The following is a 71,347-nucleotide window of genomic DNA, read 5'->3' as shown; positions in this document are numbered from 1 at the left end:
GGGTTCAATCCCCAACACTGCCAGGGATGACCCCTGAGTTTCTGAGACCCACTGGGTATGGCCCCAAAGAAGCAGGCTGTGGGTGCCACTCAGTCCTAATGGCTATTAAGGAGATCCCTTTCCCAAGTCGGCTGTCCTGAAGCTATAGACACTGGTGTGTGTGTGTGTGTGTGTGTGTGTGTGTGTGTGTGTGTGTGTCTGTGGTTTCCATACACAGACAATCTAAGCCAAGTCCAGGGAGAAGGCAGGTTCTGGGGTGTCTGGTGGGTTTTTCTGGTGTCCACCGGTCACCAGTGCCTATAAGGTGATTTTAACCCTTGGCTAGAAATCGAGACACTTGGAATTTGTCTTTCTCATGATCTGCTGTGTTGTCTCCTGAGGAAACCCCATTTTATCTGCGGGGAAAAAAGTTCTTTCCCGGCTTTGAGGTCAGAGGCCAGAGAAGGCTGAGATCCTGCACAACCTCTCTAGACTTGGGTCCTCCCTCCCTTCCTCCCTCCCTTCCTTCCTTCCTTCCTTCCTTCCTTCCTTCCTTCCTTCCTTCCTTCCTTCCTTCCTTCCTTCCTTCCTTCCTTCCTTCCTTCCTTCCTTCCTTCCTTCTCTTCTTTTATCCCTTTTTTTTTCTGTGTTTGGGCCATATCTGGCAATGCTCAGGAGTTGCTCCTGGCTCTGCCCTAAGGAATTACTCCCATTGGTGCTTGGGGGAGCCACATGGGACCAGGGACCGAATCTTGGTGGGTTGCATGCACAGCAAGCACCCTGCCTACTATGTTATGGCTCTGGCCCCACCCTCCCCCACTCCTTTCTATTCCACTGTCTTCCTCCAGGGCCTTCAGAAGCCAGGTGGAAAAGTCTGAATTTGTACCTATGGAGTCAGGCCACAACTGGGCTCAGAAATGGAGCACTTATATCCATGTCCTCCTGTTCCCCAATTTTATATTTGGCTTTCTAAGAGGTGCTCATGAGTCCCAGGGCTAATCCTGGAGACGGCAATTCTCAGACAATTGGGCCGAGAGTGCAATGCAAGGGCCAGGGATGAGGTGCTGCTGGGGCTCTGTGAAGGGCACCTCTGGGGCCACCCTGAAGGTGTTCTGGGCCCCCAAGTTGCACGTGGTGGAACTCAAGGTCTCCAGCGGTTACAGCCCAGGATGCTGGGGTAGGGGTTACAGTGCCAACAATGGAATATATCTGCATCATGCAAGGACATCTTCCCAAACTCCGAATCCCAACTTTATGTCCTGCAAAGGGGAACAGGACACCCTGATCTCTGGGGATGTGCCCAGGATCGTTTCCAAAGCACCCCAGCACGGGCCCAGCGCTCTGTTCTCCTGGGGCCCTGCCTGGCTCAGATTTAGATTTTTTTCTCTCTTTTATTCCTTTCTCTCTCTCTCTCTCTCTCTCTCTCTCTCTCTCTCTCTCTCTCTCTCTCTCTCTCTCTCTTTGGGTTTTGGATCACATCCAGCAGAGTTCAGGATTTATTCCTGGCTCTGCACTCAGGGATTACTCCTGACGGGGCTCAGGGGATCATATGGTATGCCGGGGATTGAACCCAGGTGTGCAAGGCAAGCGCCCTGACAGCTGTACTATTGCTCCGGCCCTAAGGCATAGATTTCTTTCTGCCCGTGGGCACAGGTTCTCCAAACCCTACCCAGCCGGCGCCTCCAAATGCCTTCCCGCTGGTTACCGGGGTCTAGACCTGGGTCCCCAGCCCTGCCCCACGCCCGCCTCGGTTTCCCCGGACTCTGGGGCAGCGTGTGGTGCTGTGACCGGCCAAGAAAGACAAATCAAGAAGGAGAGAGGAGCGCCCGGCCTTACCTCGCAGTTGCTGGTGCCACGAATCCTCCGGGGCTCCATGCCTGCCCGCCCGTCTTATAGCCGCCCAGCACAGCTTGCGCAACGGGCCGGCAGGCCCCAGCGCACCCGTGCCAGCGCCCGCCCCGCCCCGGGGGGCAGCTTTGGCCACACTGCGGCCGCCCGGGAGAGGCCGGGAGTCCGGGCGCCCGGAGCCAGCGCGCATCGTCGAGCCCCGAGGTTTGGGGACGCTGGCAGGAGCGAGAAATCCTCGAGGTCGGGCCGTGGGTCGTCGGGGCGAGCGCAGAGGGGGACAGGGCTCCTTGGCGCCCGCTGGGGATTCGGACAGGCGGCCTCGACGAGCCGCGGCGGGCTGACAGCGAGCCCGGGACACGGGACAACCAGCTTGCAGGGCGCAGGGAGCCGACGGAATTGGGCGCCCCGGGAAACTAGGATCAGTAGGAAGCCGATCCTCACACAGGGAAGGGGGGAGACGGCGCTCTCTCCACTCCCTCCCCGGCGCGCCCAGAACCCCGTGCCAAGACCCGGTCTGCCGGTGGGCACCCGTCCCCGAGCAGGGAAGAGAGCGCCTGAGCCAGTCGGGGACTGTAGGTCACCGCTATGTCTCAGTTCATATCCCAGCTCTCAGAGCGAAGGATTTGACTCTTCTTCCTTGTTTCAGGACCACACCCAGCTATGTTCCAGGGCTTCTTACTACTCTTGCTGGTGGTCGCTTCGGTGGTGTTGTGAGATCATGGGAAGCCGGTGGGTTGAACTTGGGCCAACAGCCCTTGGAGCTCTCTCTCCAGCTCCAAAGTATTTCACCTTGGTGGTGGTTTGGGCGTGGGGGGTGAGGGGGGGTACGCGGGCAAGTGGGGTGGAGGAGGACTCCACACCTCGCAGTGTTTGTTGCCTACTGACTTCTGGATCTGTGCCTAGGGCTCACGTCTGGAGCTACTGGGGTTGGCCATGTGCAAGGTAAGCACTTTAACAACGCCCTCAAGTCTGTGTGCTATTTCTAAGGGTCGAGTATTTAACTTTCTTTGGGGCCACACCCCGATGTGCTCAGGGCTTACTCCTGGAGGGGCTTGCAGAGTGGATTGAACCCACCCAGCTGTGTCAAGGCAAGCACCTTAGCCCTGTACTATCTCAGGCCCCAAGGATTTCACTTTCAAGACATTTTAAATGAAAATGTCAAACATACTGCAAAGTTCACCCTAGAGTGAACAGTGATTACTTTTCCATATTTGCTTTTCATGTCATCCTTGAATAGTTCAGTGTGGATCTCTGAAAAAAAATATGAGAAAGCATTTTGTATATAAGTGTGAGGCCATTTTCACACAATAACCATTCCTTACCGTCACCAATGAACGAATCTACATTCCCATTTCCTCAGAGTTCCCATATGTCTTTTAGAGCTAGTTTGTTTGAATCAGGCTGTCTTGCTCGAAACGGGGATGTGTTTACTGAAGGGCAGAAGAAAGAAGATTGTGCCGTGTATTTGTGGAAGTCAGACATTGTTAGCATTGACTAAGACTTATAATTATTTATCATTGTGCTATTGTCAAAAAGCTGGGGAATCAACTAAGATTTTAACTAAGGAAACTGGTGAGTTTGGGGGAAAGTCACATTAAAGCCATGTTATAACATGATTTCTGCTTGTTTTTATTGGGGGGGCTCCCCACCCAATGATGCTCAGGGATCACTCCTGGTGGGACTTGGGGAACATATGGGATGCTGGGGATTGAACCTAGGTCAGCCACACCAAAGGTAAGCGCCCTACCTGCTATACCATCTCTCCAGCCCATAGCATGATATTTAATGAAACACAAAACAATTCTGTGTTGTGAACTGAATTGACTCAGATGACCAAATGGTATGTTTCCTGTATATACACACACACACACACACACACTCACATTTTGTTAAAATATATGTTGTTTGCTCAAGGGAGTGGGATGGGGAATGATTTATTATTTATTATTTTCTTCTTTGTGCTTTTCTACTTCAAGAATGTGTCTTCAGGGGCTGGAGAGATAGTTCACCTGGCTGGGGCCCTGGTTTGATTCCCAGAACTGTATTTTTCCCCTGAGCCCAATGGTGGCCCCGCCAAAAGTGTCACAGGTGACAGAAATCTTTTCTTTCCCACAGAAGTAGGGCTCTTGTGGTTTTCCTATATGGTTGTAGAGCAACTTTGCTACAATCCCGCTTTCCTGGTGTGCGTGGCTCCAAGTAGTGGCTGAGCTGGTTGGAAAGGTCTTGGCTGGGAGACTAGTCTCAGCATCAACTTCTACCACACCTGGTAGAATGCGGTGGATGGGGCCAGGGGGGTATCAGCAGCCCTCATACCACATGATGAGGGTCCTGACCCCTGCCTGCCTATCTTTCACCACCTACTTGCATTTGGTTGGTTAACCTTATTTTATCATTATTATCTTAAAATATCACTATTTTTCCATTAACGCAATAAGAAAACTCAATCTTCCCCAGTTCTTCTTCCCTTCCTAGAAGGAACTGTCAAACTGGTTCTGATGTGTCTTTTCACAAATATTCTCTTATTCTTCCAATATATTTTCAATGAAAAAAAAATCCCCACAGATGATGTCATACCATTCACCTCATTCCTTCTGCCCTTTGCCGTGTGTGTGTGTGTGTGTTTAATTTTTCAAATTTTTGTGGTCTATCTGTAAGAGAACAGGACAAAACAAGTCTCCAGTATTAGGGGTATAACCCCCCAAACAAACCCCAAACTCTACTCACCCCTCATTCAACTTGGACCATACTTACTTCATTTCTCACACTTAATATACCTGAACACAAATTCTTTTTAACTTTTTCTTTTTAGGTCACACATGGCAATGCACAGGGGTTAATCTTGACTCTTCATTCAGGAATTACTCCTGGCAGTGCTCGGGGGACCATATGGGATGCTGGGGATCAAACCTGGGTCGGCCTCATGCAAGGCAACGCCCTACCCGCTGTGCTATTGCTCCAGTCCCCAAACACAAATTCTTATCCATAGACACAGTGCCAATTCTTTTAAAGTCAGCATCTATTTTTCTTGACGGTTTCACTGTGTTGGATCTAATCCTATTGTCACAGACATAATGCTGCAATAAACATATTTTAAAACACTTATTTGAGCACTGTGTGAGCATGTCTGGTGGGAGAAATTCCGATAAGTAGAAATGTTGAGTCAAAGGATATGTGGATTCATGTTAGAAAAAAGTTGCATTCCTTGGAGACTGCAGCAATTTCTATATGTGATAGGCATAAAGTCACAGTGACTTGAGCATTTTCAGCCTGGAGTTATCTTGTATCATTAGAAGCCTGGAGGTGGGCATCATGCAGGCTCCTCCCTCTGATCGTCCGATCTGCTGTGTGCCCTGTGCTTACTGGTTCACAGTTGAGACATGTGGACACGGCCTGTCAGACCTCATGTTCTCCTGCAGGGCAGAGGCAAAAGGTCTCTTCCCTTGAAATTTTATTGCAAGTAGGGGAAGGGAAGTCCTACTTCTCCCTATTTCTCATTGACCAGCTCATGGACATAGTCTATTCTTAGATCAATCAGAAGGTCCCCTGGAAATGGAACAGATCAAGGAGATGAAGGCAAGGACCAGCAGACAGCTCAGGAGACTGGAGTGTGTGCCTAGCAAGGTCCTGGATACTCCCTGCCACGCCCCCCCACCCCCGAGCCACATGACTTCTCAAGCACCACTGGTTATAAAGTCGGTGGGTTCCTAGCTCAACTGGGGAGACTAAACCCACTCTCACTGTGCTCCCCCAAAAAGTTACATGAAGGGGAACTCTACCTCAAAACTGGTTTTTCAATTCATAGTGCTTGCTATTTTACACTATAGTGTATTATCAAGCTCACTTGACCTTATTATTACCTACTCACTGTCACTGTCATCCCATTGCTCATCGATTTGCTTGAGCAGGCACCAGTAACATCTCCATTGTGAGACTTGTTGTTACTGTTTTTGGCATATTGAATATGCCAGGGGTAGCTTGCCAGGCTCTGTCATGCGGGCAAGTTACTGTCGATAGCTTGCCAGGCTCTCTGAGAGGGGCAGAAGAATGGAACCTGGGTCGGCCGCGTGCAAGGCAAACGCCCTACATAGTAAAACTTAAAACTTAAAAATCTTACTTTTGAATCTTGCAACAACCTTCACAGTGGAAGGAAAGGTCATTCCAGCACTTGAGATTTGAATACTACTTTTTCTATTCTCAAAGAACTTTTGTGATGTATTTTGATTTTTCTTGTTTGTTTTGGTGGGGAAGGTTTGAACCCCACCAGGAAGGGCTCAGGAACCATCCTGGTGGGGCTCAGGGGACCAGAGGTGGTGCTGGGGATTGAACCAGGACCCTCTGCATGCAAGGCAAACACTCTATTTGCTGTCTGCTCTTCTCATTTGATTTTGAGGATGACTCACAGACAGATGTAACCTGCGTGTCACAGTGGGAACCTGATACTCAGCCATGCTGCTGGTTCAGTGCTTCCCTCTCTGCATTGCTCTCCTGCAGCTGATCCTTCAGCACTGGCACTGGGGAAGGGGTGTGACCTTGACCCTCAGCTGCAGACTACGAGGGCCCCGGGGAGCAGGCATGGGCCTTGCTGAGCCCTGTTGGCGGAGCAGCCATTGGTGTCCTGTCCAGGGAGAAGAAAGCAAAAATTACATCTCTGCTCCTAGCTCAGGTCCCTCCAGGGAGCTATGCTGTGGAAAATTCAGGACCCACGGAGGAGGGCGTACAGAGGCTGAGATACGGATGGAAAAACAACTGAGTAATTTAGTCAAATCATGGACTCATGGTTGCCCCAATTAAATATGTGTGTGTGTGTGTGTGTGTCTGTGGGGGATAGGGGGGCCTGGACTGTGGCGTTTCCTTTAGTGGATCTTTTTTCTTTGCTCCTCAAGAGCAAAAATCCTGCTTCAACAGTCCTGGATCTCACCTGGCACCTGATGAAGCCTAGTAGAAGGCACTGTTCATGCCCATCAGATGCCTGATGGTCTGCAAATGACTGATGTCTTCCTGCCACACTTTGCTGGGGGCAGGGGTCGGGGGTTAGCATTTGTCCCTATCACAAGAATACACAAGAGTCTCAACTACATCTCTCCAGGCCCAGAGGTTGAGCCATAGTCAAAGCTCTAGAGATGCTCAGTGAGGCTTTGGGAAGCATCTGTTGGCGTTCCGCTGCACCCGGAATCCAGTGGGCTCTTGAGAACTGGAGAGCATCACGCTGAGTGAAATTAGTTGGAAGGAGAGGGACAGACACAAAATGGTCTCACAAATACATGGGATATAAAAAAAAAACATAGAAAGGGAACAACAAGGGGCTGGAGCGATAGCACAGCTGGTAGGGCGTTTGCCTTGCATGCGGCCAACCCGGGTTTGATTCCCAGCATCCCATATAGTCCCCTGAGCACCGCCAGGTGTAATTCCTGAGTGCAGAGCCAGGAGTAACCCCTGTTCATTGCCAGGTGTGACCCAAAAAGAAAAAAATGGGAACAAATATCCAAAGACAACAGAAACTCTGAATTGGTCTTTGGTAGGAGGCATGTGACTGTAGGGGGATGATGGGGGGTAGGAACGTCGGGACATGGTGGAGGAAAGCTGACACCCTGAAACAGGTAATGTTGGAATGTTTTATGCACGAATCCCTGCTATAATAATTATTATAAATCACAGTGCTTAGAATTAAAAAGAAAATAAAGAACTATCCACAAGACAAAGGCCTTACCTCAGGGCGGTGATTTCACCCTGCAGACTTCTGACCCTTGAGGGGAGATCTGTAGTGTGTCCAGTGGAGCATGGTGACCCTGCCCAACACCTACCTGCTGGCTATATGTTCTCATCCCTGTGACCCTTCCCCGTGCTTGGGTCTCTCCTGCTTCTTGATTTCCTCTGAAGCTGCCTGCTAACTTTGTTCATGAATAAGTGAGTCACCATACCCATTCAACTCCTGACACAACTGACTTCATTTTGCTTCACATTGGCGATTTTGACTGAGCTTCCAGCAGGGCCTCTGAGTGGAGAGGTGGGTAGAAAATGTGGGTGGAGAATACACGGAGGTAGCATTGATTAAATATAGACTCAGTCCTACCTGCTTCTGACAGGAGCTGCCTTTTCTAGCCAAGACGGGGGCACCCCAGTGTTCTAAAGGCCCAGCTTACGAAAGCCCAGCTTCCGGGCATCTTAGATTTGCTGCCAGCTCCTGATCTGTGTTTGCTCCATTAGTGGGCAGAAACTCAGGCTTGCAAAGTCTATCAGGGTTTGGGTCTGATCCCTGGGTTTCATCCACATTTCCGCTGAGAATGAGCTAAGGCAAGAGCTCGTAGACATTAGTAAAGTAAGAAAGCCAGAGGCCTTATGCTTCCTGTGCAGACAGACACGGCCCTAGCTGAGTTTCAGTCAGGCCCTCAGTGGGCCTGTGTATGCTCGCGTTGGAGGAAGTGGGTGAGGGCACCGGGTAGGCCTCAGACAGATGGCTTTGGGCTCCCCCCTGCCAGGCCACGCTGCTGCCTCAGGCTGGCCACTTTCCTGCCTGGGCTCTGGGGAAGGGCTCGTGCTGCTTATGTAACAGCCTTTCCATTCTCCTTTCACCTCTTGTCTTTTCATCATCTTCCTTTCTACTCCTCTACTGATGGTCTTCTCAAATAAACCAATAAAATAGAAACCCAGTTAGGTGCTTTTGTACTCTTACCTGTGGTGGTACCTGGTGAATGTCTTCCTAGCTGATACACACAGGGTCTTACGGATCTAAAGAGCAATAATGAACTGCCCCCAAAATGGAGTGGCTTAAAGCAATAATGATGTTTTGTTTTTGGTTTCTAATGCTCCCAATTTTCTGTGGGCCAGCATCTCGGACTGGGCTCAGCAAAGAGATTCTCTTGCTAGTCTTGGCTGGGCTCAATGAGTAATTGTATTTAGCTGGAGGGCTATGGAAAGGCAGGTCCAAGGCCTTGCTCATGTCTGGTGGTTGGCTGTCTGGCAGCTGAGATGATGAAGGTTACCTGGACGAGCCTGGGATTGTTTATAGAGCGACAGTTGTTGGGCTCCTAAAAGCTTCACAAGAGGACAAATGTGCAAGTCTCTGTCTTCCTGTTTTCCATTAATGAAAGCAAGTTACAAGGTCAGATCCCGAGTGAGTCACTGTGGGCAGAGGCTAAGATCAAGGAAGGCACAGATAGATGGGGGCCATCACCGCCATTGGTCTTTTACTGGAGAGCACCACGCTGAACTCATGAGCTATTTAGTTAATAGTGGGCTTCAGTGAGGGTTGCTGCATTGTGAAGCCATGAAAAGCCAAGGGCAACTACATGAGGTCTACAGGAGGGGCCATCTGAGATGCGAGCCATGCTGGGAACACCAGGGACCAGGACAGCTGTGGGAGGGCCAAGGGGAGGAGAGAACAAGTTATCAACAAAAGTGAATGAGGGCTGAATTTTGAGTCATCTTCATAGAAAGAAGATGCCGTCAAAAGCATCATGAGGGATTCACACGGTCAAGGCCCCACTTTAGAAGATTTAATTGACAGAAAACCCTATGCAGAATTGCAAAGAAGAGCTAAAACCAAGGAAACCACTTAAAAGGCTTTTGGCCTTTGTTCACTTAATTCATCCAGAAAGCATCTGTCAAATACTGTGGGTTGGGTATGAGGCTGAATCCCAGAGATGCAAATATGAGTAAGGTTTGGTCTTAGGCCCAGAAGCATCAGTGAGGAGGAAGGTGGGAACAGAGGAAGGAGAGACCCAAGAGATAATTTGTTTTTATTTTTTATTTTCATTTTTTTTGGGGGGCACATCTGGCAGTGCTTAGGGCTAAGTCCTATCTCTGTGATCAAGGATCACTCTTGGTGGTACTGGAGTGATGCCGAGGATCAAACCCAGGGCAATCACGGATAAAGCATGCATCTTCCCCTCTTTACTATTGCTCTGGCATCCCAAGAGATATTTGGAAGCAAAGAACATCATCCCTGTTCGTAGAATTACATCCAGGGAGGGAAAAGCAGGCAAGTTCCTTCTCTCTACTCTGCTAGACGCTACCTGGCAGTGGTGCTGCGGGCAGAGGCAGATGCTGGGGAGGAGACTGAGTGGACAGGTGACTGTTGGCCACATGTGGTCACAGAGTTCAGCAGTTGCCGTTTGGAGCGGGGTGGGTGGGTGGGCGAGGAAGGCCTCACTTCCAGGCTTCATCTTCAAAGACTTTACCTGAAGTTGGGGTTCCAGGCGGCAGCAGGCTGTAGCCTGTGTGGATGCTTCTGCCAGTTTTGAGGGAATTGGTGCAGTGGCGGGTGCGAAAGAGGAGGGTAGGGATGGGAGTTGGGGGGGTGGCAATGCCAGAGGAGCTGTGTGGAGACTGTGAGAAACAGAGGCACTTGCCAAATGAACAATCTACAGAAGATGGGGGCGGAGGAACACAGAGCAGCACCTCCCCTCCCCCCGCCCTCCCCGTGGAATGATTTCATTGCCTCAGTAATCACAGGCATTGAGGAAGATCAGAAAGTGGCAAAGAAGCAAAACCCCGAGGAAAGACAGCCCTCATCCCACCATGCTGAGAATGCGTGCATGTGTTTGCTCTGGTTTGCCCAGACTTGGTAACAGTCTTCTACCTCCTGGGTTGGAACCCAGCCTGGGAACTCAGCAGAAAACACAGCCAAGAGGTTAACTCTGACAGGTTCACCCTCTGGGCCGCAAGCTCCGTCTCTGCCTGAATCTCTCTTTCCCATTGTTGGCGGGGAAGGTAGGACACAGGCCATGATCCAGAGAGGAACCGGGCCTTCTCCCAGGCCCGTGGGGGCAGAACAGACATTTGAGAAGAAGCTTGGGAGAGGCAGCAAGAATCCTCCAGCGTTACAGAAGGCTGAGGTGGAAGGTGTCCTGAGATTTTCCTGACCTCCCCGGGTCCAATGTTTGGTCCTTACTTTACTGGACATCTTGTATCCTCCCCTGCACATGTTCCTCGAGCAGCTCCATTGAGATGGCTAAGGACTCCCCTAGTGCTCTTGCAGCGAGAGCCGGAAGAGACTGGGAGCCCAGAGCCCACGGCACCTAGAAGGGATTATACATTCAGTACATTCAGCTCAGGACCATGAAGTGACAGGTGCTGTTTACGCCCATGAGGAACTCACTGCCTTTCGGGGAAAATCTGGGAGACAAAGTCCCCGAGGAAATGTAACTGTGACTCAACTGTCTGCCAAAGAGACCCCAAGGTCTAGAGTCTCTGACCATTGGTGCCAGGGACACATTGCTAGGTGGGATTCTGCCCCTGACGATGAGTGTGTGACAGTAGGGAGTGTTATCTACTCTCTTGGCCTCTGTGTCCCCACTGGAAAAGAGAATGCGACAATAACCTTCAGAGGGTGGTGGTGGAGGATATTTGGGGGTTACATGACAAGTGTGTGGTAGCCATGAGGTGAATAAAAACCAATCTGCAGCCAGGCATTCAGGGCACATGGCGGGCTTTGTCTAGATGGTTATCTGAAGAAGGTGCCAGCCAGGGAGCTCAAGGACCCCTGTTGGGCTGAGTAGAAGGTTTGCAGGTTTGCAGAAGCGAGCAAGCACTGTACAAACCTCCAGTGCTTTGGACAGTAGCAGATCTGCTGATCTGCACAACTTTATCCAGTCATAGGGCCTGAGTTCTGCTTTTTCCCAGGGAACTGAGACTGGGAGAGGGGGTCCAAGACTTCCTGGGGCACACACACCTGCAGGCGTGGCATAATGAGGTGTGTGTTTGCTGCAGGGAGCCCTGAGTGGTCTTGTAGGGTGTCCCAGTACTTTAGGACTCTGGACGTTGCTCCTGGACCCGGCCTACTCCCAGCCAGGCCCAAGGTGCAGTGCCTACCTGGGACAGATGTTCGGTGGGCGCTTGGTGCTTATATCTGGGGAAATTCCACTTTGAAAACCAGAATATCTTTTATTCCAATTATGTGCATAATGGACATTTCTTGTAGGAAACATCCAGAGAAGGTCATTTATACGTCATCTAACTCCACTACCCTGGAATTACCAATGCTTCCTATTTTTCTATGCACCACTTTTCTCTCTTTTTATATCTCTCTGTATGGGTATAAATATACATTTTTTCTACCTAACAGCACCCTATAGTCCAGAATCATTTGCTATGTGATATTTTCAACTGTCTCCAAGTTTCTTTTCATGCCATTAAATACTTGTCCGTGAGATAATTTATAAGACCAGCATTGAGTGAACGGGTCATAAATTATTTAACCAGTCTTCTTTGGTGAGATCTTTCAATGATTTTTTTTCTTTTTCTCATAAACAATGCTCTCCTGCATAATGCTGCAGATAAATCTGAAAATATTCATGCTTCTTTGGGACCATTTCTAAAAGCTGGGTTAACGGGGATGCATATTTTTAAGTCCTGCTGTGAGGCTGCCATGAGATTCCCTGGCCACCCCGCACTGCCCTCCTGCCCAGGGTCCGAGAAGCCCAAGTGTTCTCCAGTGAGGGAGGGATCTCCAAGAGAAAGCACCAGAAACAAACAGCCGCTCAGCGCTCAGAAATCTGCTTCTAGCTGTTATTACCCCGTGGCTGGAACCGGGATGCCTTTCCCCAGAGCCAGCTCCCTGAAGACAGGGATGTGTCTGTTCCTCACACCCCCAGCCCCAGCCATTGGTTAATATATTCACTTTTGCAGAAGCCTCCAGGTGGTCTGGGGATCGGAGGCAACACCTGCTGATACTCAGCCATCCTGGCTGGTGCCTTAGAGCGAAGACCTGAGGATGTAGTGCTGCTCGGGCCCTGCAGTGCCGGGACCACTGAGGCCACCCCCTATGGTGCCTGGAAGGCTTCCCGGGCTATGCCTGGCAGTGCTTGAAAGGCTGGGGGTACGGGGACTGAGCCTGGTTTGGCGAGAGACCTTGGTGCTTTGTGTGACTTGCACCCTCACAGCTGTGCTATGTCCTGGCCTCTGGTTAATTTGTTGAATGGATGTGGCAAAGTCCACCCAACACAGGCTCGGTACTCTCAAGCACGGCTGCTGGCTTTCGGGGGGCCACCTGAGCAGCGGGCAAACTGTATTAAGGTGTCTTTCTGCATGACCTTTCCTCCAGAAAGCAAGCGTGGGGGTCACCCAAGCACCCCAGCTTTCCCCTGCCTGGTTCCTCTCCGTTAAGCCTCTATCTGCCCCTTCACTCAGATGTGATCCTCGTCCGTGCGGGAATCCTTGTTGCCCTGGGCAGGAGGAGGCATTTCTGGTCCCATTTCCTAGACTCTGCTCTCCTCCAGCAAGTCTCCCCGGCCCCCATCTTCTCCACCATGATGGGGAGCCTCTGCCCAGGATTCACTGGAATCAAACTAACAATCTAAGTATGAGCAGAAGCCACAGTTTTTTCATCTTCATCCGTCCTTACCAACCCTGCCGGATGGGGTTCTCCACAGCAGTTTGAACCTGAGAGGGAGAAGGAACTTTGGGAAAAGCAGGTTCTTCTAGGCCACACGCGTCCCCACCAGCTATGAATCTGCTTCCTTCTTCTCATGAAGGCATCAAGCTGAGCTCTGAGTCATGCACCCTTGGTCGCCGCCACTGTACTTTTATCCCCATTTTCCAGAACCTCAGCCTCAAAGTCAGTTAAGGCAGCTGAGGCTGGGAGGGATGAGGTACGTTGACCCCAGACCCCCTGGGCATAAGAAGCCTTGTGCTCTAATGAGGCCAAGTCATACCAAGCTGTACCATGGTCATCTTGTGATACACGTGTGGCTATTTCTTTTTCCTTTTCTCTTTTGGTTCTGGGGCCACAGTTGTTGATGGTCAGGGCTTAGAGCTGACTCTGTGCTCAGAGATCATTCCTGGCAGTGCACAAGGGACCATATGTAGTGTCACGGATCAAATCTGGGTCTGTTGCATGCAAGGCAGGAGCCATTACCCACTGTATTGTCCCCCTGGTCCAACAGTGCAGCTATTTGTAGCAGAAGAGAATTCCTTCTTTTGCTGTGGGAGCTACTACACAGAGATCTGCAGAGACAACTCAGGGCTGGAGTTTACATACCTGGCCCTGGCACTGTGTGACCTTCTGGTTTTATCTGGGGGGGAGGGCACACCCCATGGTGCTCAGGGGTTATTCTGGCTTCTGCACGTATGGAATAATGAGTTTGTGGGATCCTGTGCAGTGCCAGAATTCAAACCAGGGTCACTGGAATACAAGGTGAGTGCCTTTACCCCTGTACTATCTCTTGGTAGCAGCATGGCTTTCTTTCTTTTTCTTTTTTTTTTTTTTTTGCTTTTTGGGTCACACCTGGAGATGCTCAGGGGTTACTCCTGGCTCTGCACTCAGGAATGACTCCTGGCGGTGTTGGGGGGACCATATGGGATGCTGGGAATAGAACCTGGGTCGGCCGCGTGCAAGGCAAACACCCTACCTGCTGTGCTATCGCTCCAGCCCCCCCAGCGTGGCTTTCTTAACACTCTGAGTATCTGCCCCAGTGGCCCCAACACTTCTAGGGGGCTTAGTCCCCCAAGTCTAGTATATAAGACTCTAAATATATGCAAAGAGCTGCTCCCTTTTTTAAGTTTCAGGGAGTGTTTAATTAGCTGAACTTCCTTTCAAAAGTACCAGTGGGGCGGGTGGGGAGCGCGAGCACCGAGGGCTAAGTGCAGGCCTGGCAGGCGTAAGAGCTGGTTTCACCCTGCCCCCCACCCATGACCCTCTGAGCACTGCCAAGTGTGGTGTGGTGGCCCCTGGCACTAGGCACCTGTCAGGCTGGGCATTTCTAGGTCAAGAATTGCTGGGAGTGACCTCCAGATTGCAAGCACTGCCAGGAAGTCCCCGCCCCACTAAACAGAAGCACAGAACCATGGGATGGGAGCTCAGCAGCTGCTCATCCTACCGTTTCCTAGAGACTGGGGCTCGCTCTTCCTTGTCCCCCAAAGCAGCACTTACTTTCTTGCTAGGAACTGAATATTCTGTTGGTACCCAAGTTCTTTCTTTCTTTCTTTCTTTCTTTCTTTCTTTCTTTCTTTCTTTCTTTCTTTCTTTCTTTCTTTCTTTCTTTCTTTCTTTCTTTCTTTCTTTCTTTCTTTCTTTCTTTCTTTCTTTCTTTCTTTCTTTCTTTCTTTCTTTCTTTCTTTCTTTCACACCCAGTGATGCTCAGGGGTTACTCCTGGCTCTCTACTCAGGAATTACTCCTGGCAGTGCATGGGGGACCATATGGGATGCTGGAGATCTAAGCTGGGTTGGCTGCATGCAATGCAAACACCCTACCCACTGTACTATCTCTCCAGCCTCACCCTTCCCTTCCCTTCCCTTCCCTTCCCTTCCCTTCCCTTCCCTTCCCTTCCCTTCCCTTCCCTTCCCTTCCCTTCCCTTCCCTTCCCTTCCCTTCCCTTCCCTTCCCTTCCCTTCCCTTCCCTTCCCTTCCCTTCCCTTCCCTTCCCTTCCCTTCCCTTCCCTTCCCTTCCCTTCCCTTCCCTTCCCTTCCCCTCTCTTTTCCTCCCCTTTCCTCTCCCCTTCTCTACTCCTCCCCTCTCCTCTCTCTTTTCTCCCTTTCCCTATGAGTTTCTTTTGGGGTTAGGGCTTCCAAGTAATGCTCAGGAAGTCAGGGGGCCCCACTGGCAATTCTCAGCCAACCAGGCTGGTCTCTCGGTGCAAGGGCCCGAGAATGTGGTGCTGTGGGTCTTGCAGTGCTCGTGGCCTCCAGGGCTAGACCTGCAGTTGCTCTGGGACCCCCATGGTGCCAGAAATTAAACCCAGGATGTGCAAATGGTAGGCACGTGCCCTTACAGCTGTACTATAGCCCCACAGATGGCTGCCCAGACACCAGCTCTGGCCCCGTCCTGGGGTGGGCTATGAACAGCTACAAGCGCTCCAGGTGATACAGCCTTGCCAGTGCTGAGAATTCAATTCCAGAGGCTTAATCTAAATTGCCCCTCCAGACTCTGGCCTTAGGCAGCCAACCTGCCTCAGCCTAACCTGGGCCCAGTCCAGCACCACCAGGGCCTCTGCCCTTTGTCTGATTCCCAGGAAACAGGGAGGGAAAAGGAAGAGGCATTCAAGCCGTCCACACATGCACAGGTTGCCTCAAATTCCTGGACAAATTCACCTGGCACTATCTCAGGTCATAGAAAAAGTAAAGTCAGTTTTAACCCTGCCTACAAAAGTCACTTCCAAAAGGCTTCCAGGAATGGGGTCCCGCAGAGCGTGATGCCTCTGGGAATTAGACCTGGCAGACAGAGAATTTCTTTTTATTATATATATGTTTGGGAGGGAGGGGGCTGGAGCGATAGCACAGCAGGTAGGGTGTTTGCCTTGCACGCAGCCAACCTGGGTTCGATTCCTCCGTCCCTCTCAGAGAGCCCGGCAAGTTACCGAGAGTATCCCGCCCACACGGCAGAGCCTGGCAAACTACCCGACTACTCGGGTACTCAATATGCCAAAAACAGTAACAACTCTCACAATGGAGACATTATTGGTGCCCGCTCAAGCAAATCGATGAACAACGGGATGACAGTGATATACTGATATATTTTTTAAATAATTTTTTTATTGGACAGAGGGAATTTCTATCCTTCCCTTCCATCCAGCTCTAGCGGGTTACTATGGAAAACAGCAGGAGCTGAGGAAGCAAACACGGATGAGAGAACCGGGAACCTCGGGAGAAGAGAACTATAAGGAGAGCCAGGGGACTCTGGACAACACAGGGCACTGGGGGACTGAGGTGGGGCTAAGCCGGTTCCTTCCAGGGAGCACTCTTGACAGGAACTCAATATTTCCCCTTTCCCACCTCCTCCGTCCTGAAGGGCCCAGGCTCTGAACTAGCTTCAGGGGAGCTTGGGGCAAGCTAGGCAAACGGAATTGAAAATGACTCTCCCCTGCCCAGCCAACCTCTCCCCAGAGGTGGAGGAAAAAGAGAATAGTTTTCCTGCAGGATAAACAGAAGACCAAAAGAGGCATATCCGCTAGGTGATTGCAAAGAAAGAAATCTTTTTTTTTTTTGGCTTTTTGGGTCATACCTGGCGATGCACAGGGATTACTCCTGGCTCTGCACTCAGGAATTACCCCTGGCGGTGCTCAGGGGACCATATGGGATGCTGGGATTTGAACCCGGGTCGGCCGCGTGCAAGGCAAACGCCCTACCCGCTGTGCTATCTCTCCAGCCCCTCTCTTTTTTTTTTTTTTAAATAAACAAACAGCCAAGAGGTGAAGCCGCCCATCCATAGGTATAGATCCTTCTAGATTCACTTGGGTTTTGGGAGGTGGGTGGGGTGGAGGGGCCAGCTGGGTTTGCTATTGCCCTATTTCAAGGAAAAGAAAACTATGATAAGAGCTGGTTTTGCAACTCGGACCCCAAGTTTGGGTCATACCTTCCCACAGAAACTAGGGTGCGGGGGTGGGGGGTTATAATCCCAAGAGATGCTTCCCTTAAGTCTTCCATCCTCCACTAAGGCTCCTCTGGTAGGGCTGGCTACAGGCTGACCTGCCCTTTGGAAAAGATTTATGTCCATTTCCACTTCCAAAGAACGTGCTTCCAGGGAGAACTTTTCTCAAGCTAACTCTGCTGAAAGCACCACTATGGAATGGGTTGGGTGGTTTCTGCACTGTCCGCCTGCAGGAGAATGAGCCTCCTCTCTCTTTTCCCTTTCTATCGGCCCCCACAGAACCCTGCCCAGGCCCTCCTGGAGAGCCTCCTGCGGGGGGGAGGGGTGAATATTTGACCCGGGTGAGAACATTCAAAGGGGAGAGCAGTGCTGCATTTGATCTTGAAATTTTGGGAGCCTTTGGTGCTTGGGGAGCTGGGGGATTTGGCCGGGCTCTTAGCACTGATGGGAGTTCCTGAGCCCCAGATCGCCTGAGACCTCTGTTTCCCGGAGCCCCTGCACCCCTCCAGTACCGCCACTCTGGTGGTCTCTCAGCCCCCTGCCCAGGAGGAAGGCACGTTAGGGACCCTGGCCTGGCGTGGCCCCGGGTTCGTGGCTCAGTCCCTCCCTCCCCCTCCCCAGCAAGCTCCTGGCTTCTGTTCCACTCCAATCTGACTCTAACCCACAAGAAGCTGCAGCCAATTCTGCGGAAAGTTCATTTCTTGAGGGACTTCATAAGCGAGCCTTTACTGCGAAGACTGCTCGGGCGAGAAAAGAAAAAGAATCGAGGGACTCTGTGGGGAGGGGGATGGCTTGCAAAGGGCGGCCCCCGCGCTGCTCACTCCGAGGGTTCCTGTGGCAAATCAAGCAGCACAGCCCCCCACCCCCCCCTGGAGAGTGGGAGGTGGGGTGGGCGGGTGGAGGTGAGAGGTGGGCATGGTGGGGTCAAAGCGGGCTACATCGGGGCTAGAGGCAAGTAGAGCGGGGAATCTTTGGGACATACGTCTACAGCAGCATGGACTTTGTGGGCTGAATTCTGAGCAGGACTATTTGACAACTGTGTGTCCGAGCGTCTGTGCGTCTGCGCACGTTCACATTGTGCACGCGCATTGTCCGGAACTGAGTTCCGAGGGGCAGAGTGCCCACCCGCATCCTCCTGACTGGTTGTGGCCAGGGGGACCCATGCAGAAACTTCCTGGCTCAGAGAAGGATGAAGGGCAATGGTGGGGTGATGTGTTCGGAGGGTCTGGTACTGAGGCAATCAGGGACCAGGTCCCACCTGCCTCCCCCCACCCTCTGGGCTATCCCTTTGCCCACTAATTCTGCTTTGTCTGGCCCCCACTGGGCTGCTGTTAAGAATGGGTAAACGTCCTCATTCTTCCACACCTTGCATCTGCGGAGTCTCTGCCTCTGCTTCTGAGCCCTGAGCAGCCCCCTTCTTGGGGGCAGGACCACCCAGTGATAGTGGCTGACTCAGACACAAAGGCTTGGGGATGTTGCCTGAGTCCCAAACAACCTGGTTGATAGAATGTGTGTGTGTGTGTGTGTGTGTGTGTGTGTGTGTGTGTGTGTGTGTGTGTAGAATGTATATCGAAGGGGCAGGACTGAGGCCTGCATTTTTTTTCTTTAAAAAAATTTTTTTTATTAAATCACTGTGAGATAAAGTTATAAAATTGTCCACAATTGGATTTCAGTCATACAATGTTTCAATACCTATCCCTTTACCAGTGTACATTTGCCACCACCAATGTCCCAAATTTTCTTCCTTCCACTCCCCCCCCACTCTCCCTCTACTGAAGACACCTTTCCCTCACTCTGTCTGTCTGTCTGTCTGTCTGTCTCTCTCTCTCTCTCTCTCTCTCTCTGACTCTCCTTTTGGTCATCATGGTTTGCAGTACAGGACTGAAAGGTTATGATGTATATCCCTTTACCTACTCTCGGCCCTCAGTTCTTGTCCAGAATGACCATTTCCAGCTGTCACAGTGGTCCCTTCTCTAGCCTAACTGCTCTCTCCCTCTTCCCCCCACTTGTGACAAGCGTTCAAGTGTGAGCCAGTCCTCCTGGCTCTCATTTCTATTGTCCATGGGTAATAATCTCATACTCACTCATTTGTGGGATATGAAAATCACAGTAGATGGCCTGTATTTCTGATTTCTATATGATTCTTCTGTCCTGGGTCCCACCCACTCACTAACGCAGGGACCCTTTCTCCTGGGCAAACATCTGAGATGGGGGTTCTCTAGAGATCTCATAAGCAAAGCATAGGATGTGTGTCGTCTCAGTGTGTGTGTGTGTGTGTGTGTGTGTGTGTGTGTGTGTGTGTGTGTGCTTGAGAAAGTTCTCTCACTTAGAAGATCTTTTTCCCGTTCCTGTCTTCAGTGGCTTGAAAGAGGCCCACCCCCTCATGGTGGGCAATCTGTTTTACTCAGAATCCACTGATTGGAATGTTAATCTCATCCAGAAACAGCCTCACAGAAACACCCAGAATAAAGCTTATACGTGGCTCAGCCCAGTTGGCACATACCACCAAATGGCAGCAACTGTTAAATCACAGCGCTGCCAGTTGGGTTTCTCAGGGCCTCCAGGAAGTGGGAAAAGGGACGCAGTGGTCTGAGTCCCAGACCCAAGGCCAGCTTCCCTTCATGAGGCAGAAGTGACCTGAGAGGCTGACCGCTGTGTGGAGAGATAGAGAAGGCCAGCAGAGAGGCCAGCAGCCGGGTAGCACAGGGAGAGAGTGACCAGCACCAGTAACTAGTGACCTGTGAGAATGGGAGAATGGTAGAACAGGATGGCTCACACAGCCACTCCTGCCTTTCCTCATGAGGAAAATGGTGGCAGAGCAGAGCGCCTCTCTTTCCTCAGGTCCCACTCTCAGGAGAGGCTTAGGGCCTCCTCCTCGAAAGTTGAAGGTGAGCAGAGAGAAGCTCAGGTGGGGTCAGGAGAAGGCTGAACAGGCCAGGACGAGGCTGACTGGTGAAGAATGCCACCCTGGAGCTTCAAGTTTGGATCGTGTACTCTGTGTTCTCTCAGTGAGGGACCTGGGTCGGTGCAGGTCATCACATCCTGCCCTGACACTTCTAGGTGGCGTCGAGGCAGGAGAGAGTGTTCCTGAGGGTGGGACATCTCCTACACACTGCAGCCCAGAGGAAGCCATGGGTGTCTCTTCCGCCTCAGCCCCAAGGCCCTGACTGCTAAGAGTGGGATGAACACACGAATACTTGTGTTATCCATGTGGGTAGGAGGAAGTTCTGACAGGGCACTTCCTCCTCTCCCTGTTGGGATTCCCAAAATTCTTTTCCTAAGTTTCAGGGCTCAAGTTATTGCCCTGAGAATTCTCAGAAGATCTCCCTTAAGCTTTTGGAATCTCCAAAGTGTCTGACTCCATCTTGGCCAGGATGCTTCTCTTCTTCCGCTGACATGACGTATGAGGAGCCTTTAAGGTGTGAGCATGTGGGAGTACCTTCCTTTCATGCCTTCCACTCAAAAGACAGAACCAGAGAAGCAGGGTTGTCAGAGTCACAACCCTGGGTCACAGATTGAACCACGTCCTCCTCTTACTGTCTAGAACATGGGAGGCTGCATCTCCCCAGGAAAATGGCGAGACGGACCTCCTCACTGTTACCCGCTCCTGGTAAGGGCACACACTTTCTTTATTTGCTGGCTTTTAAATTTTGTCCCTCCAGGGTGGAGTTTATTAATAAGTATCGATCAAGCATTATAACCGTTGGGAGAACTTTATAGATTCACATCGCTAGTAGATTGTTTCTTTTCTTGCTGGTGCTTAAGTAAATAGCCACCAGCTAGTTAGCTGGTTTGAATTGCTGAGCTCCCCAGTGGAATTCAGAATGGTAAGTGCTTTTTTAGTGGTATTGCTGTTCTTTAAATAAAATATAGAGCTTTTGATTGATGTAATTAAGAATAAGGAATCTAAAATATTAACATAGGAGATGTCGCTGTTAAGAGGATCAAAGAAATGCACACCCTTAGGTAGACTCCGCCATATTCATTGCAAGAGCTGCTGTGCTCGGTTTGATCTAATCCTGGTCCTTCTTGGCCAAGGGGCAGAATCGTTGACTCTGGGTTTTTCAACTTTCTTAGGTTGAGTGCTGGACATGGTTGGATTGGTCAACATCTCCATGAGCAAAATCTTTCAGCCTTGACATCTGATGTTTAATTAAGGGCCATCTCCTGGCCCCTCACAATTCTCTGAAGAAATGGTCTCTCCCTTCTGGGTTTCTTCATCTCCAGCTGCCTCCCTGTTATCTGCAGACAGAACAAGAGGGATGTTAGATGAAGGTGTAATGTTTCTAGAATGTTTCAACCATATAACTACCTTTTCCTGCCTTAGCAGGAGGCCATTCACTCCTCTTTTGCCTTCCTTTCTCAGCCTCAGCCATTGGTTACCATTAATCTCCATGGCAGGTTTCGTGGCAATGGGGTTGCCGATCAGGTGCCCTGGGAAGGGGACTAATCATTGTGGCCCCTGTGCTCTGCCAGGCCTGCTCTTGTGCTCCAGGGCTTGACTTGGAGCCAGAAGATGACCCAGACACCAGGTGTGGTGGCCCCACACATTCCTGTGTGCTCAGCAGGATCGGGCAGAGGCAGAATAGAAAAGTGTCCAAAGAGCTGGTGGTCACTGTGGAAGGTGTCCCTGGGAAGCCAGGTATAGACGTCAGCAGTGTGGTCTTGGGTCACGACATGCATTTAACCTGCCTCAGTGGTCTCGGGAGCTCCCGTTCCTGCCCTTCCAGTCCCTCCTCTATGCCTGCACCCTTCTGTCAGGTCTAAGGCCCATGAGGGCATCTGTACCTTCACCAGATGCAGATCAGTAGAGGCGGTGAGCAGGGCAGGCTCTGGGGAGACGCTGTCTATTAGGCTTTCCTGCCTACTGTGCCGGGGAATCGGTCCTGGCTACAGCATTTCACTGTGTGATTGACCTTCTCTGATCTTAAGTAACACCAGCACAATTTTTGTTTGTTTGTTTGGGGGTCACATATGACAGTGCTCATGTTTACTCCTGGCTCTGTGTTCAGGGATCACTCCTGGAGGACTCAGGGGACCCTATGGGGTGCCAGGGATCTAACCCAGATCAGCCGTGTGCAAGGCAAGTACCGTTCTGGTCCCATACAAGCACGATTTTTTAGAAAGTCTCACATAGTGATCACGCCCCACTAAACATAGTTATTCACTTATTTACATATTCATTTTGTTGTTCTGGTTTTGGGGTCGCACCCGGTCATCCTCAGGGCTTACTTCTGGCTCTGGCTCTGTGCTTAGGGATCACTTCTGGTGGGGTTCAGGGGGTCGGTGCTGGGAATTGAGCCTGGGTTAGTGGTGAGCAGGACAGGCACCTTCCCTGATACATATTATCTCTTCGGTCCATTGTGCCCCATTTTTTTTTTTGAAAAAAAAAGAGAAAAATCGGCAAAAAATCAGCCTTCACCTTGCCCCGTAGGAATGTGACTCGTCGGGGGTGGTGGTTTGGGAAGGAACGGGGGCAGGCTTGGCATAGCAGAGCTTTTCCCCTGGTACCCGGGGTTTGTTATGTTACCCCCATCCCCACTCCTTTCATCAAGACACTTCCCTGGCATCGAGCGGTGGCAAGCAAATGGCTGGTGTGCTGTGTGGTGCTGTAATCGTTACTGCTTGTGGAGCTCTTGGGAGCATCTCGTCTGGAAAAATATTGGCTTCTGTATCTGCTTTACTAAGATGCACAGAAATCCAGAGGAAGGAGGCTGGGCCTGTCTGCAGCAGCCAGGAGGGAGGGGAACGGAGCAGGGGGCCGAGCTGGGCACCAAGAAGAGCTTTCCCCAGAAACTTGCTCCAGTTCCTTGGAAAAGAAAGGCCCAGACCCATCAGCGCCCTGACCTGCCTGGTTTCCCACTGCCCTCCTGCTGCCAGGAAGAGCTGACCTGTCCCCACGGCAGGTGTGTTGACCCTGTCACAGAATCTTCTTTCTTCTCCCCCCGCCCCCGTCAACACTTAATTTAAACACCGTGGTTTACAAAGTTGTTCATGCTTTATTTTTTTCAAAGATTTTATTTTGAATAACAGTGAGATCACTGTATCACTGTCATCCCGTTGTTCATCAATTTGCTGGAGTGGGCGAATCTTCATTCGTCCCTGTCTCGTGTTAGTGTAGCCCGATGGCGTACTGGGGGCTTTTTCAGGATCAGGGGAATGAGGACCATCGTTGTTACTGTTTTTGGCATATCGAGTACACCATGGGTAGCTTGCCAGGCGGGATACTCTGCCATGCAGGCGGGATACTCTCGAAAGCTTGCTGGGCTCTCTGAGAGGGATAGAGACTTTTGGGGTGGCCTCTAATCACCTTTACAGGTGTTCCCAGTCCACTGAATGTAAGCTTTTGGTCGACTGGTATGTTGTAATGATCTGCACACTGACAAACACGCACCTGCCTGCATCTCTGGGCAGCACCTGGGACATCTGCGGCCTCAGGTTGATCTCCTTGAGGTTGATGGAGTGCGCCCGGAGGTTGTTGAGCAGCTGGCAGAGCAGGACCCTATCGTGGAGGGTCTGTGCCAGCTTGAACACCTGCCCTGAGTCCCAGGTCACCCGGTGGTTGGCTGACAGCACCCCACAGTGGATGAGCCACTGGGCGCACTGCCACCACAGCTCTATGTCTGACAGCGCTGCAACTTGGCTCGGCCCAGGCAGGTGGCGATGCTGTGGCTGCCGCCATGGTTTTTCCGTGCCCTGCCAATGCCATTTTGTTTGAATTTTGCAAAACAGCTGGCGATGTCCATCAGGAATCATGCGCAGAGTTCCAGCAGGGATCACGTGTAGAGTTCCATGCCTGGTGTGTTGAGCTGCGCATTGTCTAAGGTGAGATGGTGAGCTGGGTTCGGGAGAGCCCTTACAAAGCTGCTCATGATTCGGTTGCAGACATAGTGTTCCAAGACCCATCCCTCCACCAGTGTACGTTTCCCAGCACGAGTGTCTCTTCTATGGCAGACACTTCATGATACTTTGTTACAAGTCTTTAATATTCCAAAACCACTCCCACCACCACTATGACCTTCCCTCCACCATTGTCTACATTTTCCCAGCCACCCCTCAAGCCTGCCTGCACCTCCCCCCTCCCCCCGTGGAAGGCCCACATTAATTTATTTTATATTACTTGTTACCAACAAATGGCTATTGGAATCACTGTCATCACTGTCACCCTGATGTTTGTCAATTTACTCAAGTAAACACCAGTAACGTCTCTATTCCTCTCAGCCCTGAGATTTTAGCAGCCTCTCCTTACTCGTCTTTCCCAACGATTGGAGGCTCTTTCGGGGTCAGGGGAATGAGACCTATCGTTACTGTTTTTGGCATATTGAATATGCCTTGTGTAGCTTGCCAGGCTCTGCTCTGCCCATGCGGGTGGGATACTCTTGGTAGCTTGCTGGGCTCTCCTCCTCTGCCTCCTCTATGATTTGTTGCCTACTGTCTGAACTCCATCAAATATGGTGTGGTAGTTATGGAAAATGAGTAGGAAGTGTCTGATAATTGTCCAGAAAGTGGCCTGGAGCGTGGCGGCAGTTGGGTAGTGGAGGTCTGCTGCCAGGGCTGGGTCCCTTGGTGCGGGGAGGGTTCTCACCCGCCCCCCTCTGGGACACCCTGAGTGAAAACAGCGTGGCCTGGCTATTGGAATAATCAGAATATATTTCCTAGAAGAAAATTAGTGAAGATTATTGTATCTCACATGTGGATATTAAGTCCTTGTCTGAGGGATTACTAAGATGCTGTTATAAGTTAAGCTTCTGTGCTTTTGTTAGTCCAGATTGGTTGGCCTCTGCATTGCATTCACACCTGGTGTGTGATTACATTCACACTGGATCGTCAGCGTTGTAGAGTTTGGAGATGTCCTGCGGCTACAAATGTGGTCGCACAAGCCTCTGCTTCTGTCCTTGCCTCAGTCCTCTGAGCGAAGAGTTGGGCCCTGTTTTGCTCTGAGGAGGACACCGAGGCCCAGGAGAGATAAAGATTATCGACCCACCAGCTCGTGGTTCCTCTAAGTCTCCCTCCTGGTAGCCTGCCAAGGTTCTGACTCAGCCTCCTGTACCACTAGCCTGCAACTTGACATGGGGGAGACTGGGAGCCTTGAGAATCTTACATAGGGTCAGAAGAACTGTGGACATGTAGTCCACAGAAGTGACCAAGAAACAGATCGAGCCAGGGACGAGCAGTCTGACAAGTCCTTGGTACTAGTCGACTCAGGTTGCCATAATGGGACAGCATGGACCAGGTACCTTAGCCGAAGGGGCCAATGGGAGATGGCCAGCCTGCAAGGTGGCCGACCTTACACTCCATCCTCATTTGACCTTTCCTCTGTGAGCAAGCATCCTTGCCAGCTCTACCTCTTCTGACAAGGACATCAGTGCTCTTGAATCCAGGTCCCACTCTTACAAGCTTATTTCACCTTAACTCCCTCCGTAAAGGCCCTGTCTTCAGAAATGTCACACTGGGAAGGAGGGATCCACGCATGAATGGAAGGAAGAGGCACAATTCAGACAAGAACAAAAATTACCTAGATCCTCTTCTAGCACTGAACATCATTAACTGGCCCCCAGGGGCTGGCCTATCTCTGCCAGCCTTGGGGACCAGAGTGCTCCATGGAGAACCCCAGGGTGCTGCTTGATAGATCCACTTTGCAGATTCCTGCAGCGATCTGAACCCTAAGAGGCTGTTTTCACTCGAGTGAAGGCTTTTCCTTCCTTGTTGTTTTGGGGGGTTGGGGACATACATACCTGGTGGTGCTCAGGGCTTACTGCTGACTCTGACTTCAGGAATTACTCTTGGCAGTGCTTGGGGACCAGATGGTGTATCAGGGGTGGAACCCAGGTTGGCTGTGTACAAGGCAAGTGCACTACCGGCTGTAGTTATCTCTCCCACCTTCTCTTATCTTAATAAGGGCCTGAAGTTACGTCCCCTAACCTGGTCAAAGTTTCTATCATTATTGCATTTGCAAAGAGTCTTCATAGCCCTCCAATGTTTCAGAGGGCTGTGCCATCCCCACCATGAGTCCTCTGCTCCTATCCTGGTGAAGCTTTTCCAGTGATAGGAAGGACTTTGTGGAAAGATACTCATCCTCTGGTAAAGAACTCTGGATACGAGATCCAGAGCAGCCGCACACGAAATGGCTTCTCTGCTCCTTAAAGACTATGATCCTGGAGGTCTACTAACTACTTTTGGCACCCAGTGGCTTCTTATAGAAATGCATCTAGACTGTGAACTGAGCTACAACCCCATGCACCGCCCCCCCTCCGGAGGGGAAAGGTTTTTCCTCTCTCGACCTTTTCTTTTGGCAGGAGAGGCGGCAGCGGTGGTGGCGGCACCCACGTGGCGACTGCCATCTTCCTTCCTTCGTTCCTCCCTCCCTTCCTCCCTCCCTCCCTTCCTCCCTCCCTCCCTCCCTCCCTCCCTCCCTTCCTTCCTTCCTTCCTTCCTTCCTCCTTCCCTTCCTTCCTCCCTCCCTTCCTTCCTCCCTCCCTTTTTCCCTTCCTCCCTCCCTCCCTTCCTTCCTTTCTTCCTTCCTCCCTCCCTCCCTTCCTTCCTTCCTTCCTTCCTTCCTTCCTTCCTTCCTTCCTTCCTTCCTTCCTTCCTTCCTTCCTATCTTCCTTCCTTCCTTCCTTCCTTCCTTCCTTCCTTCCTTCCTTCCTTCCTCCTTCCCTTCCTTCCTCCCTCCCTTCCTTCCTCCCTCCCTTTTTCCCTTCCTCCCTTCCTCCCTTCCTCCCTTCCTCCCTTCCTCCCTCCCTCCCTTCCTTCCTTCCTTCCTTCCTTCCTTCCTTCCTTCCTTCCTTCCTTCCTTCCTTCCTCCTTCCCTTCCTTCCTCCCTCCCTTCCTTCCTCCCTCCCTTTTTCCCTTCCTCCCTTCCTCCCTTCCTCCCTCCCTCCCTCCCTCCCTTCCTTCCTTCCTTCCTTCCTTCCTTCCTTCCTTCCTTCCTTCCTTCCTTCCTTCCTTCCTTCCTTCCTTCCTTCCTTCCTATCTTCCTTCCTTCCTTCCTTCCTTCCTCCTTCCCTTCCTTCCTCCCTCCCTTCCTTCCTCCCTCCCTTTTTCCCTTCCTCCCTTCCTCCCTTCCTCCCTTCCTCCCTCCCTCCCTCCCTCCCTCCCTCCCTCCCTCCCTCCCTCCCTTCCTTCCTTCCTTCCTTCCTTCCTTCCTTCCTTCCTTCCTATCTTCCTTCCTTCCTTCCTCCTTCCCTCCCTCCCTCCCTCCCTCCCTCCCTCCCTCCCTTCCTCCCTTCCTCCCTTCCTCCCTCCCTCCCTCCCTCCCTCCCTTCCTTCCTTCCTTCCTTCCTTCCTTCCTTCCTCCTTCCTTCCTTCCTTCCTTCCTTCCTTCCTTCCTTCCTTCCTTCCTTCTTCCTGTACTCTCTTTTTTTTCTGTATATGGGCTACAGTCAGCAATGCTCTGGGCTTACTCCTGGCTCTGCACTCAGGGATCACTCCTGGTGGGACTCCAGGGACCATATGCATGCAAGACAAGCACCCTGTCCACTGTTCTGTCTTTCCGGCCCTCAGGATTTACTTTCTTCTCAGCTTTCAACTGAATTGTACAGCAGTGATAACTATTATATCCCTAGAACTTGCTTATTATATAAGACCTTAAAGCTTATACACGTGCTTCCTTCATTTTCTCCTGTTTCCCCACTCCAGCTCACCATGATGCCTCTGTCTGGGTGAGACTCATAAACCTGATTGCTTTGTCTAAGTGTTTTCCTCTACCCCTTACATTCCACATAGAAGTGAGATCAGACTCTGCTTGGATTTCTCTATCTTTCCCTTGTTATCATGCTTTTGTTTGTTCGTGTTTGCACTACATCTGGCAATACCCAGGGTTACTCCTGGATCTGTGCTCAGGAACTACTCCTGGCGGTGTTTGGGGGAACATATAAAATGCCCTGAACCAAACCTGGTAGACTGCATGCCTTACCTGCTGTACTAACTCTCCAGTCCTGCATAATGCCGTTAAGATGTAGCCAGAGCTGGAAATGACAGGATATCTCATTTTTTATGGCTGAAAAAATGTCATTGTGTTTCATATATACCACAACTCCCTGCACCATCCATTTGTAGATGGTCACTTGGATAGTTCCCAGTGTCTTGGCCATGGGGAATAACTAGAAGTGAACAGGAGGGCACAGCTGCTATCTTTTACACTTAGTGTTTCCCTTTTCTCTGGGTTAACACCAGAAGCAAAATAGTTAGATCCTTTAGTCATTCTATGATTCATTTTTGAAAAATCTCCTTCCACCTGGTTTCCACAATGACTGCCCCAGTTCCTGAATATTTCACCCCTGGTTCTCTTGCACTCGTGAGAGTCTGCACAGCTCTGCTGGTCCCTCTCAGGGCCACAGAAGCTGTTTCACAGACTTTCATCTAGGTCAGGGGTACAAAGTGAGATCTCAGTCCAAATGAGGAGCTGGGTAGCGGGACTCAACTCCCATGGTCTATTTCTGATTTTTATCCTGCTCTACATGTCTAGGCACAAGCAAAAAAAATCCACATCCATCTTCGACAGGCTTCTACCAGACCTTCCTCACACGGAAGAATCACTATTTGCTGGAGACCAGGAGAAGTTATGTTTCAACAATTCAGTTGGAAATTGTTAAGAACATAAATCCTGGGACTGGAGAGATAGCTCGGCCCGTGGGGATTTCTCATGGACTGTGGGGCAAAGCCAAGAGTAGGTCAAGAGTGAGTCAGGTTTAAATCAATGGCAGGAGTAAAAGATGCTAAAGTGTGGTCTGGAACAGAACACCTCTTCATTTTCAACTTGCTAGAAGTTCTGGGGGGGGGGCGTCGACTAGGCTTTCTGTTTGACTTCCAGCAGAGGAAAGGGTACTGGTCAAGTTCTCTTTGAGCCACAGCTGTCTGTATTCTACAAGGGAGAGTGTGTCCCAGGGACTCCCACCCCACAAGCAGAATGGAGGAACTTGGTGGGACCACTGAGTGGGCCCCTAGACTTGAGGGGACCCTGACCTAGATGGAGGAACTCCATAGGACCCCTGAATGTTCCCATTTCCCAGTTTATGAACATTTCAGAGGGAAATGGGTCTGGGATCAGTCCTCAGAGAAAACAGGCAACACCTGCAGTTGGAGGGAATATCTACCACCAGACAAAAACAAGTGGGAACAGCAGGGAGCTGGGGCCCTGAGATGAGACAGGGCCTTGGTATGGTGGGGGAGGAGATGGTCCAGCCACATCCTCCGCCGACTGAGACTTCGCTGTGTTATCAGGCTGAACTGGGTGGGGAAGATGACGCTAAGGGTGGGGAAGGATGCGGTAAAGGGCCTCTCAAACTCCCATGCACATTCTCCTCCTCCCCCTCTCTCTGTCGACTGCTTTCCAGATTATTCCAGGGTCCCAGGTGAGCCAGCTGAGGAAGGCATGATAATGCTAATAAGATGATTTAAGAGGAGAGTTGAGCTCATTGGGCCTTTGGGAAAGACTGTGCTGAAGCTAACAGGGATCCTAACCCCCTCCTTGGCGGTGTCTTATTTCTTATGCTGAAGGTATTGATAATCCCTCCATAGCAGTGCCTGGCTTCCTCTGGCAATGGGAGATAAACTGTAAACGGCATCCTTGGGGCCTCATCTCCAAACCTGGAGTGTCTGACTCAGGGGAGCATGGACACAGGTGACTTCCCACCTTCCCTTAGGGTCCCCAGCTGTGTTCTTTGTAACATATGAACGAGGGCACTGGAAATATCAACAATGATTTTTTCTTTCTCTCATACTCACACGTTCTCTATGGACTCATAAGCTCATTTAGAGGAATAAATGAAACGAACATAGTGGTGGTGAAATATCTACAAAATGCTAAATCCTGTGCTAGGTATTTTATAAATGCTATTTCCAAACCTAACGGCATCACAAGCCAAAAAACAGTTTATAGCGGATTTCTAGTCACTTTATAAATGAAGAAGCTGCAACCTGAGAAGTTATGGATTTTTTTCAAGGTCAGTAAGTGTTAAGATTTCAGGCTAGGGCGGGGATGGATGAAGCTCAGTGGTAATGCATGCCTTGCACGTTGGAGGTCTTGAGCTCAATCCTTGGTCACACATACACACACACACTCACTCACACACACAAAGAGTTGTATGACTGATTCATTTTTATTCTAAATGTCCTTTCTCTTAATGCTACTTGTTAGATACAACGTAGCATGTCAGCATACAATTCAGTTTTACTGTGGCCACGAGCAAACAAAATCTTAGTTGGCATATAAGCACCAAATTCTACTTTATCCTCATGTGTGATGCAAGATTTGAGACCTTCACCGTCGACTGCGATTGTGCTTCACTGTCCCTTGGTCTCAGGGTGATGATGGAAGCAGCATTACTGCTCCCCTTTGCTGGCCTATATGCTAAAGGGACAGGGCACGCTTAAAGTCTAACACCACCAATCAGTGGCCCTGATGCTCAGTCAATCCATGTCCTTTATCACAACTCACTGTCTGGAAAATATTATACAAATATTCCAAACCACCCGGGAAGGAAAGACCATGTCACTGGATGAAAACAGAAAGGAATGAGTCGCATACAAATCTGCCATAGGAGCATGGGCACAGGACTTGGCACCTGGGTGCTGAATATGTACTCCTTTATACCCCCTCAAATTCAGTGTTAGGTTGCAGTGAAAATAATGCTCTTGGCATCAAGAAAGAGTAATGCTTCTGTAGGCATTTCAGCGACTTCATTTTGTGCTCTGGTCAACATGCTCTCCCCTGACTTGCAGCTGGATCAGAGGAAGCCAGCTGCTATCCACATTTGCATCAGATTGTTCCAGAACTCAGGGCTCCGGTGACCTGTTGACTGGTTATGTCTCAGGGGTCTCTATCAGTCACCCTCAATGCCATGTTGCAGGTGTTGAGTGACATTCACATGCATGACATGTGGCTCCTTTCCTGGGCCCTTTGGATGAACTCAGGAGTGTAGCTGATGGCTATTAATTTACTGCTTCTTCCATACAAGGAGGCATAGCAGAATGCCAGCCAGTGACAGGAGCATTATCCTACCATACGAAGACATCGATCCTGTTCTCATTGATAAAAAATTCATGAGTCATTTGAAAATCTCAGCTATTTATTATTAACAGCGAATTGCCTATGACACACCTTCCAAGAGCCCCAGACTCGCAGCATGTCAGGACAGCAGGGAGGAGGAGCTGCTGGTCAAGACGAAGCCAGGACAACCAGTTGTGAAATGAAAAACGGTGCCAATCAACGGGTTGTTTAATCGACCCTGTGCCAAAGAATTGATTGGAGAGAACATTTTGTCCACACTCACTGAATTGGCTAGTGGTCTTGGCGGTGTGTAGACCCAGCAGGGGCGTTAAGAATGGGAGCACAATTGCGAATCACAGCATGGAAGATTGCAAGGACTCTCCGGAGAGATTTTTCCTGTGTTCCCTTCAGTCTCGGATGAGGAAACTAAGGGAGAGCGGGTGAGAAGACTGACCTAGAGACACCCAGTACAATTGGGAACTATTGTTTCAGCTTCGAGGTAAGAGTGGGCACTTCTCCCACCACATTTTTAACATTTTCTGTAGCTATTTCAGAATCGAGATACCCAACTGAATGGCATTGCATACTTTCTAAAATTAGACAAGAATTTGAGAAACACCCCATGGTGCAATTGTTCGTTGCTTAAACTTGCTGCTGACTCATTTGCCTTCCACCACTTCTTTACCATCATCAGTTGGGGCATTCATCACTTATTTGGCTCCGTTCCCCCCTCTTTGCTTTGCCCCATCCTCCCAGGCTGCGCTTGCTGGGAAACAGGACGATGTCATGATGTCACCTCCATGCAATCTCATTGGTTGCTGGGTAGGGCTTCTTTGGGTGTTTCTGGTGGGGGACTTACTTGGCACTTGGTGACCTCGTGTCCTCCCACCTGGAGGACAACCTGTTGTGTTGCTTAGGCCCAAGAAAAGTTGATGAGAGGAAGAAGCCTAGGGTTCTAGGCTTCCTCTCTGAGAAAGAATAGAAGGGTCCCTATCTGCCCAATCAACACCACAAGAGAGTTCAGCCAGCCACACTCAAGTGAAGGGTGGAGGGGCTGAAGAGATAATCCAGTGGATAGGGCACTTGCCTTGCACGTGGCCGGCCTGAGTTTGGTCCTTCACATGACAGATGGCTCCGTGTGCACTGTCAGAATGCAGGAGTAACCCCTGAACATCACCAGATGTGGCCCCAAAACCTAACTAAATAAATGAAAGTCCCAGGAACCAGGATCTCCTCTCTCCCAGCTTATCTCTGTTCTCTTTCATGCTCTTTGGATTCCTGCCTCTGAAAACGCCTCTAGATGAAGACAGATGATTTTGTGGTGGTCCCTTGAGTGACCCTTGAGTCTATCACTCACCCCAGTTTTCTATTTCCACTCCAGAAGCTCCCAGTTTGGGGATTCAGGGGCCAAGAAGCCTGGGCCAGCAGTGCTGGGCCCAGGAGCTGAGCTTGTCAACGGGGCTGAGACCTGGGCTGTGGGTGGCCAGCACCCAGTTTAGGATGTGGGCGACACTGCACCCTTCACAGGTCCACATGTGGGAGGCAGCTCTGGGCACAAGCTTTCAGGCTCTGGGCCCCCAAATCAGCCCTTTTTCCCCAGATGGAGCACGCGGGCACCCTGCCCCCATGCAACACACTTCTGTCCCTGTCCCCCAACCTGGGGATTGGAGACGCCTCTGGATTCTGGTAGAGGTGGGGGGAGCCGGGCCAGCAGGGTGAGCTCCTGGAGCAACTCTCCTCGCCACCACCTAAGAAGAACCAGCTGCCAGCCTGAGCGTGGACGGGGCGGGGAGTGGGGCACACAGGGCAAGCCCCTCTCTTGGCCCCGATGCACTGTTGCAAGGACGTTGGGGATAATCGTGCCCTTCTCAGGCCTGCTCCTTTTTTAGTGTTGGTACAAAGTTACAGAGTCGCAAGCACCCTTCAGATTCCTGGACCGCTCAGCGCCCGTTGTAGTGGCATGGCTGAGCCCAAAAACCCCGTGGGAGAAGAGGTCCTGCCTGGTACGCCTGTGGGGGGAGATAGCGCCAAGGAAAGAGGGGCTGGGATGGAGTTGGAGAAGCCCCTTCTAGCTGGCTTGTCCAGGAAGGAGCCCGGTCCCAGCGCACACTTCCTAGAAAACTATTTATTTGGAGAGGGGACACTCTCCCTTCTAGTGTGCTTGGGGCCAACCCCAGGGTGACCCTGCAGAGGTGCTGGGGCAATGTCGCAGGGTGGCAGCAATCACACTCAGGGCCTCGTGTGCCAGGTGTGCGCCCGATCACGTCATCCTCCTTCTCGATGCCCCCAGAGCTCTTCAGGACGTACTAGGAAGGGGGAAGGGTGCCAGCCCAGAGGGTCAACAATTCGGCAGCATGGTTTTCCCTGAGAGCGGCCTCTTCTGGGGGGCACGACACACCCCTCCCAAGAGAGACTCAGGAGAAACAAGTTCAAGGGCACTCCTGCAGAAGAACAAGTCCCGTTGGCAAAGGCAAATGCACTCAAGGCAGGGTTTGCTGTGGTCAGTGAGAAACTCATCCGCGGGGACATGAGTGCTGGAAGGAGAATAAGGCTTTCTGTCAGCCTTTTTGGGGGGAGCGGTCGTCACACCCAGCGATGCTCAGGGATTACTCCTGGCTCTGCACTCAGGAATCACTCCTGGTGGTGCTCGGGGGACCATATGGGATGCCGGGAATCGAACCTGTGTTGGCTGCGTGCAGGGCAAACGCCCTACCCGCTGTGCTATCGCTCCAGCCTCAAGCCCCTGTCAGGAGAGCTCTTTTGTCCCTGGAGGGAGGAAACGGTTCTGTAGCGAACTCCTCGGCTAAGACAGGCATGAAGGTGTTTGTCTTGCATGCGCTGAGCTCAGTTCTATCCCTGGCACTGCCTATCGTCTGCTGAGCATGGAGTCAGGAGTTAGCCCTGACTGAGCAGCACAGAGTATGGTCCAAATCTGATATGAACGTGGCAACGTAATAACACTGCTTATCTCTGGTTGGGGGTGGGTGGTCAAGGTCTCTGTTAGCTGGCTCTTTGTATGCTTCTGTAGGTTCGAGGCTTTTCAATATCGAGAAAAGGCAAGTGAATTCCCGTGGCATTTTGGGCACACATTTCCATGAACAGTAATGGGGATGGTGCTGTGATTTTCCATTTTCTTCTCTTCCCTGAAAGAAACTCATGATTTCCCTGCTTTGGATCGTCCCTAAAGTGCTTCTAAAAGCATTTTTCTTTGTTGCAGAAATATCATGCGAAGCGGCATCTTTCCAGCCAATGATTCCTCGCCCTCCCGCTCTCATGACTCAGGGTAATTGACTTCTCCCTCCTCCAGCCGTCTGGAGAGACCTGAGCCTCAAGGAGGCTGTGCCCAGCGCCTGGCAGTGCTCTCAGCCAGCAGAGGCTTCACCTTTGTCCCGGAGGGCTTCCTGCCCGGGGCAGCAGCCCTCCCCCACCCAGATGGAAGGCCCAGGGCCTGAATTCCTCTTGCTCTCCCGTTACATTGTTTCACGTTTCCTTCCCAAGCCCTCCTCTGGAGTCACCCAGCCCTGTTCTGCTTCCTCCCCCGTCCTCCTCGTCCTCCCTTTCTCAAACTTCTGGCATCCAGCAGAACCACCTGCAAAGCTTATTGCACCCACATGGCTGAGTCCCACCTCCCCAGTCTCTGATTCAGGGGGCCCTGGGTGGGGAAACGTGGTGCACAGGAAACTGTCCTGCAAAAGAAAGACACGGGGGGCCCTGGGGATAGCGCAGGGGCTAAGGAGATAGTGCATTCGCTCTGCATCCCCCTGATTCCAGCGCCAACCATGGTGCTGTGCATGGTCCCCTGAGTGCTGCTAGGGCTCACTCCTGAACACAGAACCAGGAGCAACCCCTGAGTACCTCTGGGTGTGCCCCCCCCACCCCCATGCGATCTGCCATGCTGGTCAATGCCCAGTGCCAGTGTCCCACCCTCCCTAGAAGGACCCTGGGGGGAGGATTATATGGGGGTAATTAGGGCCTCCTGCTCCCAGCCCGACTGCCTCCGGGAGTGGAGGCAGAGGGGATGCATCACTGGCTCTCCCTTCTAGTCAGACCACACCCAGCCTGTCCTTGGGGGGGTGGCACCTAGCAACCTGCATTTCTAATAAAACCCCGGGCCGGGCTGAAGCTGGTGGTCTGAGGATCACACTCCCAGAACCAGCTCGATGGCAGAGCACAGAAAAGTGGCCTTGGGGAAGGGATTTCGGGATTGTGCAAATGACCTCGTGACCTTGGCCTCAGAAACTCTCCCTCCTCGGGAAAGGAGAGGGCTGTCCTCACAGCAAGGACTCTCGAAGGCCGGGGCATGCGCTGCCTGGGCGAGCAAAGGAGCCCAGGGTACATGCGGAGGGCTGCCCTGGACTGGACACTGAGTCCCCTGTCCTGAATGCACCCCCCCCCCCCCGCCCACACACCACCAACTGTGCAGTTCCCTTCTCCGGATCTAGACCCCACAGTCAGGGGGGCACCCTGACCCCCCCCAAGGACTCTGGAAGGAAACACATGTGTATGGGGGTCCGACAAGGCAAAGACTCCAGGGAAGATGAAAGGACGGGAAACGGGACAGAGGGAAGTCCAGTGGAGCGGAAGGCGGGAGGGCAGATGGACACAGAGGCTGAGGCGGGTGAGGGGCTTCGGGTTGTAGCCAGAGCAGGGGGACAGGAAGCCGCAAGTGACAGCTGTCTGTTCTCTGGCAAGTGACCCGTCACTCCCTTTCCCTCCCACTCTCACCCACCGGGCAGGTGAGGGCAGCGGGAGGAAGCTGCAGTGTCCGCCCTGGAGAGCGCCAGTTTGCGTGTAGGGCTGCGCCCCCTCAGGAGCACAGGCTTTGGGAACTCCGATGCATCAGACATTTCTTTTCAAACTGGAGCTGAAACGTGGAGCTTTGCGTGATCTTCCCCCCCGAGCCTGGGGTTCTACCTTAGCAGCTCCCCCCCCTGCTCGAGCTGCACACCCACAAATTCCTCTGTGCCAACGCTCAGGGTAGCCCGGGCACCCTAGTCTGTGCCTGTCCAGGAGGCGGGCCGGGTGGTGGCCATGGCGGAGAGACTGTTGGGACCCAAAGGCATTGAGCACATTCCTCTCACTCTGCCCTGCACCCAGGCCAGAGGCAGTGGCTGGAAGCGAGGACCTGAGTCAGCCTGACCCTGTGCCTGTCTGCTGGGACCTTTGCCCAGACACCGCTGTCAGAAGCAGACATGAGGCACCTGGTGACACGCCCCATTTTCACCTGTGTTCTTCTTTCACCCCTCCCCTCCCTCCCTGCCTCCCTTCCTCTTCTTCTTTCTTTTCCCTCTTCCTTCCTCCCCCTTTCCTTTCCCCCTCCCTCCCTTCCCTTCTTCCTTCCTTCCTTCCTTCCTTCCTTCCTTCCTTCCTTCCTTCCTTCCTTCCTTCCTTCCTTCCTTTTTTATTCATTCCTCTTCTTTCTCTCTTTTCCCTCCCTTCCTTCTCCCTTCTCTCTTTCTCTCTTTCCTTCTTTCCCTCTTTTAGTCTTTCCTCTCTTTCTCTCCCACTCAGCAGTAGTGCTCCAGTTTGAGGTGGGGTGTCTGAGGTGTCAGGGGCTGCACCCAGGACCTTTCATACACAGATCATGTGTTCTACCACATAAATCACTCCTGTAGGCCCTGCCTGCAGTTCGTGGATTCATTTCCCTTTTTTGGTTTCCCTGTTTTTTTTTCCTTTTTCCTTCCTTCCTTCCTTCCTTCCTTCCTTCCTTCCTTCCTTCCTTCCTTCCTTCCTTCCTTCCTTCCTTCCTTCCTTCCTTCCTTCCTTCCTTCCCTCCCCTTTCTTTCTTTCTTTCTTTCTTTCTTTCTTTCTTTCTTTCTTTCTTTCTTTCTTTCTTTCTTTCTTTCTTTCTTTCTTTCTTTCTTTCTTTCTTTCCTTCCTTCCTTCCTTCCTTCCTTCCTTCCTTCCTTCCTTCCTTCCTTCCTTCCTTCTTTCTTTCTTTCTTTCTTTCTTTCTTTCTTTCTTTCTTTCTTTCTTTCTTTCTTTCTTTCTTTCTTTCTTTCTTTCTTTCTTTCTTTCCTTCCTTCCTTCTTTCTTTCTTTCTCCACACCTGGAGATGCCCAGGTATCAGCACTCCAGCTGAGTGCCCAGAACCTTTCTGGAGTGCCTGGACAGGCCCGGGGCCTTCCATGCACTCTGCATCCCTTTGCGCCTTCTCTCTGGCCCTTGCCTTCCTCTGTCCTTTCATGACAGCTGCCCATCCCCTCAACTCCTACTCCCCCAGCTCTGGGCCCGTGATCCTCTCTCCTCTCTTGTGGGCCAGCTTGGGGGGCGCTGGGGTGACAGTTCTTAGAACCCCTTGAGTCTGAGTGGGTGACTTAGATAGGGGCCATGTTGGCCAGGGACTCATTTCCCTGTACACACAAGGGGTATGTATAATGTATACATGCCCATGTGCAGCCTGGGGTGCAGACCCCGTCACGGCAGGCTCTTCCACTGCGAGATTTCCCTATTACCCCATTTTCTTTTATCTCTCTTCCTTTCTTTCTCCCTCTCACGGGCTCTGCGTTCTGGGGCTCCCCTCCCTGGCTGGGAGGCCTGACCTCTGAGTGAGAGGCCAAGAGCTGCACTACCTCATAATGACCACACGGTGGCACCCTTGAGCTACACACTAAGGCCCTCCTGCGCTCTGCAGCGAGGTATCTGGGAGGTCAAGGTGGGGTCTGGGACATGAGTTCCGGTGGTCCCAGACATTAATCACCCTCACAGCCTTTGCCACCATCCCACCTCCCCCACTGATCTCTGGGCTGTCTCCAGCTGACCTCAGAACCCTACAGGAGTCGCGCCTGGGTGTACAGATTCTTGGAGAGAGCTAAGCCCTCCCCAACTGCACCGGGTCCTTTAGCACCGCTGAATTCCGGGGAGGCAGCAATATCTCCCATTGGGTGGAGACCTGCGGGGCGTCTGAGCCTTCCAGCTGCCCCATCTCTTGCAGCTCGTCGCTCTGGTGTGCCTGTAGGGTAAGCCTGGACTCTCTTTGCTTTAGGGGCGGCACACCTCAGTTGGGAGGATGGCGGGCACCCCAAGGAGCCCGGCCTTCCCCAGAGGGACCAGGAGGCATGTAGGGGTGCCTCTGCAACGAGAGATTATAGGGGCACAGGGGGATCTCTCTGCCACTTTGGGTCAGTCCTGGCCAGAAAAAGCCAATAAATCAACATCAGACAAATTAGGAGATACAGGGGCTGGAGTGATAGCACAGTAGGTAGGGCGTTTGCCTTGCACGCGGCCGACCCGAGTTCGATTCCCAGCATCCCATATGGTCTCCCGAGCACCGCCAGGAGTAATTCCCGAGTGCATGAGCCAGGAGTAACCCCTGTGCATCGCTGGGTGTGACCCCAAAAGCAAAAAAACAAACAAAAAAAATTAGGAGATGCAAAAAAAAAAAGACCAAATTTCATGACATATCTATATGGAAAATGGACATGGCGGCAAATTTTAGAGTAAAGGGGCCAGACAGGCTTAGTACTGTGAGCAAAGGGACAGGCCCTGTGACAAAGGGGATGACTGCGTAGGACACTATGACATGCCTCAACGGGTTTCTAGCTAAGAGACAGATTTCTCTGACAAAATGGCTATTTCTGGACTGACCTTAAATCTGGGGGATCTCCCTTTTGGTTCTTTGGCGGGGGGGGGGGCGGGGGGGAGGCACACCTGTCTATACTCAGGGCTTCCCCCTGACTCTGTGCTCAGGGCTCACTCTTGGCAGAGCTCAGGTGATCTGGAGTAACCCCTGTGCATCTAGGAGGCTGGGCTAGATCATCCTGCCCTCTGCCCTGCCCTCTATCCCCCAGAGTGACTCCTCATGGCCTTCTCCAAGGAGTCTGACTCCAGGACCCTCTTCTCCAGGGTCTGCAGCTCCTCCTTCTCTCTCTAGAGGGCGCTGCCTCTGAGGGGATCTGAAGGAGCTACCCAGCTTTCAGTTCCCAAGTCACTGTCACTGTCATCCCATTGCTCATCGATTTGTTAGAGCTGGCACCAGTAACGTCTCTCATCAAGAGACTTATTGTTACTGTTTTTGGCATATCCAATAAGCACGGGTAGCTTGCCAGGCTCTGCCAAGGGGGCTCGATACTCTCGGTAGCTTGCCGGGCTCTCCGAGAGGGGCGGAGGAATCGAACGCGGTTGGCCGCGTGAAAGGCGAACGCCCAGCCGAAAGATTGAAGGGAGTGGCCCTTACGTTGAAGAGGCCACAGGCCTGAGAAGGGCCAAGGCAATTCAGGGGCCACAAGTGGTTGAAGTCCAGGTGCTCTCCTGGTCCAGCTACAGGGATCAATCAGCATTGATTGTTTTGTTTGCAATCCATTTCCCTGGCCCTGGACTCCAGTTCCCAGGCCTGTCTTGGGATCCATGTAAGCAGGGGAGGCCAGAGGCCTTGATGACAGGGTGGCTGAGTCCAAGGGGCAGTTACTCACCACTCAGAGGCCAGCTCTCGAGAGAGAACACTCAGTGGGAGTGAATCAGATTTACTTGGGGGCTAGCAGCCTGATAAAATAGCCACCATCTTGTCTTAAAAGGAATCAGCTTGTGCTGAAGAGAGAGTACAGCGGCTAGGGCATCTGCCTTGCATGTCACCAACCTGGGTTTGATCCCCAGGACCCCATATATTTTATGAGCCACACCAGGAGTGATCCCTGAGCTCAGAGCCAGGAGTAAGCCCTAAGCACTGCAGAGTGTGGTCCCCAAACAAAACAAGATATAAAAGAATCACTTCACTTTTATCCTGGGGCTCAGGGTTTATGTAAGGCTGGTCGGGAAGTAGGTTAAAACAGAAGAGGGTTGTATGCCAAGGCAGAGAAGGGGTTCCGTCCTGTGACATCAAGCTGAGTCACTGGTTAGTGAATCACCCAGGGTATCATGTAAAAACTAAGATAACATTGTAAGCATCGTTGGTCTCTGGGGTTCTACCTGACGCTCTCCAGTGAACTTTCTGGATCACCTGATGCTTGCTAGTTCTCATCTATTTGTGACTGGACCTACTTAACAGGAAACATAAACTTGAGAACTTCCCTGAGTATGGGAGACAAGACCAAAAGGGAGTGAGGGGTGCTAAGCAGGAATGTGGAGAACAAGATGGAGTGACTAATGTTTGCTCACTTGCAAGTGCTCAATCATAAGAATTCCAAATGGCTGGAGCAATAACACAGCAGGTAGGGCATTTGCCTTGCACGCAACTGACCTGAGTTCAATTCCCAGCATCCCATATGGTCCCCTGAGCACCTCTAGGGGTAATTCCTGAGTGCAGAGCCAGGAGTAACCCCTGTGCATCATCGGGTGTGACCCAAAAAGAAAAAAAAATTCTAAATCTCCCCTAAGTCTTTATCTGTGCAAGGAGTATAGGTCAACATTAATCAGAAATCTAGGAAAGTTAGGATCATCTCTAAAGTGGTCTACTTTAATATTTCTTCCAATATATAACATTGGGTTCCAGCTAATACTCTGAAAAACAGGGGGTACGCCAGGCCCATTCACTGAAATGTCTGGTGTTTGCTGTACCCAAGGGTACCCAAGGGTACAAGGGTACAGCACTTACTTTATGGCCTGTTCACAAAGGAATGTGTTGTCAGGTTCATCTCTGTTTGTTTGTTCGTTTGTCTGTTTGGGGGCTACACCAACTATGCTCAGGGATCACTCTTGGAGGGGTTCGGGGACCATATGGGATGCCGGGGATGGAACTCCAGTTGGACTCATGCAAAACAAGTGCCCTCCCTGCTGTACTGCCTCTCACCCATCTTTTCAAAATGAATTAATTCATTTACTTGGACCACACCTGGTAGAGCCTGGGAGCTACTCTTGGCTCTGTGCTCTGGCAAGTTCATCTCTTAGCTTCCTCTGTGCCCATCTCAATCCCTCAGTTGTTTATTTTCATAAATCTGTGGAATTTTGTCCAGGCACATTATTGTGCTTATTTCTTCAAAATATCTATCATGTTCTTCATCTCCACCTTAACGAGTCTTGGAAGAAGTTCAATCTTAGTTTTCAGTGTAAGTCAGAAAGACAAGTTAGGACCTCCAGTTTGGAGAGTTGTGGCCAGATATTAGAAAAATTCAGGATGCATTCCAGTTCACAGGTTTAAAAATAGTATGTAGCACTGTAGCACTGTCATCCCGTTGTTCATCGATTTGCTCGAGCGGGCACCAGTAACATCTTCATTATGGGACTTGTTGTTACTATTTTTTATATATTGAATACGCCACGGATAGCTTGCCAGGCTCTGCTGTGCGGACAGGATACTCTCGGTAGCTTGCCAGGCTCTCCGAGAGGGACGAAGGAATCGATCCTGGGCCAGCCACATGCAAGGCAAACGCCCTACCCGCTGTGCCTTTAAAAAAATAATTTTGAGGACCACAATCTTTTGTCTGCAAAAAGATATGTCATTGAACCATGCTTTTCATTTTCATCCCAATTCTACCAACTAACTATAGGAAAATTGATTTCTTTTCAAATCAGTTCTAATCATCACGACCTGTTATTTTGAATACACACCATTAGATTGGGAATAATCATATAAATTCTTTTAATCTGCTTTACTGGAACCTTTATAAGGAATCTCAGCTTGAGTTCTCAGGAATCAACCTCTGACTTTACCTGACCATCTGGGACTCTCTTTTCAAGGTCATTCAAATGAGCTGGAGTTTGGGGTCAGCCAAGAGGCTCTCTTGATCACCCTCTTAAGTAGACTGGAGCCCCCTAAGCAAGGCATTAGGCTGTTTTCTCTTCTTTGTCTCAACAGTGAATTTAATTGTTGAAGCAGTATGGCCCCTGGCTTTACAGTCAGAGTCTTGATAATATAGTCAGCGTCTAAATTATTTATTAAAAGATAAAAAATAATTTCTTCTGAATTGATGCCAAATATATTTCTTTGATAAATAAGAATACTTAAAGTTTCTCATTCTGATGGTGTCAGGGAGAGAGAAAAGCAAATATTTCACTTTTATTTAGAAAAATGGTGCAGTGTACTAGGTTGCTATAGGTCGCATCAGTTCAAAAAGGAAAAACATGTTTTAAACATGAGAAGAAAAACATTGTTATAAATTGAAAAAAATTGGGCTGGAGAGATAGTACAGTGCTTGTCTTGCACTCAGCAGACCCAGGCCTGATCCTGGGCATCTGATATGGACCCCAAGCCCACCAGGAGTGATCCCTGAATGCAGAACCAGAAGTAAGTCCTGAGCACTGCGGGGTGTGGCCTCCCCAAAACAATCGTTAGAAATTATACTTCTCCTCACCAATTTGTTCATTCCCAGGGAGAAACTCTAAATCTTCAGTTAGCAATTTTTAGGAGCACATTGTTCCATTTCTGTAACTTCTCATTCTTATTTCATCCCACGACATATCTGTATTCTAGAATATTTGTCTAAGTCCTCTCATGTGAATTCTTCTCAACACACAAAAAATAGAGAAAGCAATATCTGAAAAATGCAAGCAATACCAAATAACCATAATCAAAATTCTCGTCAAGTGACTCGCACCACAGCACATAACATTCCAGCATAATACCCAGAATTGAAGAGAACCTACTAGATTCATGAAGTTTCGTGTATTTTTTCCCTAACTTTATTTAAACACCGTGGTTTTACAAAGATGTTCGTAATGCAGCTGCTTTGGGCATTCAGCACTCCAGCACCAATCCCACCACGAGTGTAATCTTCCCTCCACCATTATCCCCAGATTTCCACTCACTTCTGCATAACTGCTCCCTTAGCAAAGTAATATACTTTATCTTGCTTGTGGCAACAAAATGGAAATAGCAAAAATATATATGTATATATTTCCGCAAAAGAAACTTTGTGAAATTGCTGTATTTCACAGTGGTGGTATTCAAGTAATGGCCTGAGGATTTACTGAGCTGTTTAGTGCTAGCTGAGCCTTCTGTGTTATTGTTTCATTTATTGAGCTTAGTGGGTGTCTACGCTACTTTTCTATCTAATTTGCTGTGCTCCTACTGGGCTGTCAGTTCTGTGGAATTTGGAGGTGTTGCACGGCTGCATATGTGGCCGCGCATTCCAGGAGCTCCTGGCTCTGTAATGATCTGAAACTGGGACAATTCCTGGGGATGCCCCAGATTTTTCAGCCAAGAGATGGGTGTATCTGTGAATTTCATTGGGTTGGCAGCTCTGTCAAGACTAATTATGAAGGAGTGAAGCTGGGCCATTTCCATGGCAGAAGCTGCGGAATGTGGGTCAGTTCTGCATAATTCTTGAATACCCATTATATTTACATATATGTTAAGAAGGTTAACATTTCTTCTTTGTGACAATGCGTCTCATAAAATTTTAATTATCAAATAGGCCCATTCCATAGGGATCTCTTTTTCATGAAGAGAGAATAATTATTTTGGGGTATTTTAGGAGTTCTTCTATTTTTTTTTTTGCTTTTTGGGTCACACCCAGCGATGCTCAGGGGTTACTCCTGGCTTTGCACTCAGGAACTACTCCTGGCGGTGCTTGGGGGACCATATGGGATGCCGGGGATCGAACCCGGGTCGGCCGCGTGCAAGGCAAACGCCCTACCCGCTGTGCTATCGTTCCGGTCCCAGGAGTTCTTCTAAAACGTTCTCTATTTATTTAATCAAGAAAAGATTTTATCTTTCCTTAGGCCTTTGATTTTCCAGTTTGTTTCACATTTTCATCTGGTCCTATAATTCTCCTTAATTCTATTCATAGTCTGTTTTACTTTAAGACAGAATTTCTTATTTTCTCTAAAAAAGAAAACCCAACTTCATTCTTTACATAATTACTTAAAATATGCATTTACTATTTTTAGGATGTTTAGGATGATTCTCCTCATCTTGTTGGTTATAATTTCATAGATTTCTTAGACTACATATCCCTTTAAGGTAATTTTTAATTTTAAAGTTGTAATCTGAACAATGTCATTTGTTAAAAAGTTGTTAAATTTCCCCCAAAGTAATCTGAACATGTGTTTTATTCATTTCTGTTGTTAGTTTATTTGTTTAGCAGTACTCAAGGGATACTTCTGGATCAGTACTCAGGGATCACTCTTGGTGGGGCTTGGGGGCTATGTGATGCCGAGATTAAGCCCTGGCTTCCTTCATGCACAATATATGTTCCAGCCCATTGAAACGTCTTCAGTCTTCAGTCCTAACTATGTATTTTCTTTTTTTTTCCTTTTTGGGTCACACTAGGTAATGCACAGGGGTTACTCCTGACTCATGTACTCAGGAATTACTCCTGGCAGTACTTGGGGGACCATATGGGATGCTGGGAATCGAACCTGGGTCAGTCTCAGGCAAGGCAAACGCCCTACCCGCTGTGCTATCGCTCCAGCCTTGTATTTTCTTATAGTGTAATTTTCTATGTGGCATAGTAATATTTTACTCATAAATCTAAATTCCTGTTTTCAAAAAATAAAACCAAACTAAGTAACCAATGTTTTAGAAAAATTGTTCAAGTATTTAATGGTTCTCTATGATAGAATTAGTCAAAACAAATCAGTTACTTCTGTTAGACAACAAGAGAGAATTTTGACCAATAACCATAAAAATATGATGGAATAAAAGTATAATTTAGAAAATGTAGCACTGTCATCCCATTGTTCATCGATTTGCTTGAGCAGGCACCAGTAATGACTCCATTGTGAGACTTGTTGTTACTGTTTTTGGCATATCTAATACACCACGGGTAGCTTGTCAGGCTCTGCCGTGCAGGCGGGATATTCTCGGTAGCTTGCTGGGCTCTCCAAGAGCGATGGAGAAATCGAACCCGGGTTGGCTGCATGCAAGGCAAACACCCTACCTGCTGTGCTATCGCTCCAGAAAAAGTATAGGATCTTATTTTTTGTATTTTATTGGTAGGTTGAGGAAACTGTATCTGGCAGTACTCAGGGCTTACCTCTGGCTCTATGCTCAGGAATCACTCCTGGCAAGGCTTAGGGGACCATATGAAGTGCTGGTAATCAAACCCATATAGGTTGCATGTAAGGCAAGTACCCTACCCATTGTATTATCTCTCCAGCCCCTAAATCCTTTATTTTCACGTCAGTATTTATTTTCCAAAAGCTCTTCCAGATTTTAAAGAGTTTTGGTCAGTTATTCTAATAATTTCACCCAGAAACAAAATGTAAAAGAGAGACATTACAAACACATACACAAGCAGATCTGATTTTCATCATAGTAATCGCCTCCTTCACCTACTCAGGCAACTGACGGAATCTCCCAGTTCCCATCGATCCAGTGAGTGGAATGTGGGTAATTTTCCAATGGGAGGGACTCCTAGGACTTGCAGATGACCAGTTCACAGACTTCCCCCACTGCAATAGGAAATTCTTTTCAAACATTTGTAAGTGTGTGTGGTCTAATAAGCTAGGTGATTTTTTTATTGTGTGATATTTTTAATCTACACAGTGGTTTGCAATACCGTTAATGGTTATTTCATGCTTACATCTTGCCAACGTCAACCAGTGGTTGTTTAGATGGTCCGGTACTTCCTTACAGCTGTAGCAAAAGAAGCACAGAGCAAAACCAGATCCCAAACACAGCAGAGTAAATTCAAGCCCTTGCTACAGTGATTTTAAAATCCTGTGCCCCCCTCTCCTGATTCTGCAAATGACCCGAGAGTTCCAAAGGACAAAGAACCCAAAGGGCGAGGACAGAGAATTTTGGGTTGTGTGTGTTGAGACCTAACCAGTCTTGGAGATGATTGACTCTTTTCCAAGTGAAACAGTTTTCCGCCGACAACAGCATGCACAGGGCAGCTGGTGCTGTGAAGAGGGAAGAGAAAGTCCCCTAGACAAACAGGTCTTGGCAGCAGCTGTGAGCGCATGCCAGATGCAGTTGCTTTTCACAGTCAGATATACCCTGGTGCTACTGTGGCCAAAGTCTCCTGCCTTTGGGAACCAGGAGAGCTAAGTTACTCTCTGGGGACTCACAATCACTCCTGGCTGGCTTGCCAAAGGTTGTTAGTAAATCTAAGGTGCAATTGCTAGCTTTCTGCAATTTGGAGGCCAAAACTTGGGAGATAAGAGTCAATTAGGGTTGTTGAGGAGATAGCTCAAATGGTAGAGCTTAGTGTAACACAAGCTTAGAGTGTCATGGCCCTGAGTTCTACCACTGGCACTACATGGACCCTGAGAACAAATGCCAGGTGTAGCCCTGGTGTTCCGTAAGTGCCACTGAGGATGGTTTCTTATTTATTTATTTATTAAGAAAGATAAAAATTGATGGTAGGATGGTAAAAACTTTATTCAGGTGCTAGAAATATTAGAAATCAGCGAACTTGGCCTAACCACAGTCACTTTTACCCTTGAGCTAGAGTTTTATGTAAGACTGGCTGGGAAAGTAAGTTAAACAGTAAAGGGCTGCGATCCAGGGGAAGAAAAGGGGTCCAGTCTCACAGCATCTAGCTGAAGTCAATGGTCAGTGAATCACTGGGGGGCCATAATCTATTCTTTGTAAAAACTTTGAGGAGCCGGAGTGATACTACAGCAGGTAGGGCATTTGCCTTGCATGAGGCTGACCCTGCTTAGATCCTTGGCACTCTGTATGGTCCCCTATGCACCACCAGGAGTAATCCCTGAGTGTAGAGCCAAGAGTAACTCGTAAATATCGCCAGGTGTGGCCCCCCAAGTAAACAAACAAACAAACAAAAAACCTATAAAAACTTTGAGATAACGTTGTAAGCACCGTTGGTCTCTGGGGCTCTCTACCTGACACTCCTCAGTGAACTTTCTGGAGAGCCTGGTGCTTGCTTCTTGTCATCCATCTGTGATTGGATCTAGTTAACAGAAACATACAAACATGAGAACATCCCTGAGTATGGGAGACAAGACCGAGGGAGGGGGCGAGAGGTGCTAAGTAGGAACGTGGAGAACAAGATGGAGTTACTAATGTTTTCTTGTTTACATATAGTCACGTCAGGAGTGACTGCATTGTCAGAGAACTCATTCCCCCAAAGGAGTCCAAAGACAGGTCATTTACAGAAAGAGGACAGAAGCCAAGCCACCCATGTCCACCACAACGTTGGCAAAGCCATTCCGTCTTCTTCCTTACCTTGTGGACTCTCCCAATGGACACTAGTAAATGATCAAAAAGGCACAGAGAGGCTCAGCGCTTGCCTTAAGGTCACTTAGCAACTCTACGGGAAAACCAGGAAGTCCTTGTGGGCAGGTTTGGTTTGTGACCCCTCAGGGCGTCTCCCCTGTAGACAAGACCTCCCGCAGATACTTTTTGGGGTAAGGGCTTCCTGACTACTGTTGAGAGGAACAGCAAGCCCAGACCGCAAAAAGATCCAAAGGAGATAGCAGCCCTGCACTGGGAGGAGGGCAGGAAGCGGAAGACGCCCTTTCAGGGCCGCACTAGTGTGTGCGTGGGGGGGTGGGATGGGGCTGTGGGGGCAGCCCTGTCGTGGGACAGAACCAGGAGCTGCAAGGGGAGAGTGGAAAGGGGTGAAGGGACAGCTGAGAGTCCCAGGGAGTGGGTGGCAACTGGAGCCCAGTCCAGCCCATCATCCACCCACCCAGGGTCAGAACCTGATACTCACCTGGTCCATGGCCGGTGCAGGTGAGAGAGTCAGAACCATGACGAGTGCCTATCACGGGGCTGCTTGAAACTGCTCAATCTTCCTGTGTCCTCTTTGACCGTGGAGCATCATAGTCTCCCGTTGAGATTGGGGTTCGGAAGGTCTAGCCCTGGGGTTTTCTCGAGGCCTCAGTGCTTGCTGTGGGGCTGGGTGTGTGTGAAGCTTAGCGCTATCCTTTGTTCCATGGCATCAGTGATCCCCAGTCCCATTGCGGAACCCCTAGAATCACAAAGTGCCAAGAGCTCCCAGAGGTTGGGGTTTAGGAGCTGAGAGCACAGATACCTTCAAACATGCAAATGGAGCTTCTACTCGGTCGTGGCCACACCCACTGTTGCCACAGAGGACCACGGGGAGCCAGGTGTGCAGTGCAGGGACACAGCCCTATGGCACTGTCTGGCCTGGGTCCCCCCATGTCACCCTGCGGGCTCCATACCCACAGCCTGGGAAGCCAGCAGTTTCCGGGAGTCCCTGAGCAAGCTCGCTCCTCCACCTGCTTACCTGGCCCAGAGGCCCCAGGTGGGCAAGTGCAGGATGAGGGAGCAGCCAGCATCAGGGACCCCTCAGTTGGCACCATGGGTGGAGATGGTATCGTGGATCTGAGTGGGCATCCCGGGTTTCTACCTGTTGTCTTCGGCAGAGTTCCAAGATGAGTGTCACCTGCTTTCCCTACATGAGGGAGCACCCGGGCCTCACCCTCACCCCACCAGCCCCCGGAGACCTGGCCTGCTCAGAACCTGACCCCAGTGACAGACAGGTTTTGAGGCCCAGCAGCTGTGATGGGGTGCTGGGGACGGCTGGGCCTGTGGGTGCTGGATGGAGAGGGTGCGTCTCTTCTCCTGGGGAGCTGAGCCTGTGCAGAGTGGGGGCGAGAAGCCCTTTACCATGCAGGAGGCGGCTTCCCATTCCTCCTCCACAAGGCACTGTAGGAAGGCATCTGGACCAGGGGTTATTCCATCCCAAGAAAGCATCCTGAGCCCTGTCTGATCCTGGGGTGCTCCTGGTCCCACCCCATTGCGAGGTTTACTCAGTGGCTCCTGGGAATGCCTGCCCTTCCCTCTGCCCCTGCAGTCTCTGCCACCTCCAACCATTGGTGGCATCTGTCAATCTTGTGGGTTTGAGGCTGCTACTTTTGTGTTTCTACTGCTGAGGGGAAAGAAAGAGAGGGGTGGCCTCTGGTGTGGGGAGGTGGTCAAGGCTGCCATCTTGGACTCCAGGGTGCTGTCCTTGCTGCCACATGAACAGTGGGATCAACAGTGGGGCCCCCTGCTGCTCTGCTGTGTGCTGACCTTACACAAGCACCACCAAGGCCTTGGTCCTGCTGCTGTGACAGGTACCCCAGAGACCCAGCCCTGCCCTCCCAGAGCACTGGACTCAGAAAGGATGTGCAGACACGCCCTGCTGAATGCCCTGCTGGCTCCCCTGACCAAACCAGAGGGCCCTGAGCTTCTCCCAGGGTGTGTGTGGGGGGACCCCGACCTCCCTTGACCACCTCTGACAAGAGCTGCCAGCCCCGGCAGTGATGAGAAGCCCCCCTGAGTGCCTCTGGAGGGCCCCCTGGGCTGTGGGGTCTGCCCCGGAAGAGGGGGCCCTCTAGGCTTTGAAGTCTGGGAGGCCTTGTCAGGGAGATCTTAGGAAGGGTGGAGAGAGAGAAAGAGAGAGGGGAGAGAGAGGCGGCATGAGAGAGAGAAAGAGAGAGAGAGGAGGGAGAAAGAGAGAGAGAGCGAGAGAGAGAGAGAGCGAGAGAGAGAGAGAGCGAGAGAGAGAGAGAGCATGTGAGTTCCATCCATCCAGCACGATCTGATCTGCTGCAGTGGGGGTGCAGGGCTGGTTAGTGGGGCCTGGAGACCAATGGGAGAGAACAGGTGGAAGGTTCGCTCGCCTTCTAGAGCGTTTCCACGGGGAGAGTCTAGATTTCCTCCAGCGCGTGGATGCCTCTAGCGGTCTCGGAGCAGGAAGTTCCCGGGACACTGGAGGAAGGTTGGAGGGCACCATGGGAGGGAAACCAGGGGGCTTTGAGACGTTTCTGATGCGAGAGAGGTCCTGGCAGGACGGAGCCATCGCTGCCACGGATGCTGAGCGGGAGTGGAAGCTGCAGGGCGTCCAACAGCCCAGCTGGACTGTGAGGCCGGGACAGGAGCACTGACCAGCCGAGGACCCCGGATGGCTCCTGATCACATGGGTCATAAATTCCAGTGGAATAAACCAATGTGGATCCCCCCGATGTGTGCTGAAAGCTCTTGAGCTGTACGGTTCGACCCTGACCATGAGAAAGATAGAAGGGACAGAGGGAGAATGAGTAGAAGCTGGAGGCAGCCCCGAGAGAGACAGGAGAGGAAGGGGGACCTCAGGGGCACTGGCAGGATGGGCATAACTGCTTGGGGCCCGGTGGCCTGCGGGCGGGCAGGCAGGGGCAGGAGAGATGCCAGAAGGGCAGGGAAGTGGCGGGGGGGGGGGGCGCACATCCCCTGGGTGGTGGTGGGGTTTCCTGCAAACTCCATGCAGCCTCCAGCAGGGAGCTCAGCAGAGACCCCCGGCTGGGCCGAACCTCAGGGGTCCAGTCTCAGCTTGGCTGCTTTACTGGGTGGACTTGGGGCGGAGTTGAGGGGGGGTGGGGGAAGCTCAGGGCTCCTCCCTCAAAGGCTTGGGCTCCTAAAGTGTGAGCCAGGAGGGTGTCAGAAGCACACGGGACGTGCCCCACCCGGGGGAGAGCCTCCACCCCGGGCCCCTCCACTTCCCGCTTCCCAGACTCTCTTGAGTTCTGAGTCTTCGGTGCCTCTGACCCCGCCCAGTTGCTTCTCCCGCACCATTGCATTGCTCCTCTCCCGGCTGCAGCTGCGATCATTTTGTAAAATGCAAATGTGCCTTTCCTTCCCCTGACTAAAACAAATCCTTAAATGGCTTCTTACCTCTCTGAAAATTAGGTCCTTGCATGATCGCTTCCCCCAGCCTGCCCCCCCCCCCCCCCGCAGGGCACCTCCTGCCCTCTCTCCCCTGGCCTTTCTTTCGCCACTTTGGTGTGCTTCCAGCTCCCCGTGCAGGCAGGCCAAGCTGGCCTGCGGCCCTTGCTTTTGCTGTCCCCTTGGCCAGGAATGTGCCCTGCGCCCTCCCGCCCCACCTGGGATAACTGACTCCACTCAGCTGACCCTCAGGGCTAACAATCACATCTTCTAGGAGATCTTCCTGGGGCCCCCAAGTCAAATCCCCTGGCTTAGCCCATTGCCTGGCCCCCAGCCCTGCTTCCCAGCACGCAGGCTCATTCTGCAAATATACACATTTCCAGTGAGACATCTTTGTGCCTGCTTTAAGGTCTGGTTGCCTCACTGCTCGGAAAATCTTGGAGGACAAAAATCATACCTATTTTGTTAACTGTTGTGCCCAGTGTCCTAAGTTAGTGTTGGAATCAATAAAGAAAAGAATTGAGAGAAGGTAGAAGGAAGAATGGGAAGGAGGTAAGGGAGGGAGGGAGGGAGGGAGGGAGGGAGGGAGGGAAGGAGGGAGGGAAGGAGGGAGGGAGGAAGAAAGGAAGGAAGGAAGGAAGGAAGGAAGGAAGGAAGGAAGGAAGGAAGGAAGGAAGGAAGGAAGGAAGGAAGGAAGGAAGGAAGGGAGAGAAAGAGGGAAGAAGGGAGGAAGGGAGGAAGGGGATGAGGGAGGGAAGGAGGGAGGAAAGAAAGAAGGAAGGAGAGGGAGGGAGGAAGGAAGGAAGGCAGGAAGGAAGGAAAGAAGGAAAGAGTAGAAAAAAAGAAGAAAAGAAGGAGGGAGATAAGTCAGGTGGGTGGGTAGCTGGCCATGTTCTCACAGTACAGAGACCACATAAATGACCACTCAAGTGACCCTTCTTTTTCAGGAAGCTCCTGGAGACAGTCTGAATCTCCAATATATTCCCATAATAGCCCTGTTCCACACTGGGCATTTCCATATAGTGACTTCCTCATTTGACTCTTCCTTTATTCAAGCATCCTATTTTTCTCAATTTGTCACTTTCTTGGTGACACATATGTCCCTGTCATTCTCCTTGGCATTTACTTTTTCCTAAGTTCATATTAAGATAGAAATAGCCCCTATACAAGTGATGCTCATTGATTCATGGCTCATTGCTTTTGTCAGCCCCATAATAATATTTTCCAGATCTATTCGAAGTTCTTATTGTCCTCATAGTTTCATTAACCGTTAAATGAAACTAAATAGAGTAACAGTTGTTTCATTTAACATCTGAAGCTTATTCTTGTTAAGGAAATAGTTTAGACAAAAATAGCTCTTGTAAATCCTGAATGGTGTATGAATTGAAGTCGCGGCAGTCTATAGAACTTCATTCTATTAATAATCACAACGTTTCCAATTTGTTTCTTTCGGATGCTAATGGGAATCCAACCTCCTGCCTCACTCCCCCTCCCTGAGCACTGTCTGGGGTGTGGGACTCAGGAGAAGCCCAGATGTCTGGAAGCTGCAAGTGTCTCCTCACATACTCCACATCTGACCTCCAACAGGAAGAACATCCTCCCCCAAAGGGCAGCTGTGGAAGGTGGAGACCAGGCGTGGAGCATAGCCTGCAAGCATCAGTTCCTCAGAACGGCGGCTGGGGGCGGGTGTATGAAACAGCATCAAATGTTTCAGGGGCCCAGAGTGATAGTACAGTGGGGAGGGCATTTACCTTGCAAGCAGCCGACTGGGGTTCAATCCTCTCCATACCATATGATCCCTCAAGCATTGTCAGGGATAATTTCTAAGTGCAGAGCCAGGGTAACCTCTGAGCATTGCTGGGTGTTACCCTCAAAGCAAAAAAAAAAAAATGTTTCAGGGTTATGGTGGAAGTTGGCTTGTTGCGCCCTAGCATAATCAGAGGTCTGTGCTCTGTTAAGAGCCCAGAGAGGCCTGTGGGCATGATGTGGGGCACAGCCCCGTGGGCAGAGCACAGCCCAGAGCTGAGAGCTGCTTCACCCATAAGGCGGGCTGAGGAGATGGTCTGAAGGGAGGCTAGGCCCTAGAAACAGAGGCAGAGGGTTTGGGGGGTCAGAGGGCACCTGGGTCTGCAGGGGGATGGTCACCTTTCACGGCCACTTTCTGCTCATGCTCCAGCCATGCCCGTCACACTGTGACCTCATCCCAGGCTGCAAAGATATCCACGTGGCTTCCTGTTCTGGGGTTTCTAACTCATCAAGGCCCCCGATGGATGACGGAGTACCAGACTCCAGAAAGTTACCCTGACTCCCTTCACCCCCTGTCCAGGCATCCCCCACCTTCATCATGTGTCCAGCTCCTGCTTCCCAACACCCCCAGGGGAGAATGGGGGAAGAAGGGGTCATGATTCTGACTGCAAATGACATTTCCAGACTTGGGGTCACAACCATCTTGAGACTCCCAGGGAAAGCTTGCTCTGCCCACCTCCACTTTCTCTCCTTTTCTCCAAGCTACCTCCTCTTGACCTCTCTCTCTAATTTGGTCGATTGGTTGTGTGTGGGGGGGGTGGGGGGGTCAAACCTAGAGGTGCTCAAGAACTATTGCTCAGTGCTCCCAGTGGTGTTCAATGGATCAGGGGGTGACAGGAATGGGAGCTGGGTCTCCCGCATGCAGATCCTGCACTGAGGCTTCTATCTCTCTCTCTCTCTCTTTGATCCTTCACTGTCTTCCATTTCTGCCTCGCCTCTCTTTGTCTCTCAGTCCTCCTGAAGAAGTTTGATTTTCTTCTTGCTGGGGCAACGTGTACAGCTCAGAGAGAAAAAGGCAGAGAAAGGAGCAAAGGGCAGGCTGTAGACCACCAATCCCTCTGGAGTCTGCAGGAGCCAGACGAGCAGGGGATTGCAGGAGCTGATGGTTGAAGAAGTCAGGCCACCACCCAGTCATTTGCTAAGAACAGAGTGAGGGGCACTCAGGAGAGGAAAGCTGCACTCGAACAGGAGTGTGGGGGGATGTTTCCTGGCATCATGGGCACAGCTGAGCACTGGGCTTGTGTGGAAAAGGTAAGAGGCAGGTGCTGCCTTTTCATTCTCAGGCTGGAAAGAGTCTGAGGTTGGGACATGAACAAACAGAAGAAACCACAGCCTTCATACTATGGGTAGCATGCAGCATAGGATGGGCACCATTGAGAAGAGGACATACAGGAACAAGTGACAAAGAGTGGAAACCATTGAGAGAAGGACATATAGGAACACACGGCACAGGGTGGGAACCATTGAGAGAAGGACACATAGGAACACACGGCACAGGGTGGGAACCATTGAGAGAGGGACATACAGGAACACATGGCACAGGGCGGGAACTACCGAGAAAAGTATAAACAGGAAGTAAAACCCACAGTGGTCTGGGATTTCTACTGAGGTATTTTTCCAGATGGCTGAGATCAGAGCTCAGGGATGCCAAGGTGGCTAGTATCTGAGGAGCTGGAGAGTTAGTTGTCAAAGGTTGAGTTGTGTGGTTTCATTCTCTCCAGATTACACTTGCGTTGTACACTTGACGCAGTAAGTCAGAATGTGATATCATTGGAGATAAAGAGGGGATTAAGTTAATAAGAGCCCATCAGGGTAGGTGCCAAACCAAATCTGACCTGTGTCCTTATGAGGATATGACTTTGGACACTTTGTTCTCCTCCTTTGATCCTCCTAAGCTGTGAGGAACAAATTCCTGTTGTTTAAGCAACTCTGTGGTTCTTTGTTCTGGTGGGTCTAGCAAATAATGGAGCAGCAAAGAGAGGAGGGTTGTGCTCGCAGGAGACTGATGTCTACAAGGCTTCACCCCAGGCATTTGAGTGAGTGAGGATAAGGCTGTTATAACAAAACTCCAGAAGCCTGGAGAGTGACCGCTGTAGGGTGAGAGGTAAAGTTACTACAGGCCATTGGGGGTCTCAAAGAGAGAGAGAGTCCCAGTCCCACCAAAGGGAGAGAGGCCTCAGCAAATACTTCAAGCATTTGGGAATGAACTCAAAAAGACAATGCCTTAGGAGTAACAATCATGCCTTAGAGTAACTGCCATACTCAGCATACAAGACCCAAGGGGAAAACAAATAGAGCCAAGAAAAAATTAGCCTGCCAGCACCAAGATGATCCATAGAGATATCTACCAGGACAAAAGAAGCTTAATATCTACCAGGACAAAACTCAATACTCTTTAAAGGAAGAAAACATAAAGTTCTCCCTACAATGTCTCATCCATTGTTCCCAATAGACAATACAGTAGACCTATAATAATTTATTGTAAATCAATACAAACTGGTCCCCTCCAAACTACAACATTAGAATGAGTTTGTAGAAACTTCTACAGAGTTATCATAAGTAGTTCTGGGATTAAGAAGGGAAATAAGTCATGAGTGAACAGATATAGATATTTCAGCAGAAAAATGAGGATAAAATAACCTGACTCAAATGGAAATTCTAGAAACGAAGACTGCAAGATCTAAAATAAACCGTTTGCAGAGATGTCACAGCTGAACTGATCCAAGCAGACCTGGTCTTCGGGCCCAGATCTCTAGAGCCTTCTCCAGATGGGGGTGGGCCGAGTCCCGGCCCTGCTGGAAGGCCCAGCACTCCACCCACACCCAAATTCTGCCAGCATATAAATGACCCAGCTGAGACTCCAAGCTGCTGAATCATCCCAGTCCCACAACTCCTGGAACACACAGCTGCATATGTAGCCTCGCAGCATCTCCAAATTTCACAGTACTGACAGCCCAGTCAGAGTACAGCAAATGAGATGGGAAAGTTGTGTAGAAGGCCATCAAGCTCCATGAGCAAAACCAATATCACAGGAGGACCAACCAGCACCTAACTGCTCAGTAAATACTCAGACATGACTTTAGTAACACCATGAGATAGATGTTGAAAACAAGCAATATAATGTCAATTATTTTGTGCTTGTTAAGGGGGCTGTATCACACTGAGAAATTTCTCCAGTCCCACCTAAGATTATTTTGAAGAAAATCTCAAGTGATGTCTAGATTCATTAACCAGTCTTCCTATCAGGTATTTCAATGCCTTTTGTTCAAGAGTGAATATTTCTTGTGTTGTTTTTTTTTTCAGTAGGTTATTCAAAAAGTATTTGAGGAAAACTGAAAGTTATACCATTAGGGACAGTTTGACCATATTTCTGCATTAATAATACTTATCTTTTCACATAATGTCAATTCAATGTTAGAATTCCAGAGGTCTTTGGCTGCCGGGGCTCTGCTCAGGGCGGGGAGGGAAACTTAACCCCCCCCCCTCCGAGGGGCCCTGGTGAAGACAGCCAGGCACAGGGGCAACATCTTATAGGCTAGTTCTCCCTCCAGAGAACCCGGCAAGCTACCGAGAGTTTTCCTGCCCCGCACAGCAGAGCCTGGCAAGCTCCCTGTGGCGTATTCATATGCCAAATACAGTAACAATGATGAGTCTCATTCTCCTCACCATGAAAGAGCCTCTAATGCAGCACCGCTGGGAAGGACGAGTAAAGAGAGCCTGCTAAAATCTCAGGGCTAGGACGGAGATGTTACTGGGCCCGCTCGAGCAAATCGAGGATCAACAGGATGATAGTGATAGTCATAGTGTTAAGGGGGCAGGCTGGGTAACTGGGGACATTGGTGGAGGGAAGGTCACACTGGTGGTGGGGGTGGTGGGATTGGTGTTGGAACATTGAATATCTGAAACAACTGTATGATGAACAACTTTGCAAATCATGGTGCTTAAATACATTTTCAAACAATAAAAAAAATAACCAAATAATTTACTGGATGAAATTAGCTGGAGTTTGCAAAAAAATTTGGTGAACTTGAAAACAGACAAATAGAAGTGATTCAATAAGAAGAAACATCTCGCTAAGCAATAATCATATTCACTGGCCCAGGGCACAATATCCAGTAAAATAGCATGCGGCATCAGAGAACCAGAAAGAGAGGAGAAAAAGAATTGAGGACAAAACAAAATATTAGGAATAATGGGTGAAAATCCACCCAATTTGGGAAAACATCCATCTATAGGATTAGGAAGTCAGAAAATTCCCGCACTGGAAAATGAAAATAGAAGCATATTTAGATAACTCATTATCTAATTCCTGAAAAACAAAAGGGTAAACATTGAAAACAGCTTGGGGTAGGTTACACATAATACAGGGAAAGAGCAATTCTGTATAAATTACAGCTGAGCTTTTACAAGAAACAATGTAGGTGAGAAAACAATAGTACATCTTTAAAGTGCTAATGTAAACAGAAAAGGATATTTTTAACTGTCAATCCAGAATTCTATATCCAACGAAGACAATTTTCAAAAATGAGGGAATGCAGGTATTTTCAGAAAAATGAAAGCTAAGAGAATTTATCGCCAGCAGATATTCATACAAAAGTAATAGTAGAAGTTCTTTCAGTTGAATAGGAAAGGTATTTCTACTGAAACTGTCATCTGGAGGGATAATACAAAACTTCAGAATATATACATACATATCAAATGAAAGGCCTTTTATCTGAACTGTTTTAGAAGGCAACTATTAAGAATAACACTGCACTATTGGATATACAGCATTTATAGAAGTGAATTATATGACAATGATAACACAAAGAACAAGGGAGCATGGAATAATTCTACGGCAAGTTCTTACATTGTACGTCAAATAGTACAATATGAATTCACATAGATTTTTCTGTATTAAGGAAGCAAACCTGAATCTAAAGTTACTGCTGATGTGTTGGCAAGGGAAGAGCTCAGAAACTATTATGCGAATATAAAGAAGATATAATATACAGTGTGTCATATGATTTAATTTATATGAAACTTTATAATAAGGTAAAATTATAGCGCTAGAAAGCAGATAGTGGTGGCCTGAGGCCAGGAATCAAGAAGAGCATCAACCAGGAAGTGGCCTGGAGACACTTTTCAGGGAAATGGAGCAGTTCTAGGTCAGAATTGGATCTAGGGTTTATACAGCTGTCAATCATTACCAAACCCCATCAAGCTACATCTCAAATAAGTGAATTTTAGTGCCTATAAAGTATACTTTAAGAAAGCAGTGTCGGGGCCGGAGCAATAGCACAGCGGGTAGGGCGTTTGCCTTGCACGTGACCGACCCGGGTTCGATCCCCAGCATCCCATATGGTCCCCCAAGCACTGCCAGGAGTAATTCCTGAGTGCAAAGCCAGGAGTAACCCCTGAGAATCGCTGGGTGTGACCCAAAAAGAAAAAAAAAAGAAAGCAGAGTCCATCTCAAAATTATAGAAGTTATGGGGCTGGGGATCCGGCTCATTGGTAGAGTGCCAGCCTTTTCATGCACGAGGGCACAAGTTCAGTTTCTCTGATTCCCTGGGCCACAAAAGCGTGTGGTCCCCAATAAGTGCTGCAACCAAGTGTGCAAGCCCCAGATGTTACCACAACAACTGTAAGAGAAGGGAAGGGGAAAACTTAAACATACACAAAAGTTACGCAGAAATGTGAATACCGGAGGTTATCTAGACTCCCCAAACTGGAATGCTCGGGCTGAATTCTCAGAACCATTGCCCTACTTGGGCAGGTGAAGGGAAGCTGCTTCCTGTCTGGGCAGATGGAGAACTTTCTCTTGGCTTCTACACGTGGTGTTCCTGTCACCAGCAATACTCGGGCTGAGACAGTCGCACTCCATTGCCTTGTAACACCCAAAGCCCTCTCGTGGACTGGGAAAGCCACGGGTGGTCTGTCTACACAGGTTCTCAACCAGCCACCTCTCCCATGCTCTCCTGCTGATCACTCTTCAAACCTCCAGACACGCGTCTGCCGTAGGAATTTGCTCTGGCTGTTCCTTCTGGCTGTTCCTGCTGCCTGCACCACTCTTCTCCCGGATGTCACAGGATGGCCCAACTCACTGCCTTCAAGACTTTGTTCAGGTCTCACCTTCTCATCAAGGGCTGTGCTGATCAGCCTGACTGCCCTCTCAGAATTCCCCAACCCTGCGTCTCTATTTGCCGACTTTGCTCTCCACTCCACAAGTGCTCTCTGTGCTTGATAGTCTGCGTGTTTCTCGAGTCTGTTATTTGTTGTCTGAGCTCCTCTATGGAATGGGAGTTCCGGAGAAAAGCTCTATGGCTGACATGCCAATCAAGTAGACCCCTGTCCTGTGCATGCTGGTTATGGTGACTCAATGCCCATCCATGAGTTGAAGGTTCTCTCTGTCTCTCTCTCACTGTGAGTCTGTATGTTTCATGGATATGCTGAAGGTCTCTAAAGAGAAACATACTTGACCCTTTCGAGTTTCATAGGCTACAGTCATTTTTCTGTTTGTTTGTTAAAAAAATATTGATTGAGATTTTGTGATTTACAGTTCTGTTAACAATGGTTATAATGCATGTAATTCCAACACCACATCCATCACCAGTTGCAGTTATTTTTTTCTCCAGTGTGTGTCTTTTAGTTTGCTGCTCATCTTGATTCATTTAAGGGACAGAAATCCTTACTTTTAATTATATTTTTCAAGGAGGTGGCCTGGGACCACACCCAACTCTGTGCTCAGGGAACCATACTGTCCTGGGGATTGAACTGGGGTCAGTCACATAGAAGGCAAGTATCTTGACCGAGTTTTTTCTTCCTTCCTTCGTCCTTCCTTCCTTCCTTCCTTCCTTCCTTTTTTCCTTCCTCTCTCTCCCTACCTTCCCTCTTCCTCCCTTCCTCCTTCCCTTCTTCTTTCTTTCTTTCTTTCTTTCTTTCTTTCTTTCTTTCTTTCTTTCTTTCTTTCTTTCTTTCTTTCTTTCTTTCTTTCTTTCTTTCTTTCTTTCTTCCTTTCTTCCTTTCTTCCTTTCTTTCTTTCTTTCTTTTTCTTTCTTTCTTTCTTTCTTTCTTTCTTTCTTTCTTTCTTTCTTTCTTTCTTTCTTTCTTTCTTTCTTTCTTCCTTCCTTCCTTTCTTTCTCTTTCTTTCTCTCTTTCTTCCTTTCTTTCTTTCTTTCTTTCTTTCTTTCTTTCTTTCTTTCTTTCTTTCTTTCTTTCTTTCTTTCTTTCTTTCTTTCTTTCTTTCTTTCTTTCTTTCTTTCTTTCTTTCTTTCTTTCTTTTTATTTCTTTTCTTTGTTGGCCACACCTAGCAGTGCTCAGGACTTACTCCTAGCTCTGCACTCAGGGATTACTTCTGTCAGAGCTCAGGGAATCATATGGGGTGTCAGAGAGTGAACCTGATTTGTCTGCATGCAAGGCAAATGCCTTAACTTCTGCACTATCTCTCCCGCCACATTGCTTATTGCTTGTGCTTTAAAATCCTTCCCTGCTCTTGAGGTCATGAGGATAATCTCTTCTGTTATAAGCATTGTGCAATTTTGCCTTTCACACTGAAGCACTGAATTCACGTGAAAGTGTTTTGTGTCAGTGCCTATTTACGATACAATATGATTTTATTTCTTTCTGATAGCTGCCCTCACTGTCAGACAACCTCTCGCAACGAAAGCTTCATGCCCTCCACCCTTTTTGGTCACAGATAAAATTTTCATAGACTCTATTCCCTTTATCCCTGCCGGTTTCTACACCATACCCCACTCTCCCACTAGAGATCATTTTAATGCTCTTACTATAGCATTAAAATCATTCCTGAGGGGCTGGAAAGATAGAATTAAGGCATGTGCTTACTACACAGCTGTAGTCACAGCCTTGGTTTGAATCCCAACGCCACACACAGTCCCCTGAGCCCTTCCAGGCATGGTGTCTGAGCACAGAGCTAGGTGTGATAATCACTGAGCACCACGGGGTATGACCACGACCCTTCATGCACACTGTCACTGTCACTGTCATCCCATTGCTCATTGATTTGTTCGAGTGGGCACCAGTAACGTCTCTCATTGAGAGACTTATTGTTACTGTTTTTGGCATATCCGATACGTACGGGTAGCTTGCCAGGCTCTGCCGTGTGGGCTCGATACTCTTGGTAGCTTGCCGGGCTCTCCGAGAGGGGCAGACGAATCGAACTTGGGTCGGCCGCGTGAAAGGCAAAAGCCCAACCGCTGTGCTATCGCTCCAGCCCCTCATGCACACAACAGAATTATTTTGAGGGATGTTTGGGCCACACCCAGCAATACTCAGGGGTTGCTCCTGGTTCTGCACCCAGGAATCACTCCTGGCGGTGCTTGGGGGACCATATGGGAGGCTGGGTCGGCCACATGCAGGGTATATGCATTATTACTTGCTGTACTATCTCTCCAGCCCACACCCACAAAATTCATTCTCGAGGGCTGGATAAGGAGGGGTTAAGGGATAAGAGAAAGGCTGGGGAGAGAAAGTGGAGGGAGAAGGAAAGAGGAGGAAGAAAAATGGGAGAGGGTGACTGAGAGGAGAGGAAGCCCGAGCACCACTGAAGTCCCGGGAGAAGGCCTTGAGCAGGGCGGCCTCCCTGGCCCCGGACCCCCTCACCTCCAGTGCCCCTCGGACACTCCTACTGGCGCCCTAGCACCTGCCCAGTGCCCACCTGTCCCTGAGTTCTCTTCCGCAGGCCGGGCTCTCCCCGTGTCCGCATTAGCGCTCCCTTTCCACGCTCTCAACAGCAGAGTTTCTGCAACTGTCAAAGACGTGGCAGAGCATGAAATCGGTTACATAAATTCTCTGGCCACAGCTCCAGTGCATTCTGTTCGGTGTGCGACAGGGGAAAAAAGGGAAGACTGTGCCCGGGGGCGGAAAGGGAAACAAAGACAAACTGATAGCCGCCTCCCCAGAGGCCCGTCCAGTCCAGGCTCGGCCTTCCCAGTGCCTTCCTTCCCCGCAGCCTGTCATCTGCCTTCTGCAGGCCCCCACCCTGCCTGGTACAGCCCCTGCCCCTTCCCGCCCACCAGACTTCCCCTCAGCCTTGCTTCCTTGACCCCAGGGTGGCTGAGGTGTCCAGAATGGCTGCCCACCATGAAACCCATCCTGAAACCCATCATTCCCTCCTCCTGTGAACTGAAAGCTCCTAGATTCAAGGTCGGAGGGCAAATGTGCTCAATTTTGTTGTTGTTGTTGTTGCTGTTTATTCGGTTTGGGGCTATTTTACTCCTGGCTCTGTACTCAGGGATTACTCCTGGTAGGGCTCAGGGGACCATAAGGGATGCCAAGCATCGAACCTGGGTGGGCCATTGTGCAAGACAAATGCCCTCCCCGCTGTCCTATGACGCTGACCCAGCAAACGTGCTGAGTTCTATGGATCCCCTCCAGTCTTCACCCACCAGACTTCCCCTCAGTCTTGTTTCCTTAACCCCACGGTGGCTGAGGTGTCCAGAATGTCTCCCCCCACCCCTCCACCCCAACTCCCCATCACTCCTCACCCCTCCAGGCTCACTCAGCAGGTCCTGTGCACGCTACTGGGGGCTCAGCCACAGCCGGAAACCTTGCTGTGTGGGTTAAGCCCTTGAGTGGGTAAAGCCCCTCTTCCCCTTCTTTGCTCTGGCGTGTCCCCTGTCCTGGGCGAATCCCAAATCCCCTCATATACGCTCACCCCCCGTCTTTCACTCTCAGCCTCCCGGCCGCTTGCTTCTCTCTCCTCCCCTTGTCCTCTGAGCCTTTTGGATGTGAATAGTCAGACACTATTATACTTACATATTATTATACTGGTCATCATGCTTAGCAGGGAGAAAATATTATACTTAGAATCCAGCAGAAGGGTAATAAAGATCTAGTAAGATACATTATTTATAGAAATGACAAACTGAAGTTTCCCCCCTGGGAATTTGAATACTGTCAACAACAGCAACCAAAACTACGAATGCAGTTTATCTCATGAATAGATGAAAGGAGGAAAAAAATGTGATTAATTGATACAGGCCCAAGAGGCTTTCGATGAAAACCTAGTTACATTTCTTCTTTCTTTTTTGTTTTTCAGATACATTCAAAAGCAAAGCCTCTTCATGAACTAGGAATAGACAGATGGTTCCAAAACAGGACAAGGAATAAATCTGTGCCTAAAGCCTTTGCCTTACGTGTTCCAGACTCTGGTTCGAATCCTGGACACCACTTAGAGTACCCCAGCACTTCCAGGAGACACGCCTGAGCACAGAGCCGGGAATATCTCCTGAGCACTGCTGGGCATGGCTCGAACTGCTCCCCTCCCCTCAACCAAAGAAGGTGCATCAGGCCCCACCTGACTGCACAAGCCTTAGTGCTGCCAGGAAACTGTGTGTGGAAGAAAGTTCTAGTATATTCAATCATTAAAAATCAAAAGTGAGGGGCCAGCCTTAGCCCAGAGGGCTGGAGTGCACTGCGTGCCTGCCCTGTGCCAGGCCCTGAGTTCAATCTCCAACACCATGTCCTCCCCCGCCCCCCCTCGCCAGAGCACTCCTAGATACGTCCTGGTAGGCCCTAACACCACCTGGTCCAAGCAACTCCACATAACCAAGCTCAAGCCCTGAATCCTTTGGCCTGATTACTCTAGTATGGGACCCAAGGCCCCCTGAGCATTACTTGAGGATGGGGGTGGGCTCCTGCTAAATTTAAAGTGATAAAACTATTGGAAAGGAGGGATCAAAAAATCTAGTGGGGGGGGCTGGAGCAATAGCACAGCGGGTAGGGTGCTTACCTTGCACATGGTCGACCTGGCTTTAATTCCCAGCATCCCATATGGTCCCCTGAGCATGGCCAGGGGTAATTGATGAGTGCAGAACCAGGAGTAACCCCTATGCATCGCTGGGTGTGATCCAAAAAGCAGGAAAAATATCGAATGGGTTCCAGAGAAAACCCAAGGGTCAAGTATAAACCATTATTATGAATGATTATCAATTAATCTCCACGATTCAAAATATATATTCTCTAACTAAATTCTATAAACAGTATAGAGCTTACTATCTCTCTATAAAGTAAGAAAAATAAGTTCTGAGACATAACATATCGCATGGAGACTTCAGTTATTTGTATTACACACTTGAAACTTGCTAAGAGTTTGAAAGTTCCCAGCACACACACAAATATTCTTATGATGTGAAGTGATGGGTATTAACTTTTTGTGGAAGTTATAAACTAAATAATTGCATAAATACCTAAAATGAATACAATATTACAATTTCAGCTGTATCTCAATCATAAGAGGGGCTAGAGACATAGTACAGGGGTTAAGATACTTGCCTTGAGGATTGCCCCATAGCTGGAAGCCTGCTTCATGAGCGGAGGGGAGAAGGCAGATGGAATAGAGAAGGGATCACTAAGAAAATGATGGCTGGAGGAATCAGTCAGGATGGGAGATGTGTGCCAAAAGTAGATAATGGACCAAACATGATGACCTCTCACTGTCTGTGTTGTAAGCCATAATGCCCAAAAGTAGAGAGAGAGTATGGGGAAGATTGTCTGCCATGGAGGCAGAGGGAGGGTAGGAAAGGGGGGGTATACCCGGGATAATGGTGTTGGGGAATGTAAACTGGGGAAAGGATGGGTGTTTAATCATTGTGTGATTGTAACCCAAACATGAAAGCTTGTAAGTATCTCACAGTGATTCAATAAAATTTTTTTTAAAAGATACTTTCCTTGTATGTGAACCTAGGTTCAATCCCTGGCACTTAAGCCTGGCACCGTATGATTCCCTGAGCACTGAGCCAGGAGTAGCCCCTTAACACCAGCAGGTATGACCCGACTACCATCCCCCCTTAAAATAATATAGAGCAAAATCCAAGAGTTTTAATAAGGCAATTGGTTTTGTAAGAAACATAGAACATTGTGTTAGCTTTTCAGTATAGTAAAAACAACCAATTAAAAAATATAATAGAGAAAAGGATTTTATTACAGTAATAGATGAACTATAAAAATATCAGGGAAGTATTTTAATAAGAAGGGCTCAGGACTTCATAAATAAATGCTCTCACACCATACTGAATGATTCAGGTAGATAGAGGGACATACTTGGTTTTCAGATAAGAAGACTTGATACTATAAAGATGCCAGTCTTCCCAAATTAATCTGTGCATTCCCCGTAATTGCAATAAAAAGTCTCAATTGGACTTTTGAGCAAAGTTGATAAAATAAATCTAACATTAATCTGGAAGAATAAATGTGAGTACATAAGGACATTTGGAGAATAAGACTGAATTACAGCGCCCCCTGACGCCTGTCATAACAAATGGGAACAAATATATTTTAAACTTAAAGTGATGCAGCAGGAAGTGTCGTCTGAATAAACAGGCAGATCAAAGAACAGAACAGCAAATTCAATTGACATTTCAAGTCAGTGGGAGACAGAATCTGCTATTTAAGAAATGGTGCTGAGATTTCATGAAGACTGTTTGCTTCTGATTTGATTTGATTTGCTGAAACATCAAAAAGTTCCATATGTCAAAGACTTTCTAACGGAAATATTTGCAGATAAAATGATATGATGTCTGGGATTTGCTTCAAAATAATAGGGGGGAAGTGGGTGGGATACAGATGAAACAAAATTGCTATATGTTGGTAATGACTGACTGGATGGATACACAGGAGTTTTTATGCTATGCTACCTTCTGTCATATATGTTTGACGTCTTCCATAATAAAAAAGTTTAAACATCATATGAAGCAAAAATCCTAGCTAGAAAACTATTGGCAGTATGACACACAGAATAAATGTCCTTATTTCCCAAGGTGCTTATCAAAAGGAAGATAAATTTTGACGACCCCAATTGGAAAATGAGCAAGATTTATTAAAAAGTCAGTGACTGTCTAACCTCCTTCTCCACAAAACAGATGTTCAGTTTTGCCAGTAATCAAAGAGATACAATTATTTCTTTAGAAATGAAACTTACTTCCAACCGATAAGAATAGCAAAGATTGACTCCTATGTTCATTGTTCATGGCAGAGCTACTCACAATAGCCAAGATTTGAAAACAACCCAATTGCCCAGCAACAAATGAGCAGATAAAGACAATGTGTGTATATACACAGTGGAATACCGCTCAGATAGAAGAAAAGATAAAAGCTTGCGGTTCACTGCAACTTGGATGGAGCTGGAGGGTCTCATGCAGAACAAAGTGACTCAAAGGGAGGAGAACAAATGCCAGATGATGGAACTCATGTATAAAGAAATGGAGTGAGGGAATAAACAATAGCCAAGCATAACGGACCCTGTGAATCCACCTCTAGAGGCACTGTCTGGGTGGGATTATTAGGATGGAGTTGTTAGGGTTTCCCCTTTCCCCCCACCCCACTGTGGCCCAAGAATACTAGCAACATTGTATCCCTGAAACATTAGTTGTAAATCGTTATGCCTGGAGAAAAGAAAAGAAAAGCCAAGATTGAGCATCGCAATAACGTTTAGGGCAGGTGTAAGTGTGGGAACTTCTCACCTATAGGGCAGAGGCCAGACAGCTCTCACGATTCTACAGCTAATTTGATTTTAATATCAGGGATCTTAATTTTATTTGGTTATTTGGTTATTTATTTGGACACGCACACAATAGTACACGGAGCTTACTCCTGGCTCTCCACGCAGGAGATCAGACCTGGCAGGGTTCAGATGACCATATGGGGTGCTGGGAATTGAAACTGGGTTAGTAACATGCAAGGCAAGCATCTTATCTACTGTGCTATCTTTCTGGCCCCTAATACACCCCACCCACTGTGCTATCGCTCCAGCCCAACCTAATATCATGGACCTTTAAAATATGCTTGCCGTTGACTCAGCAATTCAATTTTAAAGCTTTCTTTCTCCCTCCCTCCCTCCCTCCCTCCCTCCCTCCCTCTCTCTCTCCCTAACTCCCTTCCTTTTCTCTCTCTCTCCCTTTCTTCCCTCTCCTCCTCTCTCCTCCCCTCCCATACCAAGGATTTTTCTTATAGCTGTACTCAAACAACTTTACAAAGGTGCTTCACAGGTGTTTATCATGGTTTTGCTTATAGTGAAGATATAATGGAAATGCCCAAATATTAGCCAATTGTAGCAAAAATGAGTTACAATGTACTTATACATTTTAATAAAATGATGAGAGTATCCCGCCCACACAGCAGAGCCTGGCAAGCTACCCGTGGCGTATTCAATATGCCAAAAACAGTAACAACAAGTCTCACCATAGAGACGTTACTGGTGCCCGCTCGAGCAAATCGATGAGCAACGGGATGACAGTGACAGTGATGAAGTAGATCTATATTTAGTGACATGAAAAGAGATGCTGCTAAGTGAGAAAGAGCAGATTAAAAATGCCATAAAAGGCAAGAAGTATTTCAACAAAACATGTCAGAGGTAGAGCTCATGATTTCCTCCGGAAAGTGTCCTCCAAACAGATCATCATCATCATCATCATCATCATCATCCCGTTGATCGTCATATTTCTCAAGCAGGTCTCAGTAACGTCTCCATTCGTCCTAGCCCTGAGATTTTAGAAGCCTCTCTCTCTCTCTCGAAACAGATAGCAGAAAAAATATTGGGAAGACTACGCACCAAAATGTGGAAGTATTTACCCCTAGTGATAAGGCTGGTGGTGATTTTCCTCTCCCCTAACCTCTCTTAAATGATTTTCTATGAGAAGCAATAATTATGTGCATAATTAAAATTATTTCTATCTTTCCAAGAAGGAAACTTATGTTCTATGCATTCTTGTAAATCTACTTTATGAGTTTACTAAATATGTTATTCTTAATGCAAATAGCAGGTAGCATATTTAACCCATTGCTCTATGCTTACCTTTTCCACCTGACAGTAGATCTGGATTTTCACCAATTTAGTCTTCCACCAATAATGCACGAATACCCTACCTCCTTGTCAGTACACTCTGCTATTTTTGATTTTTGCTAAGTTTTGATGGATGAGTCTGACAGCTTCTTGCAACATTAATTTGCATTTTCTTTATTATAAGTAAGATTGAGCATCTTTTCATGCATATAAGAGCAATAAAAAAATTTTTTTACCCATAAACTTCAGTCACGTTCTTTGCTCATTTTTCAATTACAATTTATGTTTTTCAAAACTGGAGAGGCTCTTTAGAAAGAAGAAGGCGTTTGTCTGCTATACATATTTGCAAATATCTTCTTGCAATTTATTACTGTATGATCGTGTGCTTTTTCCCAATACAAATGTGTTGCTTTCGTACCATTAGTTTTTGTATAATTGATTTGATAGGTCTTTTGTTGTACGGAGCCATGAGCTGAGCACCCTCTCCTATTGCTCGCTTCTCATTGCTCCTCTTTATGAAAACGTATTAGATCTTTATGTGTGTTTCTCTTTTTCATTTGGACTTGAAAATAAGCTTGGGGGCTAAGGTAGAGTTCAATAGAGGGGACCACATCCTTTGCATGCAGGATCCTCACTTCAATTCCCTGCATTGCATGGTCCCTGGAGCACTTCTGGGAGCACTGAGAAGGGAGTAGTTCACAAAGCACCAGTGGCTGTGACCCAAAACAAAACAAAGGCAAAAATGTCTACTTTCAAAAAATTATCTATGGCACAGAGAAATAGATGGAGAGAGAGAGAGAGAGAGAGAGAGTGTGTTTATGTAAAGGGCATAAGGCATACACCAAGCCCCAGTTCAATTTTGGGAACCACATGTGATCCTCCTAGTCCCACCAGGAGTGATCCCTAAGTACAGAACCAGGAGTAAATCTTGAGCATTGCTGAGTTGGTCCCCAAATCAAACCAGGCAAGTAAACAAACAAAGCAAACTATCTAGAAAAGCAGGAGAAATGGTTCAACAGACTAGAGCACCCACTTTCCATGTAGAGTTCAAAGTTTAACCACTTCCACCACCTGGTCTCCCAAGCAACACAGGGTGTAACCCTGGTATCCCCCAGCACTACTGGGGAGATCACCCACACACAGAGAAAAAAGTGATCTAGATACTTAGGTGTGAAACATCATTTACAGGGGCTGGAGATATAGTTTAACAAGTCAGGTGCTAAGCCTTGCATGTGGCCAATCTGGGTTCAATCCCGGCATCCCACGTGGTCCCCTTGACCCATCAGGAGTGATCCCTGAGTGCAGAGCCAGAAGTAAGCCCTGAGCACCACTGGGTGTGGCCCAAACACTAACACAAAACAGCATTTTTAAAAGAATTAACATTACAGTATCTGGGATCAACATTTCTCAATATAATAAAAGGTTTTCACTTCCATTTGGTAAATTTATCTTTGTATTTCTCAATAGTGTTTAAAATTCTTCATGTGGACCTTGCCCTTTTCTTATTACAATTGATTTTCTCTTTCTGATTTACCTTTTAACTGTAGTTATTTAATATAGGGATCTTATTTATCATATTTATTTTGCATCAGCAATCTTACAGAATGCAATATTTTCACGGATCCTCTCTGGTTTTCAAGTTATGCAAATGCCTCAATTTACATTAATGATACCATTTTACCTCCTGTTTTATAATTTGGTGCTTCACTTCTTTCCCTTATTTAACTGTGTTAGTTAATATTGTTTCTTGCACTAATGGGAGTCCTTTGGCAGTTTGTTCATTAAGCTAGATGATGGATTTGGCTGGAAATAAATAGAAATAGAAAAAATAATCAATCTCAAATAAGTATTTTATAGAAGAGAAATAAAAGTGACTCATGAATATGTGAAAAGATACTCAGCCTTATCATGGGTAGTCTACATTTTATTTTCTTTTGATAAGAAAAAAGTTAAAGAATATTTATCAATACTCCTGTATTTTTGGGTAAGACCCAGCTGCTGGGTCACTCTTTGACCCCCATCACTTTAGCTAATGCAGCGGACTCTGGGAAGAAGAAAGGGAAGGTAGGGTAGGAAGGTTCCCCGGGAAAAACAAGGCCAGTTGACTTAAATCCTGCCTCTACCTTAACTGGCCCTCCTCAGGGAGAAGCCCTGTGGGAAAATATTTGCATGGAAATGTTTGTTTCGCTGAGCACCTTGAAAGACCCTCTCTTCCAGATCCCTTCCATGACATTCATCCTTTGACAAAGACATATTTGGGAGTGTCAGAAGTTTGATCTGCTGCAGTTATACCTTTGAAACTTCTCAAGCAATTCTCCAGTTCAGGTGACGTGAGGATTTCATTGACCTAGTCTCAAAGTTGACTTGATTTCATTGGTCTCTCAATCCTGAGACAATATCCGTGCAATCAAAGAGTTGAGTTTGTCAGCCTGTCCTTTGGCTAATACCCTGTTTCTCTCCTTGGCCTGCCTTTCTCACTGGATCACCTCTTTTGGGCCATCACCCCTTACTGTGTACTGCAAGCCTATGTCTTATCTCCCAAGACTGTAGCTCAGGATTAGCCATCCCTGATACTTATTGTGTGCAAATTAATACTTCACCAGACATCTCCATTTAGATTCCTGCAAGCTCCTTATTCCAACTCATTCCCAACTGAACCACTCATGGTTCAGAACAGAAACAGGAAGGAAACCTCTGCTCCACCTTCTGCTGCCCCTTCTTCCGGCTTAGACTTCCTCCCTCATGTCCATCCTAGCTTTCACCACTCAGATCTGGCCACACATAGACCATCGAAATATTTGTTTCAGGGACCTGGAGAGTCAGTGGCTTATGGTGTCTGCCTTGGAGCCACTTGGTCAAGAGTTCAAGCCTCTGGTGTCTCACAGGTACCCAGAGTGATGCTGGGAGCTCTGCTATTCATGATCCCTGTACCACACCAGAGACACATATATCTAAACAACACTACTAGAAGGGGCTCGACCCCTGGTGAACACAGCCAGGAAGCATTGGTTCCTGCCAGCATTATATGAGCACCACAGCGACCCCTGGTGGTGCTACAACAGATGTGCTCTAGCACCTGTGGTCATCTCAAGAAAGGAAGAGAGAAGAAAATACTCTTTTTAACTTGTCCTTTCCAACCTCCTCCATTGTACTGGTTCCAGCCCTTCTATACTCTTCCACCTGCACTACTGCAGTGGCTTCATTAAACAATGGCTTTATCTCATCCTGAACCTTTGTGACTCAGCTCCCAGAGTTACTGTTGTCAAGGTGTATTTCCAAATCACAACCCCCACCTTTTTTAAAACAAGTAGATCCTTACTAAACAGGAAGCCCAAGCTACCACCCAGGATTCTGAAGCTCATCCTGTGCAGTGTGCCTCAATTTCCCCACAGCCCTCTCTAGGACTCTGTTCAGTGACAATGCAAGATGGTGCCTGGGAACCCAGCCATTCAAAGTTCCATCCCCGACTCACATTCATCTGTGCCGAAAAACCTGCTCCTTACCACTTGTCGCATTTTATTTTAGGGGGTTTGGAATTTTTTGTTTTGGTGGGGGTTTCCCAAGTAGCTCTCAGAGGTCAAGAGTCAGCCTTTCCATGGAAGCAAGGCTGCACAGGCCCTGCAGTGCTGGAATTAGCTGGGCATTTGGGGACGCTGAGGGTCCTCCAACCTCCTTCTAGGGCTGTACCTAGAAGCATTTAGGGGACCATGTGCCACTGGGAATGGAAATTAGGTCAGACAAATGCTAGGCAAGTGCCCTAAATCCTATACTATCCGTTACCCCGTTACCCTCTTATTTGAGGCTTTTAAACAAGTAAAAAGTGTCTGTATGAATCAAACCAATAAGTGCATATGGTTAGATTAATCAAATTGTACCCAGAAACTGATAAATGACTAAAATCCAGTACCGTATCACCTCACCTGTCCCAGCCACACATCCCGGAGTCAATCATGTTGAACTCTTTTAGCCATTTCTGTATTCATGTTTATCTTTCTGACTGGCTATACATAAAGCCATTCCTGAATTTATCAAATGTCAACATCATTTTTGCTTTTTATGTAATAGATGAGGATCTAATTCTACTTTTCTCCCCACTCCCAGCCTCTTTCACTCTGTTACTCTTTTTGGTGAAATAGTAAATGTGATTGGATATGTAGTGTATTAGACCCAGAGCCACATTACTGTGATCGGGTAAACAGGCCCTTGAAA

General features: G+C 48.9%; 1 protein-coding gene and 1 long non-coding RNA gene across 3 annotated transcripts in view; both read right to left on the bottom strand.

Moving 5' to 3' along the window:
- Positions 1-1,820, bottom strand: part of LEP (leptin) — a 17,333-nt gene extending 15,513 nt beyond the window's left edge. For both annotated transcript variants that reach the window (XM_004608285.2, XM_055144199.1), the window contains exon 1: positions 1,816-1,820. The gene's annotated coding sequence lies outside the window, so the exon portion shown is untranslated. The remainder of the gene's footprint in view (positions 1-1,815) is intronic.
- A 38,586-nt stretch (positions 1,821-40,406) lies between these two features.
- On the bottom strand, positions 40,407-55,204 carry LOC129403810 (uncharacterized). The gene is made up of 3 exons (XR_008629476.1): positions 52,304-55,204; positions 47,617-47,874; positions 40,407-46,851 (listed from the first exon to the last, which is right to left on the bottom strand). It is a non-coding gene; the product is annotated as an uncharacterized LOC129403810 (long non-coding RNA).
- Between the last annotated feature and the right edge of the window lie 16,143 nt (positions 55,205-71,347).

The sequence above is a fragment of the Sorex araneus genome, chromosome 1 (genome assembly GCF_027595985.1).
Source record: "Sorex araneus isolate mSorAra2 chromosome 1, mSorAra2.pri, whole genome shotgun sequence".
NCBI classification, from domain to species: Eukaryota; Metazoa; Chordata; class Mammalia; order Eulipotyphla; family Soricidae; genus Sorex; species Sorex araneus.
The sequence above is the reverse complement of the archived record's forward strand: the minus strand, read 5'-3'. Positions and strand labels throughout refer to the sequence as shown.